The sequence below is a fragment of the Somniosus microcephalus genome, chromosome 17, assembly GCF_052327205.1.
Source record: "Somniosus microcephalus isolate GS21.2 chromosome 17, FLI_Smic_1.0, whole genome shotgun sequence".
NCBI lineage: Eukaryota > Metazoa > Chordata > Chondrichthyes > Squaliformes > Somniosidae > Somniosus > Somniosus microcephalus.
Window position 1 is genome coordinate 62,137,284 of NC_141003.1, and position 70,804 is coordinate 62,208,087.

The 70,804-nt window shown below is 51.5% G+C and overlaps 1 protein-coding gene across 3 annotated transcripts; it reads left to right on the top strand.

The window, feature by feature from the left end:
* The first annotated feature begins 10,895 nt into the window (after window positions 1-10,895).
* Window positions 10,896-57,338, top strand: endou2 (endonuclease, polyU-specific 2). 3 transcript variants are annotated; one of them, XM_086010534.1, is made up of 8 exons: window positions 10,896-11,003; window positions 20,820-21,046; window positions 22,555-22,654; window positions 28,435-28,540; window positions 30,729-30,850; window positions 42,305-42,417; window positions 51,323-51,476; window positions 56,094-57,338. In XM_086010534.1, the coding sequence occupies exons 2-8, from the start codon at window positions 21,003-21,005 to the stop codon at window positions 56,355-56,357; spliced, it is 903 nt and encodes a 300-aa protein (XP_085866660.1). In that variant the 5' UTR covers window positions 10,896-11,003; window positions 20,820-21,002; the 3' UTR covers window positions 56,358-57,338. The 3 variants fall into 3 exon arrangements, with proteins under 3 accessions (XP_085866660.1, XP_085866661.1, XP_085866659.1); XM_086010535.1 differs by lacking the exon at window positions 10,896-11,003 and adding an exon at window positions 19,220-19,466 and having other exon boundaries at window positions 20,820-21,113; XM_086010533.1 differs by lacking the exon at window positions 10,896-11,003 and adding an exon at window positions 19,220-19,466.
* The last annotated feature ends 13,466 nt before the right edge of the window (window positions 57,339-70,804 follow it).

The following is a 70,804-nucleotide window of genomic DNA, read 5'->3' on the forward strand; positions in this document are numbered from 1 at the left end:
ACTCCCAATCTCTCTCTCTCTCACACTCCCAATCTCTCTCTCTGACACTCCCAATTTCTCTCTCTCTCTCACACTCCCAGTCTCTCTCTCACACTCCAATCTCTCTCTCTCTCTCACTCCCAATCTCTCTCTCTCACACTCCCAATCTCTCTCTCTCTCACACTCCCAATCTCTCTCTCTCACACTCCCAATCTCTCTCTCACACTCCCAATCTCTCTCTCTCACACTCCCAATCTCTCTCTCTCTCACACTCCCAATCTCTCTCTCTCTCCCACTTCACCAATCCCTCTCTCTCTCACACTCCCAATCTCTCTCTCTCTCACACTCCCAATCTCTCTCTCTCACACTCCCAATCTCTCTCTCTCTCCTTCCCTCTCTCTCTCTCCTTCCCTCTCCTTCCCTCTCTCTCTCTGTCTCTCTCTCCTTCCCCTCTCTTTCTCTCTCCTTCCCTCTCGCTCCTTCCCTCTCTCTCTCTCCTTCCATCTCTCTCTCTCTTTCCTTCCATCCCTCTCTCTCTCTCCTTCCCTCTCTCTCTCTCCTTCCCTCTCTCTCGTTCCCTCTCTCTCTCTCTCTCCTTCCCTCTCTCTCTTCCCCCCAGTCGCTCCCTCTCTCTCTTCCAACAACAACATGCCCTCAAAAAGCCTCGGCACCGCCGGGCTCCCCCAGCTAGTCTGTATATATAAAAGACCTCTTCTGTCTGTCTGGATGTCTGTCTGTCCGTTCTCTATACGTTCGAAAGTTATAGAGCGTACCTACAACGCGCGTCACGTCAAAAGAAAGCTTACGATTACGGACCGGTCATAGGCGTATTTATGTTTCGGCCGGACAAAATTGCGCCCAGCGGTATCCCAAAAACGTTCAAAATTCCGCTCATTATCCCCTCATTAGCATTGAGTGACTATGATGTGAATAGCTGCTATGATGTCAGAGCAGTTTTTGTGCTGTCATAAAGAAATCAGTGCTTTCACTGTGCCCAGCCTACTCAGCTGGGTGACCCAGTCTCTCTCTCTCTCCCCCTCAGTCTCTCTCTCTCTCTATCTCCCCATTCTCTCTCTCTCTCTTCCCCAGTCTCTCTCCTCTCTCTCCCCCCAGTCTCTCTACTCTCTCTCTCTCTCCCCGTCTCTCTCTCCCTCTATCTCCCAGTCTCTCTCTCTCCCCCAGTCTCCCAGTCTCTCTCCTCCAGACTCTCCCTCCTCCAGTCTTGCTCTCTCTGTCTCTCTCTCTCCTCCAGTCTCTCCCTCCTCCAGTCTCTCTCATCTCTCCCCAATCTCTCTCTCTATCTCCCCAGTCTCCTCTCTCTCTCTCTCTCTCTCCCCAGATTCTCTCTCTCTCCCCAGTCTCTCCCTTCCCCGTCTCTCTCTCTCTCTCTCCCCAGTCTCTCTCTCTCCCCCGTCTCTCTCTCTCTCCCCCTCAGTCTCTCTCTCTCTCCCCAGTCTCTCTCCTCTCTCTCCCCTCAGTCTCTCTACTCTCTCTCTCTCTCCCCGTCTCTCTCTCTCTCCCTCAGTCTCTCTCTCTCCCCCTCAGTCGCTCTCTCTCCCCCTCAGTCTCTCTCTCTCTCCCCCAGTTTCTCTCTCTCCCTCTCTCCCCCCTCAGTCGCTCTCTCTCTCCCCCTCAGTCCTCTCTGTCTCCCAGTCTCTCTCTCTCTTCCCCCAGTCTCTCTCTCTCCCCCAGTTTCTCTCTCTCTCCCCGGCTCTCTCTCTCTCCCCCCCTCAGTCTCCTCTCTCTCTCTCTATCTCCCAGTCTCTCTCTCTCCCCCAGTCTCCCAGTCTCTCTCTCTCCTCCAGACTCTCTCTCCCAGTCTCTCTCTCTCCTCTCCGTCTCTCTCTCTCCTCCAGTCTCTCCCTCCTCCAGTCTCTCTCTCCCCCAATCTCTCTCTCGCTCCCCGTCTCTCTATCTCTCTCTCTCTGTCTCCCAGTCTCTCTATCTCTCTCTCCCCAGTCTCTCTCTCCCTTCCCCGTCTCTCTCTCTCTCTCTCTCTCTCCCCTGTCTCCCCCCAGTCTCTCTACTCTCTCTCTCTCTCTCTCTCACCGTTTTGCTCTCTCTCCCCCAGTCTCTCTCCCCTGGGTCGCTCTCTCTCTCCCCCCTCAGTCTCTCTCTCTCTATCTCCCCAGTCTCTCTCTCTCTCCCTGTCTCTCTCTCTCCCCCCTCAGTCGCTCTCTCTCTCCCCCAGTTTCTCTCTCTCTACCCCGCGTCTCTCTCTCTACCCCCCGTCTCTCTCTCTACCCCCAGTCTTTCTCTCCCCCCCATTCTCTGTCTCTCTCTCCTCCAGTCTCTCTCTCCCCCAGTCTCTCTCTCCCCACCAGTCTCTTTCTCTCTCCCCTCCAGTCTCTCTCTCCCCCAGTCTCTCTCTCCCCCCAGTCTCTCTCTCTCTCCCCCACTCTCTCCCTCTCCTCCCAGTCTCTCTCTCACACTCCAATCTCTCTCTCTCTTTCTCACACTCCCAATCTCTCTCACACTCCCAATCTCTCTCCCTCACTCCCAATCTCTCTCTCTCTCACACTCCCAATCTATCTCTCTCTCACACTCCCAATCTCTCTCTCTCACACTCCCAATCTCTCTCTCTCTCACACTCCCAATCTCTCTCTCTCACACTCCCAATCTCTCTCTCTCACACTCCCAATCTCTCTCTCTCTCACACTCCCAATCTCTCTCTCTCACACTCCCAATCTCTCTCTCTCACACTCCCAATCTCTCTCTCTCACACTCCCAATCTTTCTCACACTCCCAATCTCTCTCTCTCACACTCCCAGTCTCTCTCTCACTCACACTCCCAATCTCTCTCTCTCTCACACTCCCAATCTCTCTCTCTCTCACACTCCCAATCTCTCTCTCTCTCACACTCCCAATCTCTCTCTCTCTCTCACACTCCCAATCTCTCTCTCTCACACTCCCAATCTTTCTCTCTCTCTCACTCCCAGTCTCTCTCTCTCTCACACTCCCAGTCTCTCTCTCTCTCACACTCCCAATCTCTTTCTCTCACACTCCCAATCTCTCTCTCTCTCACACTCCCAATCTCTCGCTCTCTCTCACACTCCCAATCTCTCTCTCTCTCACACTCCCAATCTCTCTCTCACACTCCCAATCTCTCTCTCTCTCACACTCCCAATCTCTCTCTCTCTCACACTCCCAATCTCTCTCTCTCTCGCACTCCCAGTCTCTCTCTCTCTCACACTCCCAATCTCTCTCTCTCTCACTCCCAATCTCTCTCTCTCTCTCACTCCCAATCTCTCTCTCTCTCACTCCCAATCTCTCTCTCTCACACTCCCAATCTCTCTCTCTCACACTCCCAATCTCTCTCTCTCTCTCACTCCCAATCTCTCTCTCTCACACTCCCAATCTCTCTCTCTCTCTCTCACACTCCCAATCTCTCTCTTTCTCACTCCCAATCTCTCTCTCTCTCTCACACTCCCAGTCTCCCTCTCTCTCACACTCCCAATCTCTCTCTCTCTCACACTCCCAATCTCTCTCTCTCTCTCACTCCCAATCTTTCTCTCTCTCACACTCCCAATCTCTCGCTCTCTCTCACACTCCAATCTCTCTCTCTCTCTCTCACACTCCCAGTCTCTCTCTCTCTCTCACACTCCCAGTCTCTCTCTCTCTCTCACACTCCCAATCTCTCTCTCTCACACTCCCAGTCTCTCTCTCTCTCTCACACTCCCAGTCTCCCTCTCTCTCACACTCCCAATCTCTCTCTCTCTCACACTCCCAATCTCTCTCTCTCTCTCACTCCCAATCTCTCTCTCTCACACTCCCAATCTCTCTCTCTCACATCCCAGTCTCTCTCTCTCTCACACACTCCCAGTCTCTCTCTCTCTCTCACACTCCCAGTCTCTCTCTCTCACCACTCCCAGTCTCTCTCTCTCAATTCAAATTCAAACTCAAATTCAAATCGCTTTATTGGCATGATAAGGTACATCTTATGTTGCCAAAGCATCATAATACATTTATGGTTGAACACATAAACGCAGTTCTATTCATACAGTGTATAAACAGGTATATCTCTCACTCCCAATCTCTCTCTCTCTCTCACACTCCCAATCTCTCTCTCTCACTCCCAGTCTCTCTCTCTCTCTCACACACTCCCAGTCTCTCTCTCTCTCTCACACTCCCACTCTCTCTCTCTCTCACACACACTCCCACTCTCTCTCTCTCTCTCTCACACACTCCCAGTCTCTCTCTCTCTCTCACACTCCCACTCTCTCTCTCTCTCACACACACTCCCACTCTCTCTCTCTCTCTCTCACACACTCCCACTCAGTTCAGTTCAGTTCAGTTCAAATGCTTTATTGGCATGAAAGTTTACAGAGAACCATATTGCCAAAGCTTACATAGCAAAAAAGGTACAGTTTTCCAACATTCTGTAGGTGTCAATCGATTTGACATTTGTTGGGTATATACAATATTACTTTTAAACAATATTAATTTAAACAGTCTTTCTACTTCATTTGGTACGTTCAATATTAATTTTAAACACTCTCTCTCGCTCACTCCCAGTCTCTCTCTCTCTCTCACACTCCCAGACTCTCTCTCTCACACTCCCAGTCTCTCTCTCTCTCACACTCCCAGTCTCTCTCTCTCTCTCTCACTCCCAGTCTCTCTCTCTCTCTCTCTCTCTCGCTCCCAGTCTCTCTCTCTCTCTCACTTCCAGTCTCTCTCTCTCTCTCACACTCCCAGCCTCTCTCTCTTCCCCCCAATCTCTCTCTTTCTCTTCTCCCCCGAATCTCTCTCTCTCTCTCTCCCTCCAGTCTCTCTCTCTTCACCCCGTCGCTCTCTCCTTCCCTCTCTCTCCTTCCCCGTCTCTCTCTCCTTACCCCTCTCGCTCTCTCTCTCTCCTTCCCTCTCTCGCTCTCTCTCTCTCCTTCCCTCTCTCTCCTTCCCTCTCTCTCCTTCCCTCTCTCTCCTTCCCTCCCTCCTTCCCTCTCTCTCTCTCTCTTTCCCTCTCTCTCTCTCTCTTTCCCCTCTCTCTCTCTCTCTCCTTCCCTCTCGCTCTCTCTCTCTCTCTCCTTCCCTCTCTCTCTCTCTCTCTCCTTCCCTCTCTCTCTCTTTCTCCTTCCATCTCTCTCTCTCTCTCTCCTTCCCTCTCTCCCTCTCTCTCCTTCCCTCTCTCTCTCTCCTTCCCTCTCTCTCTCCTTCCATCTCTCTCTCTCTCATCCTTCCCTCTCTCCTTCCATCTCTCTCTCTTCCCCTCAGTCGCTCTCTCTCTCTCTCTTCCAACAACAACATGCCCTCAAAAAAGCCTCGGCACCGCCGGGCACCCCCAGCTAGTCTATATATATAAAAGACCTCTTCTGTCTGTCTGTCTGTCTGTCTGTCCGTTCTCTATACGTTCGAAAGTTATAGAGCGTACCTACACGTGCATCACATCAAAAGAAAGCTTACGATTACGGACCGGTCATAGGCGTATTTACGTTTCGACCGGACAAATATTGCGCCCGCGGTATCCAAAAAACGTTCAACATTCCGGTCATTAACATCTCATTATCCGCTCATTAGCGATAGAGTGACCTCGAGGTCGACCAATCGTACGCCGGGTTCCTGGCGCGTGCGGGCGGGCCCTCCTACAGTCGAGTGACGGGACGATTGACCAATCCTACGCTTTGGTGACCTGACGGTCGACCAATCGGTGCGTGTGTGGGCGGTCCTTATCGTTCAGAACCGAGGTGAGTCGCCGCCATCTTGATTCCAAACTTTTCCTTTCTTTTTCCCGCTTTCTGCGTCTTTAAAAAAAAAGTTGCTTTTAAAACACATATTTAAAAAAAAGTTAATTACTTTCTAAATCTTTTATCTAATCTCATTAATTTTCCTACCTTTCCCCGTTTTTCCAGGTAGGCCTCGAAGCCTCGGCCTCTCCTCCGCACCCACGCCCGAGCTAGGCACCTCCCGGCCCCAGTCAACAAGCGGCCCCCCGATCGCCGCCATCTTTGTGAAGGCTGGAGGGGCGGGCCTCAGCCGAGCGTCGCTACCGCCGCCATCTTAGTAAAGGCGGGTGGGGCAGGAGTCAGCGCGTGCGACTTGAGTCCGGCCGGGCCTCTCGCGGTAGGTTGCGCGGCGGCGTCTCGCTCTCTGCTCTTGAAGCCAGCTCGGGCGGGGGGCGGGGTCTCTCTCTCTGCTCTTGAAGCCGGCTTGGGCGGGGGGCGGGGCTCGGGAGATCAGGCCTCCGGAGATCGGGGGGGGTGAGCCTCGGGAGATCGGGGGGGGCGCTCGGCAGATCGGGGGGGGCGGGGCTCGGGAGATCGGGGGGGGGCGGGGCTCGGGAGATCGGGGGGCGGGGCTCGGGAGATCGGGGGGCGGGGCTCGGGAGATTGGGGGCGGGGCTCAGGAGATCGGGGGCGGGGCTCGGGAGATCGAGGGGCGGGGCTCGGGAGATCGGGGGGAGTGGCTCGGGAGATCGGGGGGGCTCGGGAGATTGGTGGGGCGGGGCTCGGGAGATCGGGCGTGGCTCGGGACATCGGGGGCGGGGCTCGGGACATCGGGGGGCGGGGCTCGGGGACTCCCCCCTCTCCCTCCCCCTGAGGTGAGTGGCCACCATCTTGATTCCTAACTCTTCATTTATTTTTCCCACTTTCTGCGTGTTTATTTTCAAATATAGATTTCCAGCAAAAAAGTTGCTTTTAAAACACAATTAAATTGTTTTTAAAAAGAGTAAATTAATTTGTCAATATTTTTCTAAGCTGATTAATTTTCTGACCTTTCACCCTCTTTTTTTTCCTGTGACTCGCTACCTCCGCCGGGCGCCGCAACCTTCCAGGGTTACACCGACTGCAGGCCTCGAAGCCTCGCATCTCCTTCCCAGCCACGCCCGAGCTAGGCACCTCCTGTCCCGCTCAACAAGCGGCCCGCGATCGCCGCCATCTTTGTAAAGGCTGGCGGGGCGGGGATGAGCCGAGCGTTGCCACCACCGCCATCTTTGTAAAGGCGGGCAGGGCAGTACGGAGCTCCGCGGAGCCATCGCTGGCGCTGGGCTCGGGTGCTTTCTGGCCTGCGGCCGAACGGCGGCTGCGGAGCTCGGGCAGCCCGGGGCGCTGGGCTCGGCTGGGCCATGTCAGTGCGGGTGCCTGAGGCCCCGGGGCCTAGCCTTTTCCAACTGCCGGCAGCGCAACTCTCAACACTGGCAGAGGGAGAGGGTCTGCTAGCTCCCCCACTCCCTTTCCCCTCCTTCCCACACACCCTCCCCCCTTCCCCCCCTCCCCCCTCCCCCTTCCCCCCTCCCCCCTTCCCCCCGTCCCCCTTCCCCCCTCCCCTTCCCCCACCACACCCCCTCACACCCCCTTTTCCCCTCCCTCCTCCCCCTCACACCCCTTCCCCACCCCTTTCCCCCCCTTCCCCACACCCCCTTCCTCCCCCACCCCCTTCCTCCCCCACCCCCTTCCTCCCCCATCCCCTTCCCTCCCCCCCTTTCTCCCACCACCCCCTTCCCCCCACCCCCCCTTCCCCTCCTCCCCCTCACACCCCCTTTCTGCCCCCTTCCCCCTCCATCTCCCCCCTCCTCCTTCCCCCCTCCCACCCCCCTTCCCCCCCCACCCCTCCTCCTCCTGCCTTCCCCCCTTGTTCCCCCCTTTCCTCCCCCACACCCCCTTCCTCCCCCACCCCCCTTCCTCCCCCACCCCCTTCCTCCCCCACCCCCTTCCCCCCTTTCTCCCCTTCTTCCCCCTTCCCTTCCCCCCCACCCCCTTCCCTCCCCCTCCCACCCCCTCTCACCTTCCCTCCCCACCCCCTTCCCCCACCCCCTTCCCCACACCCCCCCTTCCCCTACCCCCCTTCCCCTTTCTCTCCTTCCCTCTCTCTCTCATTCCCTCTCTCTCTCTCATTCCCTCACTCTCTCTCCTTCCCTCTCTCTCTTTCCTTCCCTCTCTCTTTCCTTCCCTCTCTCTCTCTCCTTCCCTCTCTCCCTCTCTCTCTCTTCCCCCCGTCTCTCTCTCTTCCCCCCAGTCGCTCTCTTCCCCCCAGTCGCTCTCTCTCTTCCCCCCAGTCGCTCTCTCTTCCCCCCAGTCGCTCTCTCTCTCTCTTCCAACAACACATGCCCTCAAAAAACCCTCGCACCGCTGGGCACTTCAGCTATATTATTATTATATTTATATTATATTATATATATAAAAGGATGGTGGTGTCTGTCTGTCTGTCTGTAAGTATGTCCGCGCTTAACTCAAAAGCGTACCTACGTATATGTTATATCAAAAGAAAGCTTATGATTAGGCGTCATAGGCGTATTTACTTTTTGGAAAAACCTTCAAAAAACGGTAAAAATCCGCTCATTAGCGTTGAGTGACGTATCCGCTCATTAGCGTTGAGTGACGTGATGGTTGACCAATCCTACGGGGGAAGCGCGCTGTGTCACGGGGGGCGTTTCATGGCGTGTGTGAGCGGGGCCTAATTCTACAGCCTGCCGTTAGTGCGGGAGCGGGAAAAACCGGAGCGGGAGCTCATCAGGGGTCAGCCCGCCGTCGCCGGGGGCCCGGAGCGGGAGCTCATCAGGGGTCAGCCCGACCGAAAGCGAGCAGGTGAGCGGCAGCGGTGGTCCAGAGCGGGAGCCGCTGCGCACGGTGGCTCCGGGTCACCAAAGCCGGGCTCTGAGTCCTACCCCTTCCCCGCGGCCTCAACCGCGCGTCCCGAGAGCCCGAGGGAGAGGGAAGCCGGCTCTATTACAGCCCCGGGGGGCTCGGGGTGTGTGAGAGAGACTCGGCGCCATTCCCTCCTTCCTCCCCGCCCCCGGCCAATCACCCCCCACATACCCGGGGGGGGGGCTGGGCTCAGCTCACACTCAGTGTGAAAGAGGAGGAGGAGGCCGGGGATCCTCGGCCTGCAGCCTCAACTCAATCCCCGAGCTCAGAGCTTTAGCAAAGCGCAGATAGAGAGAGAGACTCACCTCAGATGGTGTCCGGCGGGGAACCCACAATCTCGCCTTCTTCCTTCGGCCGCCGCGATTCAAACTTCTCGCTGACCTCACAAAATGGCGGCCGCCCTTCATCACCCGCCGGGCTCTGAGTCCAGCCCCTTCCCCGGGGTGTCTTCCTCTCTTCTCTATCTCCTTCCCTCACTCTCTCCTTCCCTCTCTCTCTCTCTCTCCTTCCCTCTCTCTCTCTCTCTCTCTCTCCCTCTCCTTCCCTCTCTCTCTCTCTCTCTCCTTCCCTCTCTCTCTGTCTCTCTCTCCTTCCCTCTCTCTCTCCTTCCCTCTCTCTCTCTGTCTCTCTCTCCTTCCTCCTCTCTCCTTCCCTCTCTCTCTCCTTCCCTCTCTCTCTCCTTCCCTCTCTCTCGCCTTCCCTCTCTCTCTCTCGCCTTCCCTCTCTCTCTCTCCTCTCTCTGTCTCTCTCTCCTTCCCCCTCTCTCTCTCTCTTTCACCCTCTCTCTCTCTCTCCTTCCCCCGCTCTCTCTCTCTCTCTCCTTCCCCCTCTCTCTCCTTCCCTCTCTCTCTCTCTCGCTCTCTCTCCTTCCCTCTCCTACCCTCTCCATTAACAAAAAACAAAGTTAAGAACCACCTCCTGGGTGCTTAGGAAGAGTTCTTCAATCCCAACAGTTTCATAAACAGTTTTATAAACATGGCACAGGTTTCTTCATTTCCCGCGGCACCGCCGGGTACTCCAGCTAGTATATATATATATATAAATGGATGAGTCTGTCTCTGTCTCTGTCTGTCTGTATGTCCGCGGTAAACTCAAAGGTTATAGAGCGTACCTACACATATGTTATATCAAAAGAAAGCTTATGATTAGGGGAGTGTCATAGGTGTATTTACATTTTGGTCAGACAAAAATTGCTCGGACAGTATACAAAAAACGTTCAAAAAACGGACAAAATCTGCTCATTAGTGTTGAGTGACGTGATGGTTGAACAATCCTACGGGGGAAGCGCGGTGCGTCACAGGGGGCGTTTCATGGCGTGTGTGGGCGTGGCCTAATCCTGCAGCCTGCTGTGAGTGTGGGACTGGGAAAACAGATACACAGACATAGACAGAGACAACCACGCGGCCCGACAGCCCGAGAGACAGCGAGCATACACACACAGAGACAGATACATCGCGCGGCCTGAGAGCCCGAAAGACAGCGAGCAGGGGAGCGGCGGCGGCGGGCCGGAGCGGGAGCTGAGCTGGGGTCACTCGGGCCGGGCCTGAGGCACTACGCCACGCACGGGGGCTCCGGGTCACCAAGGCCGGGCTCTGAGTCCAACCCCTTCCCCGGGGTGTCTTCCTCTCTTCTCTATCTCCTTCCCTCACTCTCTCCTTCCCTCTCTCTCTCTCTCCTCTTCCCTCTCTCTCTCCTGCCCTCCCTCTCTCTCTCCCCTTCCCTCCCTCTCTCCTGCCCCCTCTCTCGCTCTCTCCTTCCCCCTCTCTCTCTTTCTCCTTCCCCCTCTCTCTCTCCTTCCCCCTCTCTCTCTCTCTCCTTTCCCCTCTCTCTCTCTCCTTCCCCCTCTCTCCTTCTCCCTCTCTCTCTCTCTCCTTCCCCCTCTCTCCTTCCCCCTCTCTCTCTCTCCTTCCCCTCTCTCTCTCTCCTTCCCCTCTCCTTCCCTCTCTCTCTCTCCTTCCCTCTCTCTCTCTCTCCTTCCCTCTCGCTCTCTCTCTCTCCTTCCCCCTCTCTCTCTCCTTCCCCCTTTCTCTCCTTCCCCCTCTCTCTCTCCTTCCCCCTCTCTCTCCTTCCCTCTCTCTCTCTCTCCTTCCCCCCCTCTCTCTCTCTCCTTCCCCCTCTCTCTCTCTCCTTCCCCCTCTCTCTCTCACCTTCCCCCTCTCTCTCTCTCCTTCCCCCTCTCTCTCTCTCCTTCCCCCTCTCTTTCTCTCTCTCCTTCCCCCTCTCTCTCCTTCCCTCTCTCTCTCTCTCTCCTTCCCTCTCTCTCTCTCTCTCTCCTTCCCTCTCTCTCTCTCCTTCCCCCTCTCTCTCCTTCCCCCTCTCTCTCCTCCCCCCCCCCCTTCTTTTCTCTCTCTCTCTCCTATGCATCTGCACAGAGAGAACCGCGCGGCCCGAGAGACAGCGAGCGGGGGAGCGGCGGCGGCGGGCCGGAGCGGGAGCTCAGCTGAGGTCAGTTGGGCCGGGCCTGAGGCGCTAGGCCGCGCACGGGGGCTCCGGGTCACCGCGGCCGGGCTCTGAATCCAGCCCCTTCCCCGAGGTGTCTTCCTCTCTTCCCTATCTCCTTCCCTAACTCTCTCCTTCCCTCTCTCTCTCTCTGTCTCTCTCTCCTTCCCTCTCTCTCTCTCTCCTTCCCTCTCTCTCCTTCCCCCTTTCTCTCTCTTTCCCCCTCTCTCTCTCCTTCCCCCTCTCTCCTTCCCCCTCTCTCTCTCTGTCTCCTTCCCCCTCTCTCTCTGTCTCCTTCCCCCTCTCTCTCCTTCCCCTCTCCCTCTCTCTCCTTCCCCCCTCTCTCTCTCTCTCCTTCCCCCTCTCTCTCTCTCTCTCTCCTTCCCCCTCTCTCTCCTAACCCCCCTCCCACTCTCTCTCTCTCTCTCTCCTAACCACACTTGGAGTTACTGTGAATGGTTCCGGTCTCCATCTATTATTCTGCCCTGCAGCTGCTCGTCAACCAAAATTATACCAGAAAAACACACTAAGGCCAGAGCAACAACAAATATGCAAAAAACTGGAAAAGCACAAAATGGCCATAAAAGATAACCAAAACCCGCTAGACTCCATAATAACAGAAAAAGAACTATTTGAAAAACTCAAGGACCTGCGACCAGGAAAAGCTTGCGGTGCAGACGGCATACTAAGCGAGATGATTAAACACACACACACTGTCAGAGGGGCAGTACTGAGGGAGCACTGCACTGTCGGAGGGGCAGTACTGAGGGAGGGCTGAACTGTCGGAGGGGCAGTACTGAGGGAGCACTGCACTGTCAGAGCGGCAGGACTGAGGGAACACTGCACTGTCGGAGGGGCAGTAGTGAGGGATTGCTGCATTTTTGGGTCAGTACTGTGGGAGTGCTGCACTGTCGGAGGGGCAGTACTGAGGGAGCACTGCACTGTTGGAGGGGCAGTACTGAGGGAGCACTGCACTGTCGGAGGGTTAATACTGAGGGAGCGCTGAACTGTCAGAGGGGCTTTACTGAGGGAGCGCTACACTGTTGGAGGGGCAGTACTTAAAGAGCACTGCTCTGTCAGAGGGGCAGTACGAGGGAGCGCTGCACTGTCGGAGGGGCATTGCCGAGGGAGCGCTGCACTGTCGGAGGGGCAGTACTGAGGGTGCGCTGCACTGTCTGAGGGACAGTACAGAGGAAGCGCAGCGCTGTCGGAGGGGCAGTACAGAGGGAGTGCAGCACTGTCGGAGGGGCAGTACTGAGGGAGCGCTGCACTGTCAGAGGGGCAGTACTGAGGGAACGCTGCATTGTCGGAGGGGCAGTACTGAGGGAGCGCTGCACTGTCAGACAGGCAGTACTGAGGGAGCACTGCACTGTCATCGGGGCAGTACTGAGGGAACACTGCACTGTTGGAGGGGCAGAATTGAGGGAGTGCTGCACTGTCGGAGGGTCAGTACCGAGGGAGTTCTGCCCTTTCAGAGGGGCAGTGCCGAGGGAGCGCTGCACTGTCGGAGGGGCAATACTGAGGGAGGGCTGCACTGTCGGATGGGCAATACTGAGGGAGCACTGCACTGTCAGAGGGGCGGTACTGAGGGACCCCGCACTGTCAGAGGGGCGGTACTGAGGGAACCCTGCACTGTCGGAGGGGCAGTACTGAGGGAGCGCTGCACTGTCGGAGGGCAGTGACGAGGGAGCGCTGCAGTGTCGGAGGGGCAGCACTGAGGGACTGCTGCACTGTCAGTGGTGCAGTACTGAGGGAGCGCTGCACTGTCGGACGGGCAGTACTGAGGGAGCACTGCATTGTCAGAGGGGCAGTACTAAGGGAACACTGCACTGTCGGAGCTGCAGTACTGAGGGAGTACTGTACTGTCGGAGGGGCAGTACTGAGGGAGCGCTGCACTGTCAGAGGGGCAGCACAGAGGGAGTGCAGCACTGTCGGAGTGGCAGTACTGAGGGAACACTGCACTGTCAGATAGGCAGTTCTGAGGGAGCGCTGTCCTGTCGGAGGGGCAGTACTGAGGGAGCGCTGCACTGTCGGAGGGTCAGTACTGAGGGAGCGCTGCACTGTCGGTGGAGTAGTACTGAGGAAGCGCTGCACTGACGGAGGGGCAATACTGAGGGAGGGCTGCACTGTCGGATAGGCAATACTGAGGGAGCACTGCACTGTCAGAGTGGCGGTACTGAGGGAACACTGCAATGTCAGAGGGGCAGTACTGAGGGAGCGCTGCACTGTCGGAGGGCCGTGACGAGGGAGCGCTGCAGTGTCGGAGGGGCAGCACTGAGGGAGCGCTGCACTGTCAGAGGGCAGTGACGAGGGAGCGCCGCACTGTCAGAGGGGCAGTACAGAGGGAGTGCAGCACTCTCGGAGGGGCAGTACTGAAGGAGCGCTGCACTGTCAGAGTGGCAGTACTGAGGGAGCGCTGCACTGTCGGAGCGCCAGTACTGAGTGAGCGCTGCACTGTCAGATGGGCAGTACTGAGGGAGCGCTACACTTTCAGAGGGGCAGTACTGAGGGAACACTACACTGTCGGATGGGCAGTACTGAAGGAGCACTGCACTGTCGGAGGGTCAGTACTGAGGGAGCGCTGCACTGTCGGAGGGGCAGTACTGAGGAAGCGCTGATCTGTCAGAGGGGCAGTACTGAGGGAGCGCTGCACTGTCGGAGGGGCAGTGCTGAGGGAGTGCTGCACTGTCAGACGGGCAGTACTGAGGGAGCACTGCACTGTCAGTGGGGCAGTACTGAGGGAACACTGCACTGTTGGAGGGGCAGAAGTGAGGGAGTGCTGCACTGTCGGAGGGTCAGTACTGAGGGAGTGCTGCACTGTCGGAGGGTCAGTACTGAGGGAGCACTGCACTGTCGGAGGGGCAGTACTGAGGGAGCACTGCACTGTCGGGGGGTCAATACTGAGGGAGTGCTGAACTGTCAGCGGGGCAGTGCCGAGGGAGCGCTGCACAGTCAGAGGGGCAGTACTGAGGGAGCACTGCACTGTCAGAGGGGCAGTACAGAGGGAGTGCAGCACTATCAGAGGGGCAGTACTGAGGGAACACTGCACTGTCGGACGGGCAGTACTGGAGGAGCACTGCACTACCAGGGGGGCAGTACTAAGGGAACACTTCACCATCGGAGGGGCAGTACTGAGGGAGCACTGCACTGTCGGAGGGTCAGTAGTGAGGGAGCGCTGCACTGTCGGTGGAGCAGTACTGAGGAAGCGCTGCACTGACGGAGGGGCAATACTGAGGGAGGGCTGCACTATCGGATGGGCAATACTCAGGGAGCACTGCACTGTCAGAGGGGCGGTACTGAGGGAAAACTGCTCTGTCGGAGGGGCAGTACTGAGGGAGCACTCAACTGTCGGAGGGCAGTGATGAGGGAGCGCTGCAGTGTTGGAGGGGCAGCACTGAGGGAGCGCTGCACTGTCAGAGGGGCAGTACAGAGGGAGTGCAGCACTGTCGGAGGGGCAGTACTGAGGGGACGCTGCACTGTCCGAGTGGCAGTACTGAGGGAGCGCTGCACTGTCTGAGGGGCAGTACTGAGGGAGCGCTGCACTGTCAGACGGGCAGTACTGAGGGAGCACTACACTGTCAGAGGGGCAGTACTGAGGGAACACTACACTGTCGGATGGGCAGTACTGAAGGAGCACTGCACTGTCGGAGGGTCAGTACTGAGGGAGCGCTGCACTGTCGGAGGGGCAGTACTGAGGAAGCGCTGCTCTGCCAGAGGGGCAGTACTGAGGGAGCGCTGCACTGCCGGAGGGGTAGTACTTAAAGAGCACGGCGCCGTCGGAGGGGCAGTACGAGGGAGCGCTGCACTGTCGGAGGGGCAGTGCCGAGGGAGCGCTGCACTGTCAGAGGGGCAGTACTGAGGGAATGCTGCACTGTCGGAGGGGCAGTACTGAGGGAGCGCTGCACTGTCAGAGGGGCAGTACTGAGGGAATGCTGCACTGTCGGAGGGGCAGTACTGAGGGAGCGCTGCACTGTCAGACGGGCAGTACTGAGGGAGCACTGCACTGTCAGCGGGGCAGTACTGAGGGAACACTGCACTGTTGGAGGGGCAGAAGTGAGGGAGCGCTGCACAGTCGGAGTGGCAGTACTGAGGGAACACTGCACTGTCAGATAGGCAGTTCCGAGGGAGCGCTGTCCTGTCGGAGGGGCAGTACTGAGGGAGCGCTGCACTGTCGGAGGGGCAGTACTGAGGGAGCGCTGCACTGTCGGAGGGGCAGTACTGAGGGAGCGCTGCACTGTCGGTGGAACAGTACTGAGGAAGCGCTGCACTGACGGAGGGGCAATACTGAGGGATGGCTGCACTGTCGGATAGGCAATACTGAGGGAGCACTGCACTGTCAGAGGGGCGGTACTGAGGGAACACTGCACTTTCGGAGGGGCAGTACTGAGGGAGCGCTGCACGGTCGGAGGGCAGCGACGAAGGAGCGCTGCACTGTCAGAGGGGCAGTACAGTGGGATTGCAGCACTCTCGGAGGGGCAGTACTGAAGAAGCACTGCACTGTCAGAGTGGCAGTACTGAGGGAGCGCTGCAGTGTCGGAGGGGCAGTACTGAGGGAACACTACATTGTCGGATGGGCAGCACTGAAGGAGCACTGCAGTGTCGGAGGGGCAGTACTGAGGGAACACTACATTGTCGGATGGGCAGCACTGAAGGAGCACTGCACTGTCGGAGGGTCAGTACTGAGGGAGCGCTGCACTGTCGGAGGGGCAGTACTTAAAGATCACTGTGCTGTCGGAGGGCAGTACAAGAGAGCGCTGCACTGTCGGAGGGGCAGTGCCGAGGGAGCGCTGCCCTGTCGGAGGGGCAGTACTGAGGGAGCGCTGCACTGTCAGAGGTGCAGTACAGAGGGAGTGCAGCACTGTCGGAGGGGCCTTACTGAGGGAGCGCTGCACTGTCAGAGGGGCAGTACTGAGGGAACGCTGCACTGTCGGAGGGGCAGTACTGAGGGAGTGCTGCACTGTCAGACAGGCAGTACTGAGGGAGCACTGCACTGTCAGCGGGGCAGTACTGAGGGAACACTGCACTGTTGGAGGGGCAGAAGTGAGGGAGTGCTGCACTGTCGGAGGGTCAGTACTGAGGGAGCACTGCACTGTCGGAGGGGCAGTACTGAGGGGGCACTGCACTGTCGGCGGGTCAATACTGAGGGAGTGCTGAACTGTCGGAGGGGCAGTGCCGAGGGAGTGCTGCACAGTCGGAGGGGCAGTACTGAGGGAGCACTGCACTGTCAGATAGGCAGTTCTGAGGGAGCGCTCTACAGTCGGAGGGGCAGTACTGAGGGGGCACTGCACTGTCGGACGGGCAGTACTGGAGGAGCACTGCACTACCAGAGGGGCAGTACTAAGGGAACACTGCACCATTGGAGGGGCAGTACTGAGGGAGCACTGCACTGTCAGAGGGTCAGTAGTGAGGGAGTGCTGCACTGTCGGTGGAGCAGTACTGAGGAAGCGCTGCACTGACGGAGGGGCAATACTGAGGGAGGGCTGCACTATCGGATGGGCAATACTGAGGGAGCACTGCACTGTCAGAGGGGCGGTACTGAGGGAAAACTGCACTGTCGGAGGGGCAGTACTGAGGGAGCGCTGCACTGTCGGAGGGCAGTGATGAGGGAGCGCTGCAGTGTCGGAGGGGCAGCACTGAGGGAGCGCTGCACTGTCAGAGGGGCAGTACAGAGGGAGAACAGCACTGTCGGAGGGGCAGTACTGAGGGAGCGCTGCACTGTCAGACAGGCAGTACTGAGGGAGCACTACACTGTCGGAGGGTCAGTACTGAGGGAGCGCTGCACTGTCGGAGGGGCAGTACTGAGGAAGCGCTGCTCTGCCAGAGGGGCAGTACTGAGGGAGCGCTGCACTGCCGGCGGGGCAGTACTTAAAGAGCACGGCGCTGTCGGAGGGGCAGTACGAGGGAGCGCTGCACCGTCGGAGGGGCAGTGCCGAGGGAGCACTGCCCTGTCGGAGGGGCAGTACTGAGGGAGCGCTGCACTGTCAGAAGTGCAGTACAGTGGGAGTGCAGCACTGTCGGAGGGGCAGTACTGAGGGAGCGCTGCACTGTCAGAGGGGCAGTACTGAGGGAATGCTGCACTGTCGGAGGGGCAGTACTGAGGGAGCGCTGCACTGTCAGACGGGCAGTACTGAGGGAGCACTGCACTGTCAGCGGGGCAGTACTGAGGGAACACTGCACTGTCAGAGGGGCAGTACTGAGGGAGCACTGCACTGTCGGGGGTCAATACTGAGGGAGCACTGCACTGTCGGGGGTCAATACTGAGGGAGTGCTGAACTGTCGGAGGGGCAGTACTGAGGGAGCACCGCACTGTCGGAGGGGCAGTACTCAGGGAGCGCTGCACTGTCAGAGGGGCAGTACTGAGGGAGCGCTGCACTGTTGGAGGGGCAGTACTGAGGGAGCTCTGCACTGTCGGAGGGGCATTACGAGGGAGCGCTGCCCTTTCAGAGGGGCAGTGCCGAGGGAGCGCTGCACTGTCGGAAGGGCAGTACTGAGGGAGCGCTGCACTGTCAGAGGGGCAGTAGTGAGGGAGCACTGCACTGTCAGAGGGGCAGTTCTGAGGGAGCGCTGCACTGTCGGACGATCTGTACTGAGGGAGCACTGCACTGTCGAAGGGGCAGTACTGAGGAAGCACTGCATTTTCGGAGGGGCAATACTGAGGGGGCTCTGCTCTGTCAGAGGGGCAGTACTGAGGGAGTGCTGCACTGTCGGAGGGGCAGTACTGAGGGAGTGCTGCACTGTCATCGGGGCAGTAGTGAGGGAACACTGCACTGTCGGAGGGGCAGTACTGAGGGAGCGCTGCACTGTCGGAGGGCAGTGACGAGGGAGCGCTGCAATGTTGGAGGGACAGCACTGAGGGAACGCTGCACTGTCAGAAGGGCAGTACAGAGGGAGTGCAGCACTATCGGAGGGGCAGTACTGAGGGAGCGCTGCACTGTCAGAGGGGCAGTACTGCGGGAGTGCTGCACTGTCAGAGGGGCAGTACTGAGGGAACATTGCACCGTCGGAGGGGCAGTACTGAGGGAGCACCTCACTGTCGGAGGGGCAATACTGAGGGAGGGCTGCACTGTCGGAGGGGCAGTACTGAGCGAGTGCTGCACTGTCAGAGGGGCAGCACTGACGGAGCGTTGCTTTGTCGGAGGGGCAGTACTGAGGGAGTGCTTCACTGTCAGTGTGGCAGTACTGAGGGAGTGCTGCACTGTCTTTGGGGCAGAACTGAGGGAGCGCTGCACTGTCGGAGGGGCAGTGCTGAGGGAGTGCTGTACTGTTGGATGGGCTGTGCTGAGGAAGCGCTGCACTGTCGGAGGGGCAATACTGAGGGAGCGCTGCACTGTCGGAGGGGCAGTACTGAGGGAGCGCTGCACTGTCGGAGGGGCAATACTGAGTGAGGGCTGCACTGTCGGAGGGGCAGTACTGAGGGCGTGCTGCACTGTTAGAGGGGCAGCACTGATGGAGCGCTGCACTGTCGGAGGGGCAGTACTGAGGGAGTGCTTCACTGTCAGAGGGGCAGTATTGAGGGAGTGCTGCACTGTCGGAGGGGCAGTACTGATGGAGTGCTGCACTGTTGGAGGGGCAGTACTGAGGGAGCGCTGCACTGTCGGAGGGGCAGTACTGAGGGAGCGCTGCACTGTCGGAGGGGCAGTACTGAGGGAGCGCTGCAGTGTCGGAGGGGCAGTACTGAGGGAGCGCTGCACTGTCGGAGGGGCAGTACTGAGGGAGCGCTGCAGTGTCGGAGGGGCAGTACTGAGGGAGCGCTGCACTGTCGGAGGGGCAGTACTGAGGGAGTGCTGCAGTGTCGGAGGGGCAGTACTGAGGGAGCGCTGTAGTGTCGGATGGGCTGTACTGAGGGAGTGCTGCAATGTCGGTGGTGCCGTCTTTTGGATGAGACGTCAAACCGAAGCCCCGTCTGCCCTCTCAGGTGGATTTAAATGATTCCATTGCCACTATTCAAATAAGAGCAGGGGAGTTCTTCCCAGTGCCCTGGGCCAATATTTATCCCTCAATCAGCATCACTGAAACAGATTATCTGGTCATTATCGCATCATTGTTTGTGAGATCTTGCTCTGCGCAAGTTCGCAGCAGTGACTACACTTCAAAATACTTCATTAGCTGTAAACGCTTAATGATTTCCCGAGGTCATTAAAGGCGCTATATAAATGCAATGTCAATTTTTGTTAGATAACCCTCCTCTGAATTGCCTTATTTGTTTATGTTGGTAGAAGAGACTGAAGGGGACATGATACAGGCTGTTGAAGCACGGAGAGGTTCGCAGGTTACAGATGGCACCTGGGTGTCGGACTATAGGGTGCAGGTTCAGAACGAACAAGCCCCAGGCAGATTTAGGAATAGAAGAAATTTCTGTTCTCATGGAGCAATGGATGTGGAACAGAATCTCGGCAACAGCAACAGAGATAGGGCAAGGACCTTCAAACATCGGAACATGATGAATATCAGTTTACCAGGAAGATATAGGTGAGAAGGATAAATGCAGACAGAGATCCCAGAATAGTGCCACGAACTATGGGAACGCAGGCTAAGGCACTGGTTAGAGAAGGATGCATAACGGACAGAGATTCTGGCATTTTACTGGGTATTACCTTTATTGGGAGGGGGAGAAACCCGCCGGACCGTCCCATGACAGTTGGTACAAGGTCAAAGGTCACAGTGCAGGGCACCACAGTCAGGGCCAAGGGTTGCAGTGCAGGACACCAGGGACAGGGCCAAAGGTCACAGTGCAGGGCACCACAGTCAGGGCCAAATGTCACAGTGCAGGACACCAGGGACAGGGCCAAAGGTCACAGTGCAGGGCACCAGCAACAGGGCCATGGGTCACAGTACAGGACACCAGGGAAAGGGCCAAAGGTCACAGTGCAGGGCACCAGGGACAGGGCCAAGGGTCACACTGCAGGACACCAGGGACAGGGCCAAAGGTCACAGTGCAGGGCACCATGGTCAGGGCCAAGAGTCACAGTGCAGGACACCAAAGACAGGGCCAAAGGTCACAGTGCAGGGCACCACAGACAGGGCCAAGGGTCACAGTGTAGGGCACCAGGGACCGGGCCAAAGATCACAGTGCAGGGCACCGGGGACAGGGCCAAGGGTCACAGTGCAGGGCACCACAGACAGGGCCAAGGGTCACAGTGTAGGGCACCAGGGACAGGGCCAAAGGTCACAGTGCAGGACACCAGTGATAGGGCCAAAGGTCACAGTGCAGGACTCTGGAAAGGTTGACAAACGTACTATAGAGAAGAATTTGTGACTAAGTTTTACATAGCTTGGGCTTTAAATGCTGTTGATTGTGTGGGAGGGGTGACTGAGTGAGGGGAGCAGTTCAATACTTTGAGATTTTGGGAAGGTGCGAATTAGAGGAGGAGATGGTGCAATGAGTCTTCAACAGAAGGAGGGGTAAAAGTGTGTTGAGCAGGGTTGCGATGGATAAAATAGAGAGAGATGGGAGAATTTGTGACAGAGAGGATGGAGGCTGGAGGTGAGATAGAGATCACTGATCAGATAATAAGCTTTATCCCTGAACCTGGGGTCTGACTCACTGGTAAAACACTCCTATGTTTCTTTTTACAGTTTAGTGAACACTGGGGACAGTTGAATGTGAGCATTGAGGCTGACAGTAATCCCCGTGACCCTGCATGCTCTGTGCTCATGAGGTCAGAAGTCAGGGAGGCTAAGCGTGGGTGATTGTGACTGGCTGGTTTTCTGTGTTCTGGGCCCACTATTTGTTTTAAGAGCTCTGCGATGTGCTGACACGACCGAGCTCTTTCTGCTGATCGATCGCCTCACCCGACTCATTCCATTGTTCTCACTTCACAGGGAGGTAATGAGGCAAGGCCCTTCTATTGGTTGTCCAGGGGCTCTAACAATGACAGTTGAACAGTGACGTCCAAGAAGGTGCACAAAAGCTGACCAATGTGCGGACAGTGAGAGGACAGGAGTGCCCGGGGCTCTGGTCACAGGGTTCATCAAGCACGTGGGTGTCTGATTGTATGACATGTGATGGCAGTGGGACCTGGACAACACCTAGCACAGGCTACACGTGGGTGAGTGCGCAGGTACCAGAGTGAAGGGCAGTCCTCAATGGTCACTCTAAAGGTGGCATCAAGTAAGGTAAGACTTTCTAAACTGCATTTTTCTAAAAGGATTTACAGATGGAATGGGTGTAAGAATCCAAATGGCAGTCCTTTAACGCACTGGACAATCCCAGTAGGACCCCATTGAACAGGGTGTAAGAATCCAAATGGCAGTCCTTTAATGCACTGGACAATCCCAGTAGGACCCCATTGAACAGTGGCACCACAAACCCATAACTTACTAGCATCAAAGTCACTCCCCACTCAGCACTGAAGGGTCCCCACGCCACCCAGACTCCAGAACAGCGAATGAATCCCAGCAATGTGGAGTGTCTGCACAGGTATACTGATTGAGAGCTGGTCCCCAGAGGGACCAATGTACCCTCGGGGAGGTCGGAGACAGGAGCCCACCTGGGAGCCAAGTGTACATGGGTTGTGTGAGAAGATTAAATGGCTGGGAAGAGCCCATGATAGGGGAACGTGTATATGGGCTGTGGAAGTAGATTAAATGGTTAACGCCAACAGCTCCATGGATGTGCCCCTTCAATGGTGCCACTGAGGTATACAAACCAGAAAGGGTTCAGGCTCCATCTCTCAGTTGTGCTGAGTTACCTGATTTCAGCGAGGCTGCTGAGTGAGTGTTACAATTGGCCTCAGTGTGAATAAATCAGTCAGGCTCTCACCTCTGATTGTTCCCCTTCTCCGGAGAAAGGCTACAAGACTGATTCCTGAAATGGGAGGGTTGAGTTATGTGGAAGGACTGCCCACCCTGGGATGTTACTCTGGAGAACAGGAGAGGGAATGGCGAGCTGGTCAGGACATTTCATGATTCTGGATAAATTGGATCCAGGGCAGTTCTCTTGGGCCCAGGATTCAAGGACTGGGAATGCAATTTAAGGTTAGAGGTGTCAGAGGAAAACAGATGATTTGTTTTAGTTAAGAAGCTGCTGGCATTGTGGGACAAATCAGCAGTGACAAATGTGGGATTTGGAAACTATGACATGGTTTAAGCTGGGGCTGGGCTAATTACTATCAGGAATGGGATTCAGGATGATTGGATCGAGAATCACATTAAGGATACTGAGGGGAATTTCAGGGGAATAGAACCTTAAATAAACAAATGAACTTTTCTGCCCTAACATTACTATTCATGATAGTGGACATGTGAGGCTACCCAGTCACAGCGCCAACATCTCCCTACCTGAGCATTGAGCAGACGTTGAGGTAGGACCGTGGTGCGTTTACCTTCAGGGTTAAGGGGAAAGCGTGATTCACATATTTAAAAGTTATTCCCACATGTCATTGAATGATTTGGGGAAATTCTACCTCAGCTGCGGTAAAAAAGGGTGGTGGTGGACCGAGCCCTGGTTATACACCCTGCCACATTTTCCTTTCAACTGACTTCAATTTCGACAGTGAATTTCACCCCCAGAGTGTCCTGCTCCATCTTCTCAAACAGTATTTTCTGCTCTGTTTAGAATGCAAAGCAATATGGAATTATCGGGCATTGTTCAGACGCTGTGGGACAATGATGTGAACAGACTTCAGCCAGGGATAGATTACAAGATCGCTCTTCAGGTAGGTCAGAGTCAAACCCAAGTTTATTTAGGAATTGACTAACAATACCATTTAGTTCCAATAAGCAGATTTTGCTCATGTTCCCAGAGTACTGGAAAAGGTGCAGGGAACCGATTGTCAACGTACACAGGAAGATGGTTCTGGTCTGGTTCTTCAACACCCTCTGGACTCTAAAATCACTCTGGTGCAAGTTGTCTTGCAATCACAAATATTTCAGCTCAAAAGTAGGCCATTTGACCTGTTGTGTCTGTGCTGGAGTAGGTGCTGTGCTGGTGTAGGTGCTGTGCTGGTGTAGGTGCTGGTGTAGTTGTTGTGCTGGTGTAGGTGCTGTGCTGGTGTAGGTGCTGTGCTGGTGTAGGTGCTGTGCTGGTGTAGGTGCTGTGCTGGTGTAGGTGTTGTGCTGGTGTAGGTGTTGTGCTGGTGTAGGTGTTAGTGTAGGTGTTGTGCTGGTGTAGGTGCTGTGCTGGTGTAGGTGCTGTGCTGGTGTAGGTGCTGTGCTGGTGTAGGTGTTGTGCTGGTGTAGGTGTTAGTGTAGGTGTTGTGCTGGTGTAGGTGCTGTGCTGGTGTAGGTGTTGTTCCGGTGTAGGTGTTGCGCTGGTGTAGGTGCTGTGCTGGTGTAGGTGTTGTGCTGGTGTAGGTGTTGTGCTGGTGTAGGTGCTGTGCTGGTGTAGGTGCTGTGCTGGTGTAGGTGCTGTGCTGGTGTAGGTGCTGGTGTAGGTGCTGTGCTGGTGTAGGTGCTGTGCTGGTGTAGGTGCTGTGCTGGTGTAGGTGTTGTGCTGGTGTAGGTGTTGTGCTGGTGTAGGTGTTGTGCTGGTGTAGGTGCTGGTGTAGGTGCTGTGCTGGTGTAGGTGCTGGTGTAGGTGCTGTGCTGGTGTCGGTGTTGTGCTGTGCTGGTGTAGGTGCTGTGCTGGTGTAGGTGCTGGTGTAGGTGCTGTGCTGGTGTAGGTGCTGTGCTGGTGTAGGTGCTGTGCTGGTGTAGGTGTTGTGCTGGTGTAGGTGCTGGTGTAGGTGTTGTGCTGGTGTAGGTGCTGTGCTGGTATAGGTGTTGTGCTGGTGTAGGTGCTGTGCTGGTGTAGGTGCTGTGCTGGTGTAGGTGCTGTGCTGGTGTAGGTGCTGTGCTGGTGTAGGTGCCAGTGGAAGTGCTGGTGCCAGCATCCCTTTGATGGCCTCTACTCTAATCACATTTCTCTCCGCTTTCCCGGAACCCATTTATATTTCCTTCCTATCTCGATTTTATTAATACAGGTTGATCGACCCGAATCCGGCAACCTCAGGACCGAGGCCAAACTGGTTTTCGGGTTTTTGGTAAGCCTCCCTCAGGGTGTCAGGATTCCGGAACATTTTACGGATTCTGGACCCCTGCCACCAATCGTCCCAGAGTCCGGATTCCGGAACATCCCGGATACCAGAACTCCGGATTTGGGACGCTCAACCTGTACTACAATGGTCAATTCTCCTCTGAACATTCAACAACAACAACAACTTGTATTTATACAGCACCTTTAACGTAGTAAGACGTCCCAAGGCGCAGCACAGGAGTATTTTAAGACAAAAAATGTGACACCGATCCACATAAGGAGAAATTAGGGCAGGTGACCAAAAGCTTGGTCAACGAGGTCGGTTCTAAGGAGCGTCTTAAAGGAGGAAAGAGAGGTAGCGAGGCGGACAGGTTTAGGCAGGGAATTGCAGAGCTTAGGGCCTAGGCAACAGAAGGCATGGCCAACAAAGGTTGAGCGATTTATAATCAGGGATGTTCAAGAGGGCAGAATTAGAGGAGCGCAGATATCTTGGGGGTAGTGGAGGTGGGGGGTTGTGGGGCTGGAGGAGATTACAGAGATAGGAAGTGGCGAGGCCATGGAGGGATTTGAAAACAAAGATGAGAATTTTGAAATCGAGGCGTTGCTTAACCAGGAGCCAATGTAGGTCAGCGAGCACAGGGGTGATGGGTGAACAGGACTTGGTGCGAGTTAGGACATGGGCAGCTGGGTATTGGACGACCACAAGTATCGTAGGGTGGAATGTGGGAGGCCGGCCAGGAGTGCGTTGGAAAAGTCAAGTCTAGAGGCAACAAAGGCATGGATGAGGGTTTCAGCAGCGGATGAACTGAGGGAAGGGCAGAGACGGGCGATGTTACAATCTTTTCGCTCTTATTCCTCCTAAACTCCAAATTCCCAGTTCCACACACACTTGCACCCCGTCCCACACACTCTCCCCCCCATCCCACACACTCTCCCCCCGTCCCACACACTCCCCCCCCAGCCGCCCCACACACTCTCCCCCTGTCCCACACACTCTCCCCCCCGTCCCTCACACTCCCCCCCATCCCACACACTCCCCCCCGTCCCTCACACTCCCCCCATCCCACACACTCCCCCCGTGACCAACACACTCTCATCCGTCCCACACACTCTCCCCCGTCCCACACACTCTCCCCCTGTCCCACACACTCTCCCCCTGTCCCACAAACTCTCCCCCCGTCCCACACACTCTCCCCCCGTCCCACACACTCTCCCCCGTCCCACACACTCTCCCCCGTCCCACACACTCTCCCCCGTCCCACACTCTCCCCCTGTCTCACACACTCTCACCCGTCCCACACACTCTCCCCCGTCCCACACACTCCCCCCGTCCCACACACTCTCCCCCGTCTCACACACTCTCCCCCTGTCCCACACACTCTCCCCCGTCCCACACACTCTCCCCCTGTCCCACACACTCTCCTCCGTCCCACACACTCTCCCCCGTCCCACACACTCTCCCCCGTCCCACACACTCCCCCCCGTCCCACACACTCTCCCCCCATCCCACACACTCTCCCCCGTCCCACACACTCTCCCCCGTCCCACACACTCTCCCCCGTCCCACACACTCTCCCCCTGTCCCACACACTCTCCCCCGTCCCACACACTCTCCCCGTCCCACACACTCTCCCCCCGTCCCACACACTCTCCCCCGTCCCACACACTCTCCCCGTCCCACACACTCTCCCCCGTCCCACACACTCCCCCCCGTCCCACACACTCTCCCCCGACCAACACACTCTCCCCCGTCCCACACACTCTCCCCCGTCCCACACACTCTCCCCCCGTCCCACACACTCTCCCCCCCGTCCCACACACTCCCCCCCGTCCCACACACTCTCCCCCGTCCCAGACACTCTCCCCCCGTCCCACACACTCTCCCCCCGTCCCACACACTCTCCCCCCGTCCCACACACTCTCCCCCCGTCCCACACACTCTCCCCCCGTCCCACACACTCTCCCCCCGTCCCACACACTCCCCCCCGTCCCACACACTCTCCCCCGTCCCACACACTCTCCCCCCGTCCCACACACTCTCCTCCGTCCCACACTCTCCCCCGTCCCACACACTCTCCCCCCCGTCCCACACACTCTCCCCCGTCCCACACACTCTCCCCCCGTCCCACACACTCTCCCCCCGTCCCACACACTCTCCCCCCGTCCCACACACTCTCCCCCCGTCCCACACACTCTCCCCCCGTCCCACACACTCTCCCCCGTCCCACACACTCTCCCCCGTCCCACACACTCTCCCCCCCGTCCCACACACTCTCCCCCGTCCCACACACTCTCCCCCATCCCACACACTCTCCCCCATCCCACACACTCTCCCCCGTCCCACACACTCTCCCCCCCATCCCACACACTTCCCCCCGTCCCACACACTCTCCCCCGTCCCACACACTCTCCCCCGTCCCACACACTCTCCCCCCGTCTCACACACTCTCCCCCCGTCTCACACACTCTCCCCCCGTCCCACACACTCTCCCCCATCCCACACACTCTCCCTCGTCCCACACACTCTCCCCCCCGTCCCACACACTCTCCCCCGTCCCACACACTCTCCCCCATCCCACACACTCTCCCCCATCCCACACACTTTCCCCCGTCCCACACACTCTCCCCCGTCTCACACACTCTCCCCCGACCAACACACTCTCCCCCATCCCACACACTCTCCCCCCATCCCATACACTTTCCCCCCCGCCCGTCCCACACTCTCTCCCCCGCCCCCACCATCCCACACTCTCCCCCCTCCGTCCCACACACTCTCTCCCCCCGCCCACCCGTCCCACACACTCTCTCCCCCCGCCCACCCGTCCCACACACTCTCCCTCCTCTTTGGATCCTCACAGTTGCTGAAATCCAGGCTCATTGCACAGTCTCTTTATTCTGAACAAGGGCTTCAAAGCTGTGGAACCTGCCTTGCTCTTCCCTTCCTCCTCTGATCTTGGCGTTACCTAATCCCTGTGTGATGAAATATTCCATTCATCACTCATTGGTATTCTCTGCCTGTGACTGTGGTTGGTTTCAGTTTCATTTCCCTTACCTCAGTTCCGTTTCCTCACCATTGTATTGTACTGTGTGTAGGGCTCTGCCCATACCTGGCCCCTATGTAAGCTGGCCCAGCCTGCATCACATCCAGTACGGCAGACCTCTGGATGGAAGATACCTCTCCTCTGTGTGTTACCTTCTAAGTCAATAAAAGCCTTGTTTTGTTTCGCTAACATCGAGTCTCGGATTTATTGAGGCACATCACCCTGCTTCCTGACTTTCCTGCACTCCAGCTCTTTGCACCCTCACTGCTGCGCATTATCATGATCCCTGGCCCCTCAAAGGCTTCTCAATAATGAAAAGATTCTGTCATTCTCCTCAGAGAAGCTTCATGACTGAAAGCCTTCATTTGTGCAAGAGTTGCTGAATGGTGGTTAATGCAGTTGGCATTTGTAAAGTGATTGAACAGGTCTTTCACCAGGGCTTTGTGCTACAGGGAGTATATACAAATGATGAAGTATGTGGTTACAGTTAGCTGCTGCACAAGGAGTATTTACCAGCACTGTTTAACAGAGAGACAACTTCGAAAGAATGTTTTGAGAGTGTAAATGATGAAAGGTTGGTCCAAATGTTAGTGAATCAATAACAAGGGGCAGAGCTGCTGTTTATCGGATGAGACGTTAAACCAAGAGCCTGTCTGCCCTCTCTGGAGGACGTATAGATGCATTTAAGGGGTAATGAGATAAACACATGAGGGAGAAAGGAATAGAACAATATATTGATGGAGTTAGATGAAAAGGGGAGGGAGAAGATTGTGTGGAGCATAATCACCGGCATGGAACTGTTGGGTCGAATGGCCTGTTTCTGTGCTGTAGACTCAACGTAAGAGATGTAAATGATCCCATGGCACTATTGGAGGAAGAGCAGGGGAGTTCTGCCTGGTGTCCTGGCCAATATTTATCTCTCAACTAACATCACTAAAACCGATGATCTGCTAATGATCACATTGGTGTTTGTGGGATCTTGCTGTGCACAAATTGGCAGCTGCGTTTCCTATATTACAGCAGTTAGCATACTTCAAAAAGTACTTGATTGGTTGTGAAGCACTTTGGGCCGTCCTGAGGTGGTGAAAGGCGCTATAGAAATGCACGTTCCTTCTTTCAGACTGAGGATTATCACTGGAATAATGAGGGGGGAAGTTAGAAAAACCCTTTTCACACAGACAGTTGTTACAACATGGGTTGTTTTATCACAAGGGGCTACTGAGGGAGAGACTGGAACATTTAGAAGGGAATTGGATAAGGATTGAAATAGGATGAATATAAATGGACACGAGGACAGGGCGGGGAAATGGGGATCAGCACAGGCAGCTTCAGTCAAATAACTAGCACAGGCACGATGGGATGAATGGCCTCTTGCTGTGCTGTGATTTCTATGGTTCTATACAACAGGTCAGTCATTTCTCTTTATTATTGTTGCCTACAGGAGAAAGCTGAACAAACTGTACATAACACAGACGTCACTGAGGGAGCAGCACTCCCATTGTTCCTTTATGTGAACGAGGAAGTTTTCAAAAAGAAAACGTTTTCAGGTACGAGCTCCAGCAAATACAGAATCAACAGGACAATTTCAAGCAAGGGTTAGCTCCAGTGAGAGAGAGTTACAGACTTAGGGGGAAAAATTTGTTCGCGACCATTCTGGATATCGGGGCGGTGCGTTCTTCAGTGCTACGCACTGGGCCACATAGCGCTGCTGCACGGAGGGGCTCTTCCCCTCATTAAAGGGGAGGGCCCAAGCCCACAACTCTGCGGGGCCTTACCTGGACCACCGGGGTGCGGGGTGCTGTGCCAGCAGCCCAGCTCTCTAGAGGAGGGCCGGGCTGCCAGATCGCGGCACGGACCCCACGTTCAAAGACGCAATGGGCCGCGACAAGTCGGCTGATTTTTTTTATCCCTCTCCTGCCGCCTCCCCTTTACTTAGCGTCCAGCCGCTCCGTTCCCGTCCCCTGAATCGGTCGCTGTCATCGCCCGGCGCAGATTCAGACGCGTGGGCCAATTTTGCAGGCGGGGTGAAAACGGGGCACTGTGCATGTTTTTATCACCTGTGCAGCGGAGCGGGCGCTACTGGTTACCGCCGCCGCTAAACTCCCGCTGAATTCAGCGGGAGTCGTTAGCGGTGCTGCATTTGGGTGAAAAGAGGCACAAATGCACCGAATTTCTAGCCCTAAAGTCCAGAGTCAGGAAAGGAAATTCAGCCCAACAACCCCGATACACACAGACCACTTGAACACGGCACCATGGACCCCACCCACCAATTTTTGATCTCATACTTTAACTTCCTTCTTCAACTCTCCACTCTCTAAACCTCACCCCTCCCATGTTAATCTCTCTCTAACCCCCACTCCGTGTTACTCTCTCTCCAATCCTCACTCCCCCTCTACTGTTAATCTCTCTCTAACCCTCATTCCCCCTAATTGTTAACCTCTCCCTAACCCTCACTCCCCCTAATTGTTAATCTCTCGCTAACCCTCACTTCCCCCATACTGTTAATCTCTCTCACTCTTTAAATTAAATAAAAATTACATTGCTTGCTTATTGTCTCACCTCCTGACTCCCCAAAGCTTTTCCACCATCTACAAGGCACAAGTACGGAGTGTGGTGGAATACTAGCCACTTGCCTGGATGAGTGCAGCTCCAACAACACTCAAGAAGCTCGACACCATCCAGGACAAAGCAGCCCATTTGATTGGCACCCCATCCACCACCTTAAACATTCACTCCCTCCACCACTGGTGTACTGTGGCTGCAGTGTGTACCATCTACAAGATACACTGCAGCAACTCGCCAAGGCTTCTTCGGCAGCACCTCCCAGACCCACGACCTCTTCCACCTAGAAGGACAAGAGCAGCAGGAGCATGGGAACACCACCACCTCCAAGTTCCCCTCCAAGTCACACACCATCCTGATTTAGGAGTATATCGCCAATCCTTCATCGTCGCTGGGTCAAAGTCCTGGAACTCCCTACCTAACAGCACTGTGGGAGTACCATCACTACATGGACTGCAGCGGTTGAAGAAGGCAGCTCACCACCACCTTCTCAAGGGTAGCTAGGGATGGGCAATAAATGCCGGCCTTGCCAGCGACGCCCACATCCCATAAGCGAATAAAAAAAAAATATTCCCGCCTCATTTACACCTTTTGTTATTCCCAGACCTGGATCATGTCCTCTGCCCCCGTCCCCCTTTAGTCCTTTGAGTTTTACTTCATAACTCAATCCCCCAAAGACCTGAACTGCCCTCGTCACTCTTCCCTCATCCTTTGAATGGATCTAAATATCCTATTTGAGGTGGGGTGCCCCGTACTGTAGCCACACTCCTGAACTGGTTCCACTCCTCTGTACACTTGTTGTGATCTGGAGCCCAGTTCCCTCCTTATTTACCTCATTAATAACAGCCTCACACTGACCACACACTTTCTCTGCCAACAGACAGCCCTCATGTTGTACACCATTACTTCATATACATCACCTGACCTTCATATCCACAGGAGAATCCATCTGCTGGCTCTCTGACCATCTACATCATTTCCCAAGTCTCTGATACCCTCTCCCTGAAATCCACACCCTGATAACCACCCTCTGATATTCTCTCCCTATATTACCCAACCCCTGATACCAATACACTCTGATATAAAAATGCTGGATCTCCGTGAGTGAATCACATGCCCCCAATTGACACAAAGCACAGATTATATCAAAGACACATTTGTGATTCCTTTTAGCATTCATTTCCCTATTGGATAATTATGAAGCTGACACAGGAGAACCGGAGATCATTACCCCAGAGGAGGAGCGAGAGATCCACAGCTTTCTGGACGCTGTCATGGAGACTCCGGTGCTGCAGGTAACATCACACTGCACTGTTAATGGGTGGGGTTGAGGAGTATGGGGAGAAGGTAGGGTTTGGGGATATGGGGAGAAGGTAGGGTTTGGGGATATGGGGAGAAGGTAGGGTTTGGGGATATGGGGAGAAGGTAGGGTTTGGGGATATGGGGAGAAGGTAGGGTTTGAGGATATGGGGAGAAACATAGAAACATAGAAACACAGGAGAAGGCCATTCGGCCCTTCGAGCCTGCTCCGCCATTCAATGAGATCATGGCTGATCATCCAAATTCAGTACCCTGTCCCTGCCTTCTCCCCATATCCCTTGATCCCTTTAGCCTTAAGAAATATATCCAACTCTTTCTTGAATATATTTAATGAACTGGCCTCCACCGCCCTCTGTGGCAGAGAATTCCATAGGTTCACCACTCTCTGGGTGAAGAAATTCCTCCTCATTTCAGTCCTAAATGGCTTACCCCTTATCCTTAGACTATGACCCCTGGTTCTGGACTCCCGGGCCATCAGAAACATCCTTCCTGCATCTAGTCTGTCCAGGCCTGACAGAATTTTATAGGTTTCGATGAGATCCCCTCTCAATCTTCTAAACTCCAGTGAGTATAAGCCCAATCGACACAATCTCTCCTCATACATCATTCCTGCCATCCCAGGTATCAGCCTGGTGAATCTTCGCTGCACTCCTTCCATGGCAAGAACGTCCTTCCTCAGGTAAGGCGACCAAAACTGCACACAATACTCAAGGTGTGGTCTCACCAAGGCCCTGTACAACTGTAGCAAGACATCCTTGTTCCTGTACTCGAACCCTCTTGCTACGAAGGCCAACATACCATTTGCCTTCTTAACCGCCTGCTGCACCTGCATGTTTACCTTCAGCGACTGGTGCACAAGAACACCCAGGTCTCTTTGCACTTCCCCTTCTCCCAATCTATTGCCATTCAAATAATAATCTGCCTTCCTGTTTTTGCCACCAAAGTGGATAACCTCACATTTATCCACATTATAGTGCATTTGCCATGTTTCTGCCCAATCACCCAACCTGTCCAAATCGTACTGGAGTTTCACGACATCCTCCTCACAGCTTACCCTCCCACCCAGCTTTGTGTCGTCTGCAAATTTGGAGATATTACATCCAATTCCCTCGTCCAGATCATTAATATATATTGTGAACAGCTGGGGTCCTAGGACCGATTCTTGCGGTACCCCACTAGTCACTGCCTGCCACTCGGAAAACGACCCGTTTATTCCAACTCTTTGCTTTCTGTCCGCCAACCAGTTCTCTATCCAAGTCAATACCTTGCCCCCAATCCCATGTGCCTTAATTTTGCACGCTAATCTCTTATGTGGGACCTTATCGAAAGCCTTCTGAAAGTCCAAATACACCACATCCACTGGTTCTCCCTTATCTATTTTACAAGTTACATCCTCAAAAAATTCCAGTAGATTAGTCAAGCATGATTTACCTTTTATAAATCCATGTTGACTTTGTCCGATCCTGTCACTGCTTTCCAAGTGCTCTGCTATTACAGCTTTTATAATAGACTCTAGCATTTTCCCCACTACCGATGTCAGGCTTACCGGTCTATAATCCCCCGTTTTTTCTCTACCACCTTTTTTGAATAGTGGGGTAACATTAGCTACCCTCCAATCCATGGGTACTGTTCCAGAGTCTATCGAGTTCTGGAAGATGACCAGCAATGCATCTACTATTTCTAGGGCCACTTCCTTAAATACCCTAGGGTGTAGATTATCAGGCCCTGGGGATTTATCGGCCTTCAGTCCCATCAATTTTCCTAACACCATTTCCCTACAAATACTGATTTCTTTCAGTTCCACCCTTTCATCAGACCCTATGTTCCCCAGCATCTCCTGGAGGTTATTTGTGTCCTCCTTTGTGAAGACAGAACCAAAGTATGTATTTAGTTGGTCGGCCATTTCTTTGTTTCCCATTATAAATTCCCCTGATTCTGACTGCAACTACGCTTGACTTCACCAATCTTTTTCTCTTCACATATCTATAAAAGCTTTTACAGTCAGTTTTTATGTACCCAGCTAGCTTACTCTCATATTCTATTTTCCCTTTCTTAATTAATCCCTTTGTCCTCCTTTGTTGAATCCTAAACTGCTCCCAATCCTCAGGATTATTGCTTTTTCTAGCCAATTTATATGTCCTCTCCTTGGATCTTATGCTATCCCTAATTTCCCTTGTAAGCCACGGTTGAGTCACCTTTTTTGTTTTACTTTTATGCCAAATTGGGATGAACAAATTCTGTAGCTCATCCATTCGGCCTTTGAATGTTTGCCATTGCCTATCCACCGTCAACCCTTTGAGTGCCATTCCCTAATCAATCCTACCCAACTCGCTCCTCAGACCATCGTAGTTTCCTTTATTTAAATTGAGGACCCTTGTCTCTGAGTCAACTACTACATTCTCCATCTTAATGAAGAATTCGATCATATTATGATTGCTCCGACCCAAGGGGCCTCGTACAACAAGATTGCTAATTAATCCTTTCTCATTACATAATACCCAGTCTAAGATGGCCTGATCTCTGGTTGGTTCCTCGACATATTGGTCCAGGAAACCATCCCGTAAACACTCCAGGAATTCCTCCTCCACAGTATTGTTACTAATTTGGTTGGCCCAATCTATATGTAGATTAAAGTCACCCATGATGACTGCTGTGCCCTTACTGCACGCTTCTTTAATTTCCCTTTTAATGCCATCCCCAACCTCCGCCTTACTGTTTGGAGGTCTATATACCACTCCCACTAATGTTTTTTTCCCCTTAGTATTTCTCAATTCTACCCATACACATTCCACATCATCAGAGCTAATATCCTTCATTACAATTGTATTAATCCCTTCATTAACCAGTAATGCTACCCCACCTCCCTTTCCTTTTTGCCTATCTTTCCTGAATATCGAATACCCCTGGATGTTGAGTTTCCAGTCTTGGCCATCCTTGAGCCACGTTTCCGTAATCCCAACCAAATCATATTCGTTTACCTCTATTTGCGCAGCCAATTCGTACACCTTATTACAAATGCTCCTCGCATTAAGACACAAAGGGGGAGAAATTCGGTTGATAGTGCCACCGATTAATACCTAAAGAGGCCGAGAAGTGGGGCGCTAGCAATTTGCGGGCGGGCGCGAGGCGCCTTGCCCCATATTGAGCATGCATTTAGCGCTGGCGCTAAATCTTAGCGCCCGCTCATGGGCGCAGGCTGATTATGACGTCATTTGAGTGTGCAACGCCTTTTGGGTGCCCCGGACCGGAAATTCAGTGGCGCACCCCTCCGTAGCGCCTGGCGCTAATAGTGACAGCTTACCTGGGCCTTACCAAGTCGCTCTCGGGCTGGAGGAGCGTTATTTAAAGGGGACTGGTGTGGTTTAAAAGCGGCAGCCATTTTTGGATCACAACTTCCTCGAGAGCTACAAAGAGTTGCTGAGCGGCACACTGAGAGCCATTTGACCACTGAGCCAGCGCAGGCAGACGATCTTCAGCCTTCTGACCATCACCTTGCTGTTGGTGAGCCTTGACAACGGGGAACCTTCCTGTGGGCACTTATTATGGGGGCTGCATTGGAGGGGAACGTCCTGCTGCTGAATCATCTGGAAAGGGCACTGAGACGTTGGGAGAGGGGGGCGGGCATGGCCAGACGGAGGAGGGCCAACAGACGTCGCCACAGCAGACCTTACGCTGGCAGGGTTATCCGACAGCAGTTTTCCTACATGAACATGCCGGAGGAGCAGTGTGTCAGAAGGCTGCGATTTAGAAAGGAGGTGGTGACTGAGCTGTGCCAGCTGCTTCAGTCAGATCTGCAGCCTCAGATAAGGTGCAGGACATCTCTGTCGGTGGCTGAGAAGATGACTGCTGGCCTGAACTTCTATGCGAGTGGCTCTTCTCAGGCTGCGCGTCAGAGGCTGATCAGTAGTAGCTTCTAGGCCCCTCTCACAGAATGCTTGCTGCCATTCCAAGAACAGGAATGGAACCGGTCTGAAACCCCCAAGCCTGTGAAGGGCAAGATGCATGTAAATAGCAGGCATGGCCATTGTAAATGAAGAAAGTGTTTCATTACACAAAATGTGGTTCCTTCAAACATGAGAAAGCTATGGCAACAGAAAGCAAAATGAATACACTGACACATAACTGCCTCTCACACCCGGGAGACTGTCCAAAACATAAATCACATTCCGACCATCTTCCTTGGCCTTGATTCCACTGCGCCAACCAAAGCATCCAATGCCCCATCAGTGAGGCGTTCCGCCCTCTGCCTCACCCTTTCCATGTCTTGCTAGGCTGGGGCGCCACAGGTAGGCTCCCACCGCTTTGAAGGCCTACAAGGCAGTGAGTGTGTCTGGTGATGCCAATTGACTTGCCCCTTTAAGAGCTGGCCGGCGCCACTGTGTCTCAGGGAAAGTGATTATTGACAGCACCCTTGCTGTGCCCGGTGCTGCGAAATTGGGTTGCGCCGCTGGGTTAGCGCCTTAAGAGTAGCGTGCAGCGCCTGATTTAGCGCCGCAATCACCTTTAGGGGCGCTGCAACCCAATATCGCGCTAGGTGGTGCTAAATTGCGCCTGGCCGCTAAACTTTGCGCATCACCAGGACTAACGTCCCAAACGCGGCTACACCGAATTTCTAGGCCAAAGCCTTCAGGCTTGTTTTTTTAACGCCCTTAGACCTATTAGAATTATTATTTACTGTGGCCACGTTTGATTTAAACTGTTGATTTCTCTGACTGCCACTTTTGTTTTTCTCCTTCCTATCTTTTGCTTTTATCCCTGTTTCCCTTTCCTCTGTCTCCCTGCTCAGGTTCCCAACCCCCTGCCATTTTAGTTTAAACCCCCCCAAACAGTGCTAGCAAACCTCCCCGCAAGGATATTTGTCCCGTTCTGGTTCAGGTGCAACCCATCCGGTAGGGTTTGGGGATATGGGGAGAAGGAGGGTAGGTGGGGTTGAGGGATATGGGGAGAAGGTAGGGTTTAGGGATATGGGGATGAGGAGGGTTGGTGGGGTTGAGGGATGGGGGAGAAGGTAGGGTTTAGGGATATGGGGAGAAGGTAGTGTTTGGGGATATGGGGAGAAGGAGGGTAGGTGGGGTTGAGGGATATGGGGAGAAGGTAGGGTTTAGGGATGTGGGGGAAGGTAGGGTTTGGGATGTGGGGGGAAGGTAGGGTTTAGGGATATGGGGAGAAGGTAATGTTTGGGGATATGGGGAGAAGGAGGGTAGGTGGGGTTGAGGGATATGGGGAGAGGTAGGGTTTAGGGATGTGGGGGAAGGTAGGGTTTTGGGATATGGGGATGAGGAGGGTAGGTGGGGTTGAGAGATATGGGGAGAAGGTCGGGTTTAGGGATGTGGGGAGAAGGTAGGGTTTGGGGATATGGGGAGAAGCAGGGTAGGTGGGGTTGAGGGATAGGGGGAGAAGGTAGGGTTGAAGGATGTAGGGGGATGGTAGGGTTGAGGGATGTAGGGAGAAGGTAGGTAAGTGGGGTTGAGGGACCTCATGAGAAGCTGGGTAGGTGGTGTTGAGGGATATGGGCCGGAATTTAAGGGGACCGTGTAGGCATGATCGGAGGCGGGTTGGGTGGGAAATTTGAAATAAATTGGAGCGGGTTGGGAACCTGCCGTCATCCCACCCCCACGCGCCTCTCCATTGGGCACATTTGCCGGTGTGGCAGCAACCCAAATGGTAGAGGCGGGCATCCTAATTTAAATGATTATCACCTTGTTGTCAGACCCTTAAGCTGCTTTTTTTAGCCTACCTTTCAAATTTCACTGAATGACCACGGGATTCATGCAGCTTGGGAACCACATCTGTCAACCTGAGGCGGGAGTTGAGTGGCCATTGATCCAGCTGATTAGTTGACAGCATGAAAATTACTATAAAAGCTCCCACCTCACAGCTGATCACTTTCCTCAGGCAGAAACTGTTGCTGACTGCATTCCCAACACAGATCTAACTTTCTAGAGGCTGCAAGTGTTTCCAGCAAAGTCGCCATCCAGTTTCACCTCATTATTACAACCTATCACACCATTGACAGATTGCTCCTCTCATCTCTACTTGACCTGCCATCTATTCCATCAGCATGGGTGCCGTTTATACTGTCTCACCTTGGTCCTCAGAATCGGACCACGATGAGCCCCAACACTAGCAGCACCAGGCACACCAGCAGCACCAACAACAACACCAACAACCTTCTCCACAACCACCTGATGCTGCACAGGAGAGAGGGCATCAGCGCAGGGCTGCACCGCGCCGGAGGCGATACCCTCAACACAGGGTATACAGGCAGAGGATGAGCTTCCTCAACATGACTGAACAGCAGTGTCAAAGGAGGCTTAGGCTATTGCGCCAGGTTGTCGCATACATTCGCATATTCCTGGAGCAAGACCTCCAGCCCAGAGGACCGGGTGGACACGCCTTAACAGTGGCTGTCAAAGTCACCAGTGCATCAACTTCTTCACCTCAGGCTCCTTCCAGGGATCTGCAGCTGACATTTGTGGCATCTCGCAGTCAGCCACTGACAGATGCATCACACAGGTCACCGATGCCCTCTTTGACAAATCAGCCAATTATATCAACTTTGCCACTGATGATGCCAGTGTTACTGAGCGGGCGCTCAACTTTACCACTCTGGCTGGCTTCCCACGGGTGCAGGGCATCATCGACTGCACACATGTGGCCATCAGGGCACCCCATCATCACCTAGGTGTCCTTGTCAACCGCAAGGGCTTCCACTCCCTCAATGTGCAGCTGATCTGCAACCATAGGAAGATAATCATGCATGTGTGTGCCAAGTTCCCTGGTAGCTGCCATGACTCTTTTGTCCTTCGCCAGTCCACACTCCCTCAGCTCTTCGCTCCTCCAAGCAGACTTTCCGGCTGGCTGCTTGGAGACAAGGGCTATCCACTGAAGACGTGGCTCATGATACCCTTGAGGAGGCCAAGTACTGAGGCCAAGGAGAGATATAATGAAAACCACATTTCCACCAGATGTGTCAGACAGCAGATAATAGGCATGCTGAAAATGCACTTCAGATGCCTTGTCAGATCTAGAAGAGCCCTTCAGTACACACCAGCCAGGGTCTCCAGAATTGTCATGGTCTGCTGCGCCCTGCACAACATAGTGCAGCAGCGAGAATTAGCGCTGCATGAGGAGCAAGGCACTGAGCGCACAGCTTCTTCTTCTTCAGAGGAGGAGCATCAGCTGGAAGACGAGGAGGAGCAGGCGTTGGAGGAACCTGTGGCCCAGGTCTCACCAGCACCCGAGCACATTGCTGCCCGGGAGGCCAGGGACGGTCTCATCATGGTCAGATTTACTTAAATTTACACAGTACACCCATATGGCTACCACATGATGCACCAGGTCGGCACCACCCCACAGCAACACCATAAAGGATCCCTACAATGACCAAGCCATTCCTTTCACACTGACCACCATTGCTGGAGGTACCGTATGTCTCACCATTCACTGCAACTCACTAAGCCACTTCCAAAGGTGCACACAAATTAGTCCAAGACTGGAAAGTGGTGAAAAGAAAGATTTTTATGGTTGAGATCACATTAACGGAAACTTGACATTAACATTGAATAAAACAACCAAGTGGCTACCCTTGTGAATCTGCTTGTATGTCATCTTTCTCTTATGCGTGCTTCTACGAGGTACTACCCCTGTGGCTCCAGCAGAGGAAGAGGCAGCCTGCTCACTTCCCTGCTGCAACTACTTAGACATTCTTAGTGGACATCCTCTGGGTTTTGTAGCCTCTGATGGTCCCGCCAAAGTCTGTTCCTCCTGCGACTCGGGGAGACTCGCCCATCATGTGCGGGGAGGCATCCGGGGCTCTGACTGAGGGGGTGGCAATGGGGGAGAAGTGTAAGCGCTTTGAGAGGAGCCCACACTTCCATATCCCCTCTCACCATCATCTCTCTCATGGGCCACCCACACTTCCCTGCTAGCAAGTAGCTGGAGAGCACCTTGCTGCAAATCAGTGGGGCCGTGAGGACCCATGTCTACGTTGATATCCCTCCTAGAGAGGAGGCCGATGAGCCTCTGCCATTTATTCTCTATAGATAGCGTGTGCTCCTGTGAGTTGCGCATTAGCTGCTCCATGCAGGTGGCCATCCTTTCAATGGAAGAGCCTACAGTCCCTATCACCTGCGACACGGTGGTGCTCATTTTGGAGATGGACTCCTCCATTCTCTGCACATTTGCAGACATCGCGGTCGCAAAACCTGTCAGAGCCCCTTGCACTTCTTCCTGCACCTCCAGGATCGCCCCCTTTCTGGATGGCCCCCGAGGCTTAGTGTCTGCATGCAGCTGAGCAAAGCTGAGAGCATCCTGCGCCCTCCGGCGAGGACTCTTCACCGTTGTCCCTGTCTCCACCATCTGCTCTTGCTCACTTGTGACCTGTGACACACCAGGTGACAACAATATTCTATCTCACGTGGCATGCACTGGGGTGTGCGTATCTGCGCTGGTGCTGGGTGCGCTTATGTCTGGTGTCGGTGCGCCCTCAGAGGCTGGAGACTCCTCTAAGGAGTCGTCTTCCTCTTCCTCCTGGACAGTGGGGGTGGGGGGGCAGTGCTCATGATGGACCTGTGGGAGAGTAAAGAGATGAGTTAGATACGTCATATGAAAAATGGATACAGATACTATTATGCACATGATGAACATTCACTGGCTGCCGACATCAGTCCCCATATGAGTGACTGGTGTATACCATGTAGCTGTATGATATGTAATTCTGTCACCAGGTTGCTGAGATGACTCCCTCTCTCCGTCTCCCACCTCCAGCTGCTCGACGATTCCAGATATTTCTAACACAACCTCCTCTGCTGTTGTAAGGTTTGCAAATGATGTAGGGCCACCGCCGGTTCTCCCCCTTTCCCTCTTTTTTGTGGGTTCTCTTTTCCTGCAAGGAGGGAAAGAAGAGAAGGTTGAGTGAGAGCGATGGAATGAGTGTACGGAATGGATGGGTTACATCTTTAGAGGGAGACTATGATGGAGTGGGGTGGCAATGCCAAGTGGCCTCCTTGTATGTTGTTAGTTGGTATGATTAGGATGAGGGTGAGTGTGCGGGGTGGCCAGTGAGATGGGAATGTGATAATGTAGATAGAGAGAGAGGGATGAGTGAACGTGCAAGGTATGTTGGTGTGAGTAAGGATGTGCAGGAATAGGGTTGGGAAGGCAGAGTGATGGGGATGTGATGAGAGGCACAGCAGGATGCAGTTGAGTGTGGCTTTGTACTAACGTTTCCTGATCTAATGAGATCATTGAAATGTTTCCAGCACTGCACCCAGGTCCTCCTGACCACATTCCTGCTGTTCACCTCCTCTGCAATTTGGAGCCAGGCTCTTTTTGTCTCCTGGGGAGGTCTCTTCCACCCATTGGAAAGGAAGAGCACCTCCATGCGTGCTGTGACTCCCTCCACAATCATATGGAGGGAGTCATCGGAGAACCTGGGTGCAGCCCTCTGGCTCTGTGTAGTCACGTTTCCAAGTGTTTGAAACAATCAAAAGCTCCAGTGCAGTGACTGCACACTCCTGGATGAACCTTCAACTGCAACGTGGCCATGGCTCCTTTAAATATCCCAGCTGAAAATGTGTCATCGATCACGTCATCAGACCTGCACCATTTAATAGGGCCGGGTAACGCGCAGGGCGGGCTTAATAGGCCCCATTAGTGCAAAGTCGATTTCTGCAGTGGGGTGGAAGCAAGAATGGGGTCGCGACCCACCATGGTGACTGCCCGCACCGGACCTGCCCAGGCAAAGAAAATTCCAGCCTTGGTGAGAAGGTGGGTAGGTGGGTTGAGGGATTTGGGGAGAAGGTGGGTAGGTGGGGTTGAGGGATTTGAGAAGGTGGGTAGGTGGGTCGAGGGATATGGTGAGAAGGTGGGTAGGTGGGGTTGAGGGATTTGGGGAGAAGGTGGGTAGGTTGGATTGAGGGATTTGAGAAGGTGGGTAGGTGGGTCGAGGGATATGGTGAGAAGGTGGGTAGGTGGGTCGAGGGGTATGGTGAGAAGGTGGGTAGGTGGGGTTGAGGGATTTGGGGAGAAGGTGGGTAGGTTGGATTGAGGGATTTGAGAAGGTGGGTAGGTGGGTCGAGGGATATGGTGAGAAGGTGGGTAGGTGGATCGAGGGGTATGGTGAGAAGGTGGGTAGGTGGGGTTGAGGGATTTGGGGAGAAGGTGGGTAGGTTGGATTGAGGGATTTGAGAAGGTGGGTAGGTGGGTCGAGGGGTATGGGGAAAAGGTAGAGTTGGAGGATGTGGGATGTAGGTGGGTAGGTGGGTTTGAGGGATATGGGGAGAGGGTGGCTAGATGGGGTTGAGGGATATGGGGAGAGGGTGGGTAGATGGGGTTGAGGGATATGGGGAGAGGGTGGCTAGATGGGGTTGAGGGATATGGGGAGAGGGTGGGTAGATGGGGTTGAGGGATATGGGGAGAGGGTGGGTAGATGGGGTTGAGGGATATGGGGAGAAGGTGGGTAGGTGGGGTTGAGGGATATGGGGAGAGGGTGGGTAGATGGGGTTGAGGGATATGGGAAAAGTGGGTAGATGGGGTTGAGGGATATGGGGAGAGGGTGGGTAGATGGGGTTGAGGGATATGGGGAGAGGGTGGCTAGATGGGGTTGAGGGATATGGGGAGAGGGTGGGTAGATGGGGTTGAGGGATATGGGGAGAGGGTGGCTAGATGGGGTTGAGGGATATGGGGAGAGGGTGGGTAGATGGGGTTGAGGGATATGGGGAGAGGGTGGGTAGATGGGGTTGAGGGATATGGGGAGAAGGTGGGTAGATGGGGTTGAGGGATATGGGGAGAAGGTGGGTAGATGGGGTTGAGGGATATGGGAAAAGGTGGGTAGATGGGGTTGAGGGATATGGGGAGAGGGTGGGTAGATGGGGTTGAGGGATATGGGAAAAGGTGGGTAGATGGGGTTGAGGGATATGGGAAAAGGTGGGTAGATGGGGTTGAGGGATATGGGGAGAGGGTGGGTAGATGGGGTTGAGGGATATGGGAAAAGGTGGGTAGATGGGGTTGAGGGATATGGGGAGAGGGTGGGTAGATGGGGTTGAGGGATATGGGGAGAGGGTGGGTAGATGGGGTTGAGGGATATGGGGAGAAGGTGGGTAGGTGTTATTGAGGGATGTGGGGAGAAGGTAGGGTTGGGGATGTGGGAAGAAGATAGGTAGGTGGGGTTCAGGGACATGGGAGAAGGTGGTAGGTGGGTTAAAGGATATGGGGAAAAGGTAGGTTTGGGGATATGGGAAGTAGGCGGGTAGGTGGGTTTGAGGAATATGGAGAAAAGATGGGTAGGTGGGGTTGAGGGATATGGGGAGAAGGTGGGTTGAGGGATATGGGGAGACATTTGGTAGCTGGGTTCGATCTACCAGAAAGGGTTGGACCTGTTGGGGTTATTTGCCACTTACAGTTCCTAAAATTTCTTTCCTTCTCAGATTGCTCACAGTTATTTAGTCAAAAAGGGGAGGGCGAAAGTGAACAAGGAGGAATTCAAACAGCAGCTGTATGACATCTGGTTCTCTCTGTACCCACGCAAAGGATCCAGCCAGTAAGTGGTATCAGTTCCAATTCAGAATCAAAGAGAATGTGTGAGTGTGTGAGTCTGTGGGTGGATGGGTGCGTACGTGTGTGCGTGTGTTTGTGTGATTGTGTGTCTATGGGTGGGTGTGTGCATGCATGTGTGTTTGTCTGTGGGTGTGTGTGTCTGTGTGTGGGTGGGTGGGTATGTGCTTGTGTATGTGTGTGTCTGTGGGTGGGTGCGTGAGTGTGTCTCTGTGTGTGTGTGTGTGTGTGTGTGTCTGTGGGTGGGTGAGTGTGTTTGTGTGTGTGTGTGTGTGTATGTGTGTCTGTGGGTGTGTGTGTGTGTCTGTGGGTGGGTGAGTGTGTGCATGTGTGTGTGTCTGTGTGTGGGTCTGTGCCTGTGGGCGGGTGTGTTTGTGTGTATCAGTGTCTGTTGTGTCTGTGTGTGTGTCTCCACACTGGGAGACATGAGTATGAATCCTTGCTGATGCAAAGCACCAATTTCCGCCGAGCTTTGCTTGTACTGGTGACAGTGCTGTCAAATTGTGTGGGCAGCGTCAGACTTGGCACCGTACTGAGGGTGGGCACAGGCACTGTACTCCAGTGAGAGTCAGTGCCTGTGGAACTGTACCCCAGTGACAGTCAGTGCCTGTGGAACTGTACCCCAGTGACAGTCAGTGCCTGTGGAACTGTACCCCAGTGAGAGTCAGTGCCTTTGGAACTGTACCCCAGTGAGAGTCAGTGCTTTTGGAACTGTACCCCAGTGAAAGTCAGTGTCCGTGGAACTGCACCCCAGTGAGAGTCGCTGCCTGTGGAACTGTACCCCAGTGAGAGTCACTGTCAGTGGAACTGTACCCCAGTGAGAGTCAGTGTCTGTGCAACTGTACCCCAGTGGGAGTCTGTTCCTGTGGAACTGTATCCTAGTGAGAGTCAGTGCCTGTGGAACTGTACCCCAGTGAGAGTCATTGCCTGTGGAACTCTACCCCAGTGAGTGTCAGTGTCTGTGGAATTGTACCCTAGTGAGAGTCAGTGCCTGTGGAACTGTACCCCAGTGAGAGTCCGTGTCTGTGGAGCTGTACCCCAGTGAGAGTCAGTGTCTGTGGAACTGTATCCCAGTGGGAGTCTGTTCCTGTGGAACTGTACCCCAGTGAGAGGCAGTGTCTGTGGAACAGTACCCCAGTGAGAGTCCGTGTCTGTGGAAATGTACCCCAGTCAGTGTCTGTGGAACTGTATCCCAGTGGGAGTCTGTTCCTGTGGAACTGTACCCCAGTGAGAGGCAGTGTCTGTGGAACAGTACCCCAGTGAGAGTCCGTGTCTGTGGAAATGTACCCCAGTGAGAGTCAGTGTCTGTAGAACTGTATCCCAGTGGGAGTCTGTTCCTGTGGAACTCTACCCCAGTGAGAGTCAGTGTCTGTGGAACAGTACCCCAGTGAGAGCCTGTGTCCGTGGAACTGTAGCCCAGTGAGAGTCAGTGTCTGTGAAACTGTACCCCAGTGAGAGTCAGTGTCTGTGGAACTGTACCCCAGTGAGAGTCAGTGTCTGTGGAACTGTACCCCAGTGAGAGACAGTGCCTGTGGAACTGTACCCCAGTGAGAGTCCGTGTCCGTAGAACTGTACCCCAGTGAGAGTCAGTGTCTGTGGAACTGTATCCCAGTGTGAGTCTGTTCCTATGGAACTGTACCCCAGTGAGAGTCAGTGCCTGTGGAACTGTACCCCAGTGAGAGTTATTGCCTGTGGAACTGTACCCCAGTGAGAGTCAGTGCCTGTGGAACTGTACCCCAGTGAGAGTCAGTGCCTGTGGAACTGTACCCCAGTGAGAGTCAGTGTCCGTGGAACAGTACGCCAGTGAGTGTCAGTGCCTGTGGAACTGTACCCCAGTGAGACTCAGTGTCTGTGGAACTGTTCCCCAGAGAGAGTCAGTGTCCGTGGAACAGTACCCCAGTGAGTGTCAGTGCCTGTGAAACTGTACCCCAGTGAGACTCAGTGTCTGTGGAACTGTACCCCAGTGAGAGTCCGTGCCTGTGGAACTGTAGCCCAGTGGGAGTCTGTTCCTGTGGAACTGTAGCCCAGTGAGAGTCAGTGCCTGTGGAACTGTACCCCAGTGAGAGTCAGTGCCTGTGGAACTGTACCCCAGTGAGAGTCAGTGTAAGGATTACGGGGGTTTCTTTAAACTGGTTTAAGGTAATCTACCTGGCCAGCAGTCTTTTTGCTGCTGCACTATAAACCAATTTTAAAACAGCGGTTTCGAATCACTACCCCTCCTTTAGTTCTGAGTGGAGGAACTTATAATTAATGATATTAACGGAACACGTGGTTTGGATGAGAGAAAAAAATATCAATCTTTATTAACTAAAAGAAACTATAATCACAATATCAAACTATCCCACATGAACACAGTAAGATTGTAAAACTATATAACAAGGGGGTACACACGGCAAAAACGAGGGATACAGTGGCTACAATGTTATTTAAACAATCTTAGCAATTCCCTTAAATCACCATCCCCCCTTAACTCCTGCTAGGTTGCCTTGTTGAGAGTCAGAAAATCTCTGCTCACATGGTCCAGCGAAGAGAGAGAGAGAGAGAGAGAGAGAGCTCACCTTATCGTCCCAGGAAGTCAAGAGCCAAGAGCCAAGAGAGCGAGCTGGCAGCTCAGCCCTTTTTTTATACCTGGTGAGCCCCTCACATCCTGCCTTGCAAGGGCTGTGTGCAAAATTAACCCCAAAGCTGTGATAGGCTAACTCAAAGTGGTTAGATTGAGTTAATGTGATTTTCAGAGCTCCCTTTGCTGAAACAAAAGGGAGATACATCTGCTCTATAGTCCAGTACTGGGTGATTGGAAACCCATTTAAAGTTAACGCTTCCCATTCAAGGTGCAAAAGTCTCTTCTGCAGTTTCAGGTGTATCTAAACAAATGCTAATAGCATTCAGTTGCTTTGTAAACAAAGCATTGTCCTTTGTCTTCATTGAACCTTACTTCCAGACACAGAAAGCTGCATTCCAAACCTCTTTTGTCCATGTGGTGTGACAGCCATTTTATCTTTGGAAACTTAAAAGCACCTCGCTCAGGGTTCCTTTAATCAAAAAAATGAATCTTCAGAACTGTAAATTATTGCGAATTCTTACATCAGTGCCTGAGAAACTGTACCCCAGTGAGAGTCAGTGCCTGTGGAACTGTAGCCCAGTGAGAGAAATTGTAGTGTCCGAGTAGCAATAATACACGGACTGCAGGAGAACAATAATAACAGGTATTTACTGAACAGAGGGTAAGCTTAAACTGAAAGTACGGAAGCCTGCTATGGCTTTATATACAGGTGTGGTCACTGCCGGTACTACAGTATAAAATCAGTTCTCCCTTAAAGGTAGATACACAACAATTCCTCCCCTTTTAGATAAACAGTACATAACATTCATTTAACAATTAAATAATAACTAATTACAATTACAATTTTCTCTGAACTATATACATCAACTGAAATAATCATTTATAAGTTCAGTCTTTGAGGAGGCTTCCTGATCCTGACTGGATAGCGCCTTTCTCGAGTATCCTGTTCTTGCGGCGGAGTCGATTCTGGCTCATTGTCATTGGTTGGTTCGTCGGCTTCCAATACCACTGATTCTGAGGTAGACGCAATCTGTACTTCGGGTTCATTACCAAGTGCACATGCTCGTGGTATAGGTTTGGCTTGTTCCTGTGACTCTAGAATCTGGTCAGCATGGCGTCTCACGATGCTCTCTCCAACGTCCACTGTGTACATTAGTGGTCCCTGCTGTGTGCATATCGTTCCTGGCTGCCATTTTTCTGTTCGGTAGTCACGGGCCAAGACTGGTTGCCCTATCTTGAAGCTCCTGGTTGGCTTCTCATTGATGTGCTGGAATTGCTTATCCTCAACATCTCGTCTTATGTTTGGTTTGAGCAAATCCAGGCGACATCTTAGCCTTCGGTTGAAGAACATTATGGCTGGAGCTTGGTTGGTGACTGCATGTGTCGCATTCCGGTAAGCAAAGAAGAAATTATCCACCTTGTGTTGTAGTGGTATGTCGTCATTATACATCGCCTTTAGGGCCTTTTTAAAGGTCTGAACAAACCTCTCAGCCAATCCATTTGTGGCTGGATGATATGGGGCAGATGTGTAATGTTTCACCCCATTATTCCTCAGGAACCTCCGGAAATCCTCGGACACAAACTATGGTCCATTGTCGGAGCAAATCTGTTCTGGCAAGCCATTCCTGGCGAAGATGGTCCGTAGGACTGCAATAGTTTTCTCCGTGGTGGTGGAGGACATTTTGATGACCTCTGGCCATTTCGAATGGGCATCCACGGCGATTAAAAACATTGAGTCCATAAATGGACCAGCAAAATCAATGTGTACCCGTTGCCATGGAGATGAGGGCCACTCCCATGGGTGTAGCGGGGCCTGTGGTGGAGCGTTTTGGACCTTCTGGCATCCTGTGCATCTCTTGGTCATATCCTCGATTTCTTTATCGATTCCCGGCCACCACACAAATGCCCTGGCTAGGCTCTTCATTTTTACCCCTCCTAGATGACCCTCATGAAGCTCATTGAGCACTCTATCTCTCAACTTGGGTGGAATTACCACTCGGGATCCACACATCAAGGTCCCCCAGCACACTGACAGCTGTTCTCTCCTTGGCGAGAATGCTGGCAACAGTGAGTCGCCATGTGCTGGCCATCCCTTCACCGTCAAATCATAGACCTGAGAGAGTGTCGGGTCATTTCGGGTTTCCTTCTCTATACTTGAGTTTGTAACAGGTAGACATTCGACTATGGTCGAATGGAATATCTCAACAGGGTCCACTGCAGGTGCTTCCTCCGCCGTAGGCAACGATAGGTGCGACTGCCCATCAGCGTTTCCATGCTGTTTCGTACCCTTGTACTCTATGTCGTATTGATGTGCCCCTGGAAAAAGTGACCATCTTTGCAGCCGTTGCGCCGTCATCGCTGGAACGCCCTTCTTTGGGTTAAAAATGGAGACCAGAGGCTGATGATCAGTCAGTAGGGTGAATTTCTGCCCGTGCAGATAGTGATTGAACTCCTTCACCCCCCACACCAGGCTGAGGGCCTCCCTGTCAACTTGGGCGTAGTTACGCTCGGCTGAGGTTAACGAGCGCGACGCAAAGGCTATTGGCCTCTCTGAACCGTCAAGGAATTTGTGTGACAGCACCGCTCCAATGCCGTAGGGAGACGCATCACATGCCAACCGAATCGGTAGTGTTGGATTGTAGTGGGCCAATACTTCTTTTGAAGTGATTAGGCATTTACATTTCTGAAAGGCACGCTTACATTCATCACTCCATTTCCATGTTACTCCAGTTTGCAGCAGGGCGTTCAGTGGGTGCAGAATTGTAGATAAATTCGGCAAGAACTTATGGTAGTAGTTTACCAACCCGAGGAATGACCTCAGTTGCGACACATTTTCCGGTGCTGGAGCCTTGACTACTGCCTCAATCTTGTCTGGGGACTTATGCAACCCTTCCTCATCAATCATGTGGCCACAATACGAGATTTGTCTCCTGAAGAACTCGCATTTGGGGCGGTTGGCTCGTAGCCCATATTCTTGTAATCTAGTGAGCACCTGCTCCAGGTTGGCAAGGTGTTCACTGTCATTTTCGCCCGTAACCAGGATGTCGTCCAAATAACACTGGGTCCCCGGGATCCCTTGCAGGACTTGTTCCATCGCCCTCTGCCAAATAGCCGGGGCTGATGCTACCCCGAATACCAGTCGGTTGTACTGGTAAAGACCTTTGTGATTGTTTATCGTGAGGTATTTCCTAGATGCTTCTTCCACCTCCATTTGTAGATACGCTTGGGCCAGATCAATCTTCGTAAAACGTTTCCCTCCAGATAGTGAGGTGAAAATATCTTCTATCCGTGGCAGTGGATATTGTACTGTGTGCAGGACTGGGTTCACAGTTACCTTGAAGTCCCCACAGATGCGAACCTTCTTCGGCTCCCCAGACGTGCCGCTCAATGATTTCTTCATTACAGGAACGATGGGTGTGGCCCACTCGCTCCAGTCCACCTTGGACAGCACACCCGAACGCTCCAGACTCTCCAGCTCTGCTTCAATGGCTGGGCGGATCGCGTACGGTACCGGTCTGGCCTTAAAACATTTTGGGTTTACGTTATCTTCGATTTTTATCATTGCCGTTACTCCTTTTAGCGTCAGTTAGAATTTTTGACAGTCGTCCAGGTGTGACGTCGTCATCCTTTTTGACAGTCACAGCTAGCGCCTGAATGGAATGCCAATCCAATTGTATTTTTCGGATCCATTCACGTCCCAATAATGGTGGTCCTCCATCTTGTAGTATATATAGATACAGTTTCTGTGTTTCCTTGCCGTTGTATTTAACTGGCACCCTTATTTTTCCTCTGGGGTAGACTTTTTGCCCCGTGTATGTCTTCAATACAATGGACGTGTCCTTCAAGGGTATGTGTGAGAATAGCCGCTCATAGTCTCGTCGATTCATGACAGTTAGGCTGATCCTGTGTCCAATTCCATCTTTACTTGGGACCCTGCTATCATGAGGGTGACCCAAATGGTTCGGTGATCCTCCTTTGCGATCATGTTGTGTAACTTTAGACAACTTAGTCTCCTGTTCCCAGAGTCATTATCACTCTCCTGATCATCTGAACTGCTGTCTGTCATTTTTTTTTACTTTCTTGTACTTTTCCTTAGTAGTTTTTTTAGTGTTGGTTTTCTTTCCCGACCTGCAGACTCTTGCTATGTGTCCCATTTTCCCACATTGCCTGCATACTTTGTCCTTAAACCAACAGTCCTTCTGATCATGGGTTGTTCTGCCGCAGCGATAGCACTTTTCTGCTCCATATGCCATTTCGTTAGCGCTGTATTCTTGTGGTTTCTGTTGTATTTCCGCAGCTCCCCGTGCTGCTGCTTCGTAGGATACTGCCACGCTGAAAGCCTGTTCTAGTGTCAGGTCCTTTTCCGAAAGCAGTCGTTTCTGGGTTCCTTCACTCTGGAGCCCGCAGACAAACTTATCCCTTAAGGTTTCTGCCAGTCCTGCTCCGAACTGGCAGTGCTTCGATAACTTGCGTAGTTCCGTAAGAGTCAGCATTGCTTTCATCTTTGTGCTGGTTTCTTTTATGGAACTTGAATCTTTCTGCTATCAGCAGCGGTGTAGGGTTTAGGTGTTCCTGTAAGATATTAACAATCTCTTCAAAACTTTTCTCCATTGGTTTAGCTGGGGTAATTAAATTCCGCAATAGGCCGTACGTTCTCGCGCCCATCAAATTTAATAATACCGACGCCTTCTTTCCATCGGCCACCTCATTTGCCTTGCAGTACACTTCAATTCTTTCCACATACGTGGTCCAGTCTTCTACCTCGTTGTCAAAAGCAGTGATACTGCCACTCTTCGGCATCTTGGGTGGTTTAAAATGGCGCCTCCCGCGCTTTTTCTTCTTCCCCAATGGAATAAAATGGCGCCTCCCGTGCTTTTCCTTGTTCCCCTTGCTGCCACGCTGCTCCTAGCGTTCTACAGGGTAATGGCGGCGACCCGTGGCTTCGGCGCGTCTCACTTTTCCTTCCCCTCATTTTATTTTCTCTACGCTGCCCGGTTCTTGAGCACCGACCGCGCCCTGTGCGCTCCACCCTCTCTCTCTCTCTTTTCCTCCCAACGACGCTGCATGGCCCCTTTGCAGAGCCGCTCGATCGAGCTCGAGCCCACCGCAGTCCGGAAGGGTCAGCGCACTACCTGCTACCAGCACGATTTGCTGGAACACCTCGACTGGGGAGCCAAGCCCAGCTCTCCACAGCCTCCCCTGCAATTCTCCGAACTCCGATGGATCCCTGGGTGGTTGCCCGCGGTCGACGCCCGTTGCTCTGACTTCGACCTCCAAGAAGCTTCTTTTCAGGGAAAGATCCCCGTGAGGTGATGCAGTACTGCAGGTGAGTTCAAACCTGCTCGTCGCCAGTGTAGTGTCCGAGTAGCAATAATACACGGACTGCAGGAGAACAATAATAACAGGTATTTACTGAACAGAGGGTAAGCTTAAACTGAAAGTACAGAAGCCTGCTATGGCTTTATATACAGGTGTGGTCACTGCCGGTGCTACAGTGTAAAATCAGTTCTCTCTTAAAGGTACATACACAACAGACAGTGTCTGTGGAACTGTACCCCAGTGAGAGTCGGTGCCTGAGAAACTGTACCCCAGTGAGAGGCAGTTTCTGTGGAACTGTACCCCAGTGAGAGTCAGTGTCTGTGGAACTGTACCCCAGTGAGAGTCAGTGTCTGTGGAACTGTACCCCAGTGAGAGTCGGTGTCTGAGAAACTGTACCCCAGTGAGAGTCAGTGCCTGTGGAACTGCAGCCCAGTGAGAGTCGGTGTCTGTGGAACTGTACCCCATTGAGAGTCAGTGCCTGTGGAACTGTACCCCAGTGGGAGTCAGTGTCCGTGGAACTGTACCCCAGTAAGAGTCAGTGTCTGTTGAACTGTACCCCAGTGAGAGTGTCTGTGGAACTGTACTCCAGTGAGAGTCAGTGTCTTTGGAACTGTTCCCCAGTGAGAGTCAGTGCCTGTGGAACTGTACCCCAGTGAGAGTCAGTGTATGTGGAACTGTACCCCTGTGAGAGTCAGTGCCTGTGGAACTGTACCCCAGTGAGAGTCAGTGTCTGTGGAACTGTACCCCTGTGTGAGTCAGTGCCTGTGGAATTGTACCCCAGTGAGAGTCAGTGCCTGTGGAACTGTACCCCTGTGAGAGTCAGTGCCTGTGGAACTGTACCCCAGTGAGAGTCAGTGTATGTGGAACTGTACCCCTGTGAGAGTCAGTGCCTGTGGAACTGTACCCCAGTGAGAGACAATCAAGGTCTTGGGGGAGGAAGAGCGCAGGTACAGACAGCCTTCTGATAGCAGAGTCTGCCACCCTACCCTCACCATCTCCATCCCTGCAGCCCCGATTCGTCTGGTTTCGAGCACGTGTTTGTAGGTGAAACCCGCGGTGGGCGAACGGTCATTGGTTTCCACAACTGGATCCAGTTCTACCTCCAGGAGAAACTTGGTCATGTGGATTACAGAGGATACACCATGCAAAATAACCAGCTCAAGGTGAGCATTGCACAGGACAGAGAGTACCCAGAGTTACAACCTGGAATCTAATCAAGGCATTTTGGGTGGTTTATATATAGAATAACAGATATCCGGGAGTGAGTTACAGGATCAAATGCATTGTACAGTTAAATGCATTAGTTAGTTAGTATAAATGCATTGCACAGTTCAAAAATAATTTTCTCCTCGTAGCTAACCATTTGCTGTGATTTAGATCGTCCTCTCCAATTCCTCATTTCCTCAGCCTGCACCTATAAGTAGCAATTGACCCAATTTAATAAGAATTTGTTGCTGTAGTGGGTCAGTAACTAGAGGTCATAGATGCCAAATCATTGGCAAAAGATCAAGAGGGGAGATGGGAAGAAATTTTTTCACTCAGAATTGTTAGGATCTGGAACGTTCTACCTGTAAAGGTGGTGGAAGCTAATTCCATAAATAATTTTAAAAGGGAGTTGGACAGGTACCTGATGTGAGGAACTTGCAGGGTTACAGTCAAAGAGCAGGGATGTGGGTCTGAGCACGACTGCCCATTCAAAGAGCCAGCAGAGGCACGCCAGGCTGAATGGTCTCTTTCTGTGCTGTACGTTTCTATGATTCTATTTCTATGATTTTATGGAATCTAATCGAGGGGTTCGGGGGGTTTATATACAGAATAACATATACCCATGAGTGTGTTACAGGCTGGAATCTAATCGAGGGGTTCGAGGGTTTATACACAGAATAACAGATATCCGAGAGTGTGTTACAGGCCGGAATCTATTTGAGGGATATGGGGGTTTATATATGGAATAACAGATACCCAGACAAGAGTTACACACTGGGTTCTAATCGAGAGGTTTGGAGGTTTACTCGAGGGATTTGGGGGGTTTATATATAGAGTAACAGATACCAACGAGTGAGTTACAGGCTGGAATCTAATTGAGGGATTCGGGGGGTTTAATCGAGGAGTTCGGTGGTTTAATCGAGGGGTTCGGGGGTTTAATCGAAGTGTTCGGGGGGGGTTTAATGGAGGAGTTCAGGGGTTTAATCGAGGGGTTCGGGGGTTTAATCAAGGGGTTCGGGGGTTTAATCGAGGGGTTCGGGGTTTAATCGTGGGGTTCAGGGGGTGTTAATCGAGGGGTTCGGGGGGTGTTAATCGAGCGGTTCGGGGGTGTTAATCGAGGGCTTTGGGGGGTTTAATGGAGGGGTTCGGGGGTTTAATTGAGGGTTTAATGGAGGGGTTCAGGGGTTTAATGGAGGGGTTCGGGGGTTTAATCGAGGGGTTCGGGGGTTTAATGGAGGGGTTCGGGGGTTTAATCGAGAGGTTCGGGGGTTTAATCGAGGGGTTCGGGGGTTTAATCGAGGGGTTCGGGGGTTTAATCGAGGGGTTCGGGGGTTTAATGGAGGGGTTCGGGGGTTTAATGGAGGTGTTCGGGGGTTTAATCGAGGGGTTCGGGGGTTTAATGGCGGGGTCCTGGGGTTTAATCGAGGGGTTCGGGGGTTTAATGGAGGGGTTCGGGGGTTTAATGGAGGGGTCCTGGGGTTTAATCGAGGGGTTCGGGGGTTTAATCGAGGGGTTCGGGGGTTTAATGGAGGGGTTCGGGGGGTTTAATGGAGGGGTTCGGGGGGTTTAATGGAGGGGTTCGGGGGTATTAATGGAGGAGTTCGGGGGTGTTAATGGAGGGGTTCGGGGGTTTAATGGAGGGGTTCGGGGGTTTAATGGAGGGGTTCGGGGGTTTAATGGAGGGGTTCGGGGGTTTAATTGAGGGGTCCTGGGGTTTAATCGAGGGGTTCGAGGGTTTAATCGAGGGGTTCGGGAGTTTAATCGAGGGGTCCTGGGGTTTAATCGAGGGGTTTGGGGGTTTAATCGAGGGGTTCGGGGCTTTAATGGAGGGGTTCGGGGGGTTTGATGGAGGGGTTCGGGGGTATTAATGGAGGAGTTCGGGGGTGTTAATGGAGGGGTTCGGGGGTTTAATGGAGGGGTTCGGGGGTGTTAATGGAGGGGTTCGGGGGTATTAATGGAGGGGTTCGGGGGGTTAATGGAGGGGTTCTGGGGTTTAATGGAGGGATTCGGGAGTTTAATGGAGGGGTTCAGGGGTTTAATGGAGGGGTTCGGGGGTTTAATGGAGGGGTTCGGGGGTTTAATCGAGGGGTCCTGGGGTTTAATCGAGGGGTTCGAGGGTTTAATCGAGGGGTTCGGGGGTTTAATCGAGGGGTCCTGGGGTTTAATCGAGGGGTCCTGGGGTTTAATCGAGGGGTTTGGGGGTTTAATCGAGGGGTTCGGGGGTTTAATGGAGGGGTTCGGGGGGTTTAATGGAGGAGTTCGGGGGTGTTAATGGAGGGGTTCGGGGGTGTTAACGGAGGGGTTTGGGGGTATTAATGGAGGGGTTCGGGGGGGTTAATGGAGGGGTACGGGGGGTTAATGGAGGGGTTCAGGGGTTTAATGGAGGGGTTCGGGGGGTTAATGGAGGGGTACGGGGGGTTAATGGAGGGGTTCAGGGGTTTAATGGAGGGGTTCGGGGGTTTAATGGAGGGGTTCAGGGGTTTAATGGAGGAGTTCGGGGGTTTAATGGAGGGGTTCGGGGGTTTAATGGAGGAGTTCGGGGGTTTAATCGAGGGGTTCGGGGGTTTAATGGAGGGGTTCGGGGGTTTAATCGAGGGGTCCTGGGGTTTAATCGAGGGGTTCAGGGGTTTAATGGAGGGGTTCGGGGGGTTTAATGGAGGGGTTTGGGGGTATTAATGGAGGAGTTCGGGGGTATTAATGGAGGAGTTCGGGGGTGTTAATGGAGGGGTTCGAGGGTGTTAATGGAGGGGTTCGGGGGTTTAATGGAGGGGTTCGGGGGTTTAATGGAGGGGTTCGGGGGGTTTAATGGAGGGGTTCGGGGGTGTTAATGGAGGGGTTCGGGGGTATTAATGGAGGGGTTCGGGGGTGTTAATGGAGGGGTTCGGGGGTTTAATGGAGGGGTTCGGGGGGTTTAATGGAGGAGTTCGGGGGTTTAATGGAGGAGTTCGGGGGGTTTAATGGAGGGGTTCGGGGGTTTAATGGAGGAGTTCGGGGGGTTTAATGGAGGGGTTCGGGGGGTTTAATGGAGGGGTTCGGGGGTTTAATGGAGGAGTTCGGGGGGTTTAATGGAGGAGTTCGGGGGTTTAATGGAGGAGTTCGGGGGGTTTAATGGAGGGGTTCGGGGGGTTTAATGGAGGGGTTCGGGGGGTTTAATGGAGGGGTTCGGGGGGTTTAATGGAGGGGTTCGGGGGTGTTAATGGAGGGGTTCGGGGGTGTTAATGGAGGGGTTCGAGGGTCTAATGGAGGGGTTCGGGGGTTTAATGGAGGGGTTCGGGGGTTTAATGGAGGGGTTCGGGGGTGTTAATGGAGGGGTTCGGGGGTTTAATGGAGGGGTTCGGGGGTGTTATTGGAGGGGTTCGGGGGTGTTAATGGAGGGGTTCGGGGATTAATGGAGGGGATCGGGGGTTTAATGGAGGGATTCGGGGGTCTAATGGAGGGGTTCGGGGGTTTAATGGAGGGGTTCGAGGGTGTTAATGGAGGGGTTCGGGGGTTTAATCGAGGGGTTCGGGGGTGTTAATGGAGGAGTTCGGGGGTTTAATGGAGGAGTTCAGGGGTTTAATGGAGGGGTTCGGGGGTTTAATGGAGGGGTTCGGGGGTGTTAATGGAGGGGTTCGGGGGTGTTAATGGAGGGGTTCGGGGGGTTAATGGAGGGGTTCGGGGGTTTAATGGAGGTATTCGGGGGTTTAATGGAGGGGTTCGGGGGTTTAATGGAGGAATTCGAGGGTGATAATGGAGGGGTTCAGGGGTTTAATGGAGGGGTTCGGGGGTTTAATGGAGGGGTTCGGGGGTTTAATGGAGGGGTTCGGGGGTTTAATGGATGGGTTCGGGGGTGTTAATGGAGGGGTTCGGGGGTTTAATTGAGCGGTTCGGGGGTGTTAATGGAGGGGTTCGGGGGTTTAATTGAGCGGTTCGGGGGTTTAATCGAGCGGTTCGGGGGTTTAATCGAGCATTTCGGGGGTTTAATCGAGGGGTTCGGGGGGCTTAATCGAGCGTTTTGGGGGTTTAATCGAGGGGTTCGGGGGGTTTAATCAAGCGTTTTGGGGGTTTAATGGAGGGGTTTGGGGGGGTTTAATGGAGGAGTTCGGGGGTGTTAATGGAGGGGTTTGGGGATTTAATCGAGGGGTTCGGCGGTTTAATCGAGGAGTTCGGGGGGTTTAATCGAGCGTTTCGGGGGTTTAATCGAGGGGTTCGGGGGGTTTAATCGAGCGTTTCGGGGGTTTAATTGAGGGGTTCAGGGGGTTTAATCAAGCGTTTTGGGGGTTTAATGGAGGGGTTCGGGGGGTTTAATGGAGGAGTTCGGGGGTGTTAATGGAGGTGTTTGGGGGTTTAATGGAGGAGTTCGGGGGTGTTAATGGAGGGGTTTGGGGATTTAATCGAGGGGTTCGGGGGGTTTAATCGAGCGGTTCGGGGGTTTAATCGAGGGGTTCGGGGGTTTAATGGAGCGGTTCGGGGGGTTTAATCGAGCAGTTCGGGGGTTTAATCGAGGGGTTTGGGTATTAATCGAGGGGTTCAGGGTTTTATTTATACCACTGCCTTCCTGCTTGTTTCTCTGTTTCTTTTTCCCCTCTCCACAGCCGGATGAGAATAAGCACCTGATCACACTGCAGTTCAGCTGGAAGAATGGGGTTAAACCCCAGGGCAGCTGTTTCATGGGGGTGAGCCCGGAGTTCGAGTTTGCCCTCTACACCATCACCTTCCTCATCTCGTCCGGCGAACACCTCAAGCTCAGGTTCAGTCAGTACGAGGTGAAGATTGTGTGTCACAGCAACAAGTACCGGAACATTGAGACCACCTACCCCATTCTGCTGCGGTATTTAACCGTCACTTCATGGCGGTGAAACTGAACCCCGTGAAACCCCCAAAATCTCATGGACTCCGCCAACATTACAAATAAAATTAGGGGTACTGTGAAAAAGCAGATTAAATAATTGAATTCCGTCTACACATACTGTGTTAGGAAAAAGTCGTTGATATTATCAATAAATCTTGCAGCTAACCAGCCCCTACATCAGATGATTCACCATAATGCAGTTAGCGTGGCAACTAAGGAATTTAATCTGAAATGAATCTCTCGAATTTTTATTAATCGTGGACACTGATCTCAACTGTAATTTTATAACCATCAATACCGAGTTACAGTGACACAAGTGAAGTGCCTTTGTAACTTCTGTTATTTATTTCATCAATTATCCCCATCTACTCAATATTTACACTCAATCTTTCAGTTTAAATGCTGATAACTGTTGGGTCGATTTTCCAATGGAGCCCACTCGTTTCTTGCCTGTAAAATCTGGTGGTGGGGTGGGGGGCGCGGGGCAGCCTCAGCCTCCCCTTGGACACCCCCGGCCCACCTGACGCATGTTTCAGGGGGGTGCCTGTAAATGGATGAGCAGCCCAGCCGCCTGACACAGGTAGGAGGCTGCGTACCTACGCACCTTGGGGTCTTAAGCCAGTTGTAGGACCCCTGTGGCAATTTTCAGGTACAAATGGGTAAATCGTGCTTCCCCCCATTTGCCTCAGGCTGTGAGAGGCCAGGCCAGCGATCCTTAAAGGCCCACCAATTGGAGCAGGAATTCCTCGGCTTTGCCGCAATCCTAGTTGGGCAAGCTGTGCTCTGATGCCTCGCCTAAATTATGCCAACAAGGCCCGAAGTTGGGAATGGATCAAGTTTCCTGATGCTGACTTTGAGTGGGTAGCAAGGCTCCTCCAGCAATTTCACAGCCAGTTTGGGAGGAGGTTGAGAATCCCACCCTCACCCTCCTCCCCAGTCTCCCCACCCCCCATCCCCCGCTGATTCCATGATTAATAAACAATTGTTAGTTTGTGACTTTCTTGTCTGACTTTTTCTTTGACCTTTGTTGGCCAGAAAGTATTAATGATTCACTCAGTAGTGTCTGTGGATGCTGATGGGACGTTGGTTATGTGAATGTTAATATAATCCAAACTGGTTGACATCAGACGGTTTGGCGAGTCAAACTTAGGCATCATTAACTCCTAGTGATAGACTGGGTGGTAATCTCCAGACAGTTCCCAGACAAGGGGTTAAGGTGATGGGTTACGGATTTGTCTGATGTTCTCAATGGATGTGTTTGTCAGGCTTTAGATCCCAGTGTTCCTACAAGTGTTATTGGAGTGAAGAGTGAGTGAGGAGTGTGTGAGGAGTGAGTAAGTGAGCAGTGAGGGGTGAGTGAGGAGTCATGGTGTGAGGAGTGAGTGAGAGGTGTGTGAGGAGGGAATGAGAATGCTGCACCACCCGAGCAGAAGCCAAGCATAAGGCTGTATATGGCTTCGGGGTCATGGGACCCATCTCTCATGGGTACTTGCCTGAAAAGAAGGATGTTTGAGGAACATCGTACCTATGTGCAGGTTCTCAGGTCAGTCTCTGAGGATGTGCAGCCACTTACAGGTGCGAATCTTGTGTCTACCGCTGTGTGTTCTGGGCAGGCACCAATGGAGTGTATAGCAGCGTCATTGGAATCTGCTGCAGATGCCCACCTAAAAATTGGCTAAGGACCTCTCAGTGGCCTCACCTCCACTGATACATGGACTGCAGCTCTGCTGGCTGTAGGGGAGAGAGTAGACAGGACCTTGCAAACCAGCTTCCATACATCGGGGCCTGTGATGCAGACTGCTGTTGCAAGAGCTGTCAGGATCGGAGAGCTGCCATTGGAGCAGCCATCCCATTGACCAGTGGGGACACAGATCCAGGGCCCAGTGGGAGGGCGCTGGCTGGAGTCCACCTTCCTGATCCCGTCGTCACTCAGGACAGCAGCACATGCCGGGTCTCCAGTCTACCCCCTCGGAACACCAGACCAGGAGAAGGCAGGAGGTGACAACAGGCTGCCCAGGAACAAGCTCCAGAGATGCTCCAACAGCAGCTCCCTGCTAAGTCCTACCAGCCTTTTGTAGAATAGGAACAGCCAGCCACCTCTTGCTGTACTGGCCCTAGGACAAGCACTAGAGTAGGTGAAAGAAAGGCACGTGAAGCATGGTATGAGGATAGAGTTGGTTGGCTTGTGTTCACTTGGACTTTGTTGTATTAAAATAGAGTTTGCATTGTCACAGGGATTTGTTATTGGTGGAGGTCAGAGTTACACAGGAGAGGGGGCACTCATTTGTTGATCATTGACACGGTCATGTTAGGGCAAAAAGGGCTGATGTTTTGTCAAGTTCTAGGATGGATCCTGGACTGAAGAATTATTTGAAGGTGGGGAGAAGGGACTGATGACTAAGGTAACCCTTAAACAGAAGAGAAGATCTCAGTGATCAGCTGAGCTCTGATGGCCCTTCCATCAGTGAGGTCTCTGAGTGCAGGTCACCCTAATACACTCACAATCCACGTACTCCTGCCTCCAAAGCAGCGAGGTCCACCTGCTCAGGAATGTCGAAGTCCAGACCTATTTGGATGATGACATAAAATGGAGGGCACAGCAACAATATGTGACGCAAGATCTGCTGAGCCCCTCCCGAACAGCTGAGGTGGTGAAAATACCCGGTTAAGACCCCGCTGGTCCTCACAATGTAGAGGTCTCAGTGTAGCGTTCCTCTGGTGCTATTAGGGCCACTCTGAGTGGGGTCCTTATCACAGGAGGAGGGGGTTAGGTCTTCACCCCACAAGCCATCCATTGACCTGATTTCTTTCCCTGAAGAGGTCAGGGAGGGCTGAGCTGCAACAATTTCCAGCATATCTGGTGTTCATGTGTAGGATCCTTTGCGTGTTGCTGTACACAAGCTGTACATTGAGGGACTGGAAGTCCTTCATGTTGAGGAAGCTGAGGGGGTTTTCATGTAAGAGCTCACAAAACAATTTGGATGCCATCGATCGGCCCCTGGAAATCCAGCAACCCTGTGCAACTGGATGGCTTGATCTCGCTGCTCCCAATGGTGATGAATTTCCCAGCTCTACTGTAAAGTGCGGCAGTCACCTGATGAATATATGCCCGTTATGCACCCTGGCTGATATTACAAACATCCCCTATGGTTGCCTGAAATGAGCTACTGCCATGCAAGTTGAGTGCACTGGACTTATCAGCCTTTAGTCCCATTAATTTGCCAAGTACTTTTTCTCTAGTGATAGTGATTGTTTTAAGTTCCTCCCTTTTGCTCCTTGATTATCCATTATTGGGATGCTTTTAGTGTCTTCTACCATGAAGACAGATACAAAATATTTGTTCAAAGTCTCTGCCATTTCCCTGTTTCTCATTATTAATTCCCCAATCTCATCCTTTAAGGGACCAACATTTACTTTAGCTACTCTCTTCCTTTTTATATACTTGTAGACGCTCTTACTGTCTTTTTTTTATATTTCTTGCTAGTTTACTCTCATAATCTATCTTCTCCCTCTGTATTTTGTTTTAGTCATCCTTTGCTGGTTTCTAAAAATTTCCCAATCCTCTGAATCTTCGCAACATTGTATGCCTTTTCTTTCAATACCATCCTTAACTTCCTGAGCCACGGATGGTTCATTCTTCTCATAGAGTCTTTCCTTCTCACTGGAATATACCATTGCTGAGAGTTATGAAATATCTCCTTAAATGTCTGCCACTGCTTTTCTACCGTCTTACCTTTTAACCTATTTTCCCAGTCCACTTTAGCCAACTCTGTCTTCATACCTTTGTAATTGCCTTTACTTAAGTTTAAAACACTAGTTTCAGATCCAAGTTTCTTACGCTCAAACTGAATGTGAAATTCTATCATGCTATGATCACTCTTCCCTAGAGGATCCTTTACTTTGAGATCATTAATTAATCCTGTCTCATTACACATTACCAGATCTAAAATAGCCTGCTCCCTGGTTGGTTCCACAACGTATTGTTCTAAGAAACCATCCCGAATATACTCTATGAACTCGTCCCCAAGGCTACTTTTGCCAATTTGATTTATCCAATCTATATGAAGATTATTGCAGTACCTTTCTTACAAGCCCCCATTATTTCTTGATATATACTCTGTCCTACTGTGTAGCTACTGTTAGGGGGCCTATAGAGTACTCCCACCAGTGACTTTTTTCCCTTACTATTTATTGTCTCCACTCAAAGTGATTCTACATCTTGATCTTCCGAGCCAAGATCATTTCTCACTACTGTACTGATTTCATCCTTTATTAACAGAGCTACTCGAACTCCTTTTGCTTTCTGCCTATCCTTCTGAAATGTCAAAAACCTCTGAATATTCAGCTCCCAGCTTTGGTCACCTTGCAACCACGTCTCTGTAATGGCTATCAGATCATACCCATTTATATCTATGCCATCAATTCATCTTTCTTGTTATGAATGCTGTGTGCATTCAGATAAAGAGCCTTTAATGTTGTCTTATTGCCATTTTTCCCTACTCTTAACCTATTTGCTGGTGCATTCTTATGTTTGTACACTCTGTCCCTTCCTGTAAGACTCTGGTTATCATTACCCCTATCGCTACCCGGCACTATTGCCTCGTCCTTTCTCTTTAACTTTCTAAATTTCCCCTCACCTGAACCCTCCCCCCCACTATTTAGTTTAAAGCCCTATCTACCACCCTAGTTATTCGATTTGCCAGGACACTGGTCCCAGCATGGTTCAAGTGAAGCCCATCCCAATGGAACAACTCCCTCTTTCCCCAGTACTGGTGCCAGTGCCCCATGAATCAAAACCCATTTCTCCCACACCAATCTTTGAGCCACGCATTCATCTCTCTGATCTTATTTACCCTATGCCAATTTGCTCATGGCTCAGGTAGTAATCCAGAGATTATTACCTTTGTGGTTCTGCTTCTTAATTTAGTCCCTAGCTGCTCATACTCCCTCAGCATAACCTCTTTCTTAGTCCTACCTATGTCCTTGGCACCTACGTGGACCACGACAACTGGATCCTTCCCCTCCCATTCCAAGTTCCTCTCCAGCCCTGAGGAGATGTCCTTAACCCTAGCACCGGGCAGGCAACACAGTCTTCGGGCAGAGAACAGTATCAATCCCCCTAACTATACTGTCCCCTACCACTACTACATTCCTTTATACTCCCCCAACTTGAATGGCCCCCTGTACCACAGTGTTGTGGTCAGTTTGCTCAACCTCCCTGCAGTCCCTGCTCATGTCCACAAAGGCTGCAAGACCATCGTACCTGTTGGACAAGTGCAAGGGCTGAGGCTCCTCCAATGCTACCTTATGGATGCCCATACCTGCTTCACTCGTAGTCACACCCTCCTGTCCCTGACCACGGACCAAATCTGAAGTACTTAATCTAAGGGGTGTGACTGCCTCCTGGATCAAAGTATCCAGGTAACGCTCCCCCTCTCTGATGTATCGCAGTGTCCGAAGCTCGGACTCCAGCTCATCAACTCTGAGCCAAAGTTCCTTGAGCTGCAGACACTTACTGCAGATGTGGTCGTTGAATCACACTGGGGTCCTCCAGCTCCCACGTGCTACAGCTGCAACACATCACCTGCCCTGCCATCACTTTTATATTTTATTTATCTAATTAGGTTTTCAAGTTTTGAGTTATCACTCAATTGTCTATTTATAGTTAATAATCTAGGTTGTCGTCGTACGTGTCTTCACACTGTTCCCTTTGGGGAACTGTATGAAGTGGTGGAAGGATTTCTGGCCGCGATTAACGCTCCTTCCGTGACCGTAACCATCTTCGTACCAGCCATTAGGGTAGTTAGTCCTATGGCGGGAGGGTTTTACGGGCTCCCACAACCCATACGAGGGGGGGGCGCCATCCACACCCACGGACGCAAGTATCCCGCTGGATGTCAACCCAGAATTTAGAGCCAGAGCTCCGACTCCACTTGCCGGGACTGTCTGGAGCGGGGTTCAAAACCCTACACCTTCTGGCCCAGCGGCGGGGATGCTACCGTTACGCCAAAGGCCCACTCCCATTAGATAGATAATAACTTTGATTAAGTTATTAAATTTAGTTATATGTTTAGGTCTTTACTGTAACTTAGCCCATAAGTCCGAATTCAACTTTAACTAATACTCTTATTATTAATTCACTTAATGATTACTTACCCCAATTGAAATTATTAATTTCCTGGCTCTTAGTTAAACCAATGCCCAAGTGTAGAGAGAGAAAAAAAGAGAAATAGTCACCAACCAATCACTTACCTGCAAATCTGTGATGTCTTACTTTGGTTTCCCTCTCTGCCCCCCCATGTATTTTGAACTGATTCGAAAGTGGTCCTTGAGCCTCGGGACTTATTTACTAGCTCCGCCGGCGCTGCTGCTCCCAATAGTGTAGAAATGTGTCAGGTGAGATTTATAGAAATGTGTCAGGTAAGATTCATAGAAATGTGTCAGGTGAGATTCATAGAAATGTGTCAGGTGAGGTTTACCAGGCTGATACCTGGGATGGCAGGAATGACGTATGAGGAGACATTGGGTTGATTGGGCTTATACTCGCTGGAGTTTAGAAGAATGAGAGGGGATCTCATTGAAACTTATAAAATTCTGACAGGACTGGACAGAGTAGATGCAGGAAGGATGTTCCCGATGGTCAGGGAGTCCAGAACCAGGGGTCAGAGTCTAAGGATAAGGGGTAAGCCATTTAGGACAGAAATGAGGAGGAATTTCTTCACCCAGAGAGTGGTGAACCTGTGGAATTCTCTACCACAGAAGGCAGTAAAGGCCAATTCATTAAATATATTCAAGAAGGAGGTGGATATATTTCTTAAGGCTAAAGGGATCAAGGGGTATGGGGAGAAGGCAGGGACAGGGTACTGAATTTGGATGATCAGCCATGATCTTATTGAATGGCGGAGCAGGCTCGAGGGGCCGAATGGCCTACTCCTGCTCCTATCTCTTATGTTATAAACAAAACGGAAGGTCTGTGATTGGGTGGAAGGCAAGAGAGATTAAATGACAAAAGGGATGATGGTGCAAGGCAAAAGTAATGACACAAGTAAAGAAACAGAATATGGGTTTCGAGGAGGTGTAAATGGGAATGGCAATATTAACAACTGCTGCCATCTGATAAAATGGGGGCAGTGGATATGATCTGAAATTGTTGAACTCAAAGTTGAGTCTGGAAGGCTTTAATGTCCCTAATCGAAAGATGAGGTTCCTCAAGGTTACATTGAGCTTCATTGGAACAGTGTAGGAGGCCAATGACAAGAGAGATCAGAGTGAGTGGGTCGGAGAATTAAAGTGACAGGCGACTGAAAGCTTGGGGCCACACCTGCGGACTGAACGGAGGTGTTCCGCAAAGCAATCGCTTAGGTACTTTACAGCCTTCTGGACTTAACATTGTACTTATGGGACTTGTACAGCTGCCTCCCACTAAAGCAACGTTATATAGAGCTGTGATCAGAGGCAAGAGCAAGAGCAGGCTGCCGGGTGTTGATTCAATCACTGAGATTTAGACATCAGGCTCTGCTCTCTGGACTCTCCTATCAGCTCAGGGTAGCAACTGTCAGCTTCTGGACTGGACATTCTGGTTTTTGTGAGCACTTCTTGGAATTGTCTAAAATGTAAATCAGACACCAGTAGGGTCACCTCTTAATGTGATATCCTGATATATCCTGGTGGCTCTTCCTGTGATATCCTGATATGCCCCTGGTGTCACTTGGGCTCTTGAATGAGGGGGTTATCTCTGAAATGGGGGGTTCTACGGTTTCCTCTCTTCCTCACCCTCAACTTGCTTTCTTCCCTGCCTTTGGTGTCCCCGCCCTCGGTGTCCCCTCTTCGTCTGCTCACTGGAGGCCTCCTGGTTCATGGAACTTGTCCCACAACAGCTGCTGCCGTGAAACCATGAGAAAAATGACCAACTACAGGGGTCGAAGATTTATACGGTGAATGCAGTAACATTTGTACAAGTCATGTGATACAATGTCACATGATCATTCATCACATGGTCAAATGTCATGTGGTGAGAATGTCACGTGATCAAAACTCCAAGAATGACTCCAACTAGATTTGGCAAATTTACCACTGAACCAAGGTGACAGCTCCTTTATGGAGCCAGCACAGGGTTTGTATGGGGAAAAGGACAGAGGAATAAAATTCTCTGTATGGCTCTTTCTGGGAGATGCCACAGTCACAATGGGCCGAATGGTCTCCTTCGGTGCTGTAATCGTGTCTGATTCTAATTCAAAGCTCTTGCAGTTCTGCTAGAGGCCTACAGGTGGTGGTGGTGAGCTACAGGAACAATGTGCTCAGCAGTGCCCCCAGGAGGCCTACACTGGAACTGCAGCACCTTCACTCGCTGCATTGTAAGTTTTTGTAAAATTATGAAATTGGTTCACTATTACCGCTGTAGAAGAGAGCTTATATATAGGATTTGATAATATTTAAAATGTAATGGTTTTCTTAAAACTACTATGATATAAAATAATGCATGTTAGAAGCATAAAACCTTTGTTGCAATATGTATAACCTTACTTAAAAAGACGCAAGGCTGAGAAGCAAAGCATGATGGTAAAATTAAGCCAACATTATGTTAAATGTGAGAATAGAGCTAAAGTAGATAGAAGTTCTGTTATGTTAAAAACAAGAAGCCAGTGAAGAACAAAACTTTAATTAAGTTCCAAAGTAAGATAGAGGGTTTTCAATACCTAATATTCCTTATCGCTGAAGTTTCAGACCAGTCTAGATAATGGGCTATGGGAAAGGCAAAATATCTCTGTTGTAATTTGTGGGAAGTTTGTTTGTGTAAAAGTTCTCAGAGAAAAGCTCATTCAGAAAAAGGGAGGGAACCATAGACCGTACTATTGAAGGTCAGATATTAGCAACAAGAGTGATGAGATAGCCAAAGCAGCTGCAAGTTGCCAAGTACTTTGAGGGGTGAAAAGGGTATAAATGAACAGTTATTGAACATTGGAGACAGCGCGAAACCAGAGGAAGAGAAACTTCAGTCAACAGAACACAGCAAGACTGAGAAAAGAGACCGTGCGACAGTCACCCGATGGGCTATCTACTGGTGTTCCAGGGAATGGATTGTGACTATCATCTTCTTAGGTATTACTTTGTACTGGATGTAAAGAGCTTAATAAATCTGTTATACTTATACAGAATATACCTGTACCAGGAGTGGTCTGTTATAGTCATGGACAATTTAAATATACATTTCGGATCTTGTAAATATGCAAATCTTACAATTGGCGACCACGAAGGGACGTTGACTATTAACTAAAACCAGGATTTATTGGGGATAAGGAAGCAGACAGGGTTATCGTCTGGCCAACGGTGAATTCAGGTGGAGTGTTAGGGTATCTAACAGATAGTGTCTCTTTAAGTACACCAAGATGCCAAGAGGGGATCTTTGGAAATAATATAGAGCAAAGTTAGAGAAGAAGTGTGATGACACACAGGTACAGACTCTAGTGATAGAGTGTCTAACGAAGTACCTGAGAGTACCTTTTGAGGATGCGGTCGGATTTATTGAAAAGCAGGTGAAGGCTACAAAATGGAAGCCAGATAAAGCAATGAGTTTGATTGCTTATGCAGTGTGCGGAGCGAGATGATGATGATGTTATCCTCACGCAGGCTGTTAAAATGTTTGAATAGAGTCAGATTAAAATTCTCCAATGTCAGGTTGCCGCATCTACCATGATCATGCAGCAACAAAATGTTAATACAGTTCAGGCAGGATCCGCCATACAGTATCTTGAGGAAGCCAGGTGTCAGATAGGCACCCTAACAAAAGATCTAATTTGCAGGCTAACCAATCTGAAAACTCAGCAACGAAAGGGGAAAAAATTGATTTGGAAAGCCAGGGAAAGCTGCTGAGATGCCAATTTAAAAAAAGAAAAAAAAGAGAGAGAAACTTTTTACTGACATGGAAGTTATTAACGTCCGTGTTGAGAGAAATAAAACACAAGATTGCTGAATGAAAGGAACCTTTAAAAATGCTGGAATTTCAATTTGTGTGAAAGTGTGTGTTAAAGTGTGAAAGTTTTCCTGACTATGAATGTTTAAGAAGTTACAGTATTCCTTTTCCCTGAAAGTCTGTCTTTAAAACAAAGAGTGTCTGTTATGTGTGTTTTAGCTCCACCCACTTCTGTGTTAAAAAAAAGTGTTTAACCCTCCTGTCTTGTCTTGGATTTTTGAAGTTTTAAGAATGTGCGAATAAGATTGTGCACCCAGAATGAAAAAAAACTTTGAACTACAATTTAAGTTAAGCTGGTGTGGAAAAACTGAGAAAAACGAAAAGTTTCTTTAACAAAAAATTAAACTCCAGTCTAAGATTTAACCTTGGAGTTGTGGTTGCTATGATGAAATTTTCCAAAGCAGTTTGATTTGATTTGTTTAAATGTGAAAAATGAATTTTTCTCCAGTTGTATTCAATGTTTTTATAGTTATTTGGAAAGGCATCTGAAGAAAAGACAATAAGAAATATTATGTAATTTACTGTTTTCTGCAAGCATGTGTTATTGTGTTTTGTTTTATCTGTTTGGTTTGTGTTTAGTTAATAAAATATTGATCTGAATTAGATTGGAATTATTAAAAGGTAACTAACCTATTAAATTGTGAAAACACAACTGTCTTTTTTGATCGTTTAAAATTTTTTTTACATGAAGTGACGCACTTGCATGCACCTGACAATGTTTTGCTCCGCCTTCTTAAAAACCTGCAAAGAAGTTAACCCTTTCCACTGACAGCTATTTAAGTTCACCAAGCAACAACTTTAGTATTACTGAATGAAATTTAAAGATATTGGACATTATTAAATTTAAGTTTCTTAATTTTAAGTTAATATTTCCCCACAGTGACAGAAGGAAAATTATGATTTGATAAATAAACCCCTTGGGCTCTTAAGCAGAGGCACAGTGGATTCCCTTCTTTCTTTTGTTATATGGAAGTTACTTTGTAAACTAATTGCAGCTTTTCTGTCTCTAATGTTAAAATGCTGTGTAAACCACCTAGCCTGGGAATCACTTGTTTCTGAATGATAAGATAACTTGATAGAAATGAAATTTAACATTGACAAAACCTATCAGTTCAACAGTACTGCTGTTTGGATTTTGTGATAATTTTGAAATGACAACATGGACTCAAGTACTATATATTGGGTTACTTTTGGGAAAATAAAAGATCCTCTAAAATAATGATAAATAAAAAGTGTTAATAACTTGGACCAAGTGAGAATGTTTGATCTATGTTTTCAATCTTAAATATTGTATTGGACAGTAAAGTTCCTCCAGGGCTCATGAATGTGATGTGAATGGTAATTAATGGGATGTGTAAAATGGAGAGAGGAAGTGATTGAGGACGTTAGATAGAAACAGGAGAATTAAACCATCAAATGGGAATTTTCCAAACTTTCTAGTGAAAGTCACGAAAGTGTAATTATGAATAGTAAATTGATAGCTTTCTGTTGGAGATTCTTGTGTCCCTGCCTATAATGAACCTTTTAAGAAAACTGAATTTGATAGTCTGACCACTACCCAAGACATCGGGACCATGCAGAGGAAGATGAGCAAAGATCTCCAGACGACTACAATCTTTTGATAAGAAACCTGAAAGCCAGAGAATGGCTTGTATCGGATGGCGCGTGTGGCATGATATTCAGATACCGATATGAGTGTGCAAATGTGATTTGTTATGTGTGAAGCAATTACCATCTGGAAATGCGTGGTGAATCTGCACTGAAGAACGGGTCTCAGACATGCTCAGTTACTTCACAACAGCAAGACATGAAATGGTTAATGTGGCTCAGGAGAGCGAGACAACTTTTAAAGCATTGACACATACTCCATCGAGAAACTATCTAATTAATGAAACTATCAGAATAGAGTTAAACACATTGGTACCTGTTAGAGGGATTGAAATTGAAGTTTAAGTGGAGAGTTACATGGAATTTGGATTGGGACAATTGAAGCTAAGGAAAAATCATGTTTAGCAAGAATTATCCACAAGATGGATAGGAGTAAAAGAGATCTGGAGAATCTTTTAAGTCCATGATTTGTTGATTAGATGTTAAACTGTAATGTCGCATGAAATGATTGTAAGACTGAATTAGAATAACTGTAATAATTGTGTTTTGTAGATAACAGAGCGTGGGAAAAGCCAGTACGAATCCAGTATGAGGTGATTTTGGTGGTGTCACTACTACCGCAATTACCATGCTTTACGGGTCTAACAGGACCTGTCCCATCAACCAACACGTTTTACTCAGTATCAAAACCTATGCTCAAGTGAAACTGACAGTAAATGAGATACTTAAGTATGAGCTGCACAATTATGTGGCACAATTCGGATACTAGATTCCCCTGTTGTCTGAGGGCTTCAGTGAGCTCGTGATGCGACTGAACTCCTCCCTAACGCATTTTTATGTTTTGGAGCAAGACAACTCGAGTGAAGAACAAAACATTAGTTAAGTCTCAAAGTAAGATAGAGGGTTTACTTATACACAATATACCTGTACCAGGAGTGGTCTGTTATAGTCACGGACAATTTAAATATACATTTCGGATATTGTAAATATTGCAAATCTTACACCGCTATAAGTGAGTGAGCTCACCACACAATAACCTGCATTTATATACCACCTTTAACATAGTAAAAATGTCCCAGGAGCTTCACAGGAGCATTATTGTTCTGAGAATCCTCAATCTGTGTCGCTGATGATCCTCAATCTGCTCTCCTTTACTGTGACATTGGCAGCATCCCTTTTAGATACAAAGTACTCATTTAGTAGCTCAGACATGCCCTCTGTCTCCACAAGATCTACTTTTTGGTCCCTAATTGGTCCCACCTTTCCTTTGACTGCACTTTTGCTGTTGATATATTTATAAAACAGTTGGGTTCCCTTTTATGTTGCCTGCTAATCTATTCTCATACACTCTATTTGCCCCTCTTACTTCCTTTTTAGGTTCTCCTCTGTACTTTTTGTATTCATCTTGGTTCTCTACTGAATTAGGAACATGACATTTATCATAAACCACCTTTTTATGTTTCATTTTAATCTCTATGGGGGAAAATTGGGTTGCTTTGCACCTCATGTTAGCACCCCCGGGGACCGCTAACGGGGCACAAAGCCCCGAGCGTCCGGGAGCGGTGCCGCTAACGCCACGCGTGAAATTCAGCGTGACGTTAGTGGCGGCAGGAGCCGGTAGCGCCTCGCGGTGCTACGCCTCTGGTGATGATGTCATCGCCGTGCGCAGCATCCCGGCCGCAATTCGGTTGTGCCCCCTGACCTATCGCTGGACCATATGTCCAACAGGGTCAGGGTGGTGTTTTTGCAGCCGCGCCGGTGCTATTTAAAGGGGCAGGAGTCGGGCGGCCATCTCTTTTTGGCCCTCTGCCAGCACCTGCCCCCTTCCCTTTTTTTATTCAGGGTGCCGGCCATGATCGTTCAGCCCGACACTGCTCTTGAGTGCCGGGCTGCTTTCCCCGCACCCTACTCCGCGGTGGTCCAGCTGGGCCCCGTGTGCACGCAGCATGACGCCCCTCCCCTTTAATCAGGGGAGGGAGGCCTGAAATACCACGGTGCGACATGCCGATGCGTGTGGCGCTGTTGTACGTTGCGCCACGATATTCACTTGTAGCATCCCAGGATGGAGGGGGAGCACTTCCAGTAGCGCCCCGACTCCTGCTTGGGGCTATACCACTGAATTTATAGCGCAGGGGCGCTAACATTTTCGGGGCCACTGTATTTTTCCCCCTATATCTTTAGTCATCCAGGGAACTCTAGTTTTGGATGCCCTTCCCTTCCCCTCATAACAATATGTCTGGATTGTACCCAAACTATCTCCACTTTGAAGGCCTGCCATTGCTCATTTACTGTTTTACCTGCCAATGTTTGGTTGCAATCGACCTGGGCCAGATCCCTTTTCAACCCACTGCAATTAGCCCTCCTCCAATTGAGGATTATCAAGGCCACAGATTGAGGATTATCAGGACACAGATTGAAGATTATCAGGGACACACATTGAAGATTATCAAGGGCACAGATTGAGGATTATCAGGGGCACAGATTGAGGATTATCAGGACACAGATTGAGGATTATCAGGGACACAGATTGAGGATTATCGGGGGCACAGATTGAAGATTATCAAGGGCACAGATTGAGGATTATCAGGGGCACAGATTGAGGATTATCAGGACACAGATTGAGGATTATCGGGGACACAGATTGAGGATTATCGGGGGCACAGATTGAGGATTATCAGGGGCACAGATTGAGGATTATCAGAACACAGATTGAGGATTATCGGGGCCACAGATTGAGGATTATCAGGACACAGATTGAGGATTATCAGGGCCACAGATTGAGGATTATCAGGACACAGATTGAGGATTATCAGGGCCACAGATTGAGGATTATCAGGACACAGATTGAGGATTATCAGGGGCACAGATTGAGGATT

Bases quoted from the DNA above. Each gene is read 5' to 3' on its own strand.
- endou2 (XM_086010534.1), top strand. From the start codon at position 21,003: ATGGCAGTGGGACCTGGACAACACCTAGCACAGGCTACACGTGG. The intron at 22,655-28,434 runs GTAGGTCAGAGT...TGTTGCCTACAG, and splicing joins ATTACAAGATCGCTCTTCAG to GAGAAAGCTGAACAAACTGT. The intron at 28,541-30,728 runs GTACGAGCTCCA...GATTCCTTTTAG, and splicing joins CAAAAAGAAAACGTTTTCAG to CATTCATTTCCCTATTGGAT.